Source organism: Carcharhinus amblyrhynchos, chromosome 9 (genome assembly GCF_965287045.1).
Source record: "Carcharhinus amblyrhynchos chromosome 9, sCarAmb.v2.hapA, whole genome shotgun sequence".
Taxonomy (NCBI): Eukaryota; Metazoa; Chordata; class Chondrichthyes; order Carcharhiniformes; family Carcharhinidae; genus Carcharhinus; species Carcharhinus amblyrhynchos.
This window is the reverse complement of record NC_137332.1, coordinates 97,008,144-97,070,182: the sequence shown is the minus strand read 5'-3', so window position 1 is coordinate 97,070,182 and position 62,039 is coordinate 97,008,144. Positions and strand designations below refer to the sequence as shown.

The window sequence follows — 62,039 nt, the reverse complement described above, 5'->3', positions numbered from 1 at the left end:
GAAAATGGCTAATGTTACGGCGCTGTTTAAAAAAGGTAGCAGGCAAAAGGCAGGGAATTAATGGCCGGTTAGTTTAACGTCTGTTGTTGGAAAAATGCTGGAATCCGTCACCAAAGAAGAAGTAACGAGGCTCCTGGAAAGGAATGGTTTGATACAGCAGACACAGCACGGATTCGTTAAGGGGAAGTCATGTTTGACGAATTTATTGGATTTCTATGAGGATGTGACTAGTACGGTAGACAGAGGGGAACCGGTGGATATGGTGTTTCTCAATTTTCAAAAGACGTTTGATAAGGTGCTGCACAAAAGGTTGATTCAGAAGGTTAGGGGGCATGGAGTTGGGGGTAAGGTGTTAGCGTGGATAGAGGGTTGGTTGCCTAATAGGAGGCAGAGAGTTGGTATCAATGGGTGCTATTCTGATTGGCGGTTGGTGACTAGTGGAGTGCCACAGGGATCGGTGCTGGGGCCTCAGCAATTTACCATTTACATAGATGATCTGGAGAAGGGGGCTGAGTGTAGGGTAACGAAATTTGCTGATGACACGAAGATGAGTGGAAAAGCAAATTGTGCGGACGGTGTGCAAAGTCTGCAGAGGGATCTGGATAGGCTGAGCGAGTGGGCGAGGACCTGGCAGATGGAGTACAATGTTAGCAAGTGTGAGGTTATCCACTTTGGCAGGAATAATAATAGGAGTGATTACTATTTAAAGGACAAAAAGCTGCAGCATGCTATGGTGCAGAGGGACCTGGGGGTCCTTGTGCATGAGTCGCAAAAACCCAGTCTGCAGGTGCAGCAGACTGCAGGTGATCAAGAAGGCGAATGGGATGCTGGCCTTTATAGCGAGGGTGATAGAATATAAAAGTAGGGAGGTCTTGCTACAACTGTACAGGGCACTGGTGAGGCCGCAGCTGGAGTAGTGTGTGCAGTTTTGGCCGCCACACTTGCGCAAGGATAGTTTGGCCTTGGAGGGAGTGCAGAGGATGTTCACTAAGCTGATACCGGAGATGAGAGGGTTAGACTATGAAGAGAGACTAAATAGACTGGGTCTGTACTCGTTGGAGTTTAGAAGGATGAGGGGGGATCTTATAGAGACGTATAAGATAATGAAGGGGATGGATAAGGTAGAGGTAGAGAGATTATTCCCGCTCAGAAAGGACAGCAGGACTAGAGGGCACAGCCTCAAGATAAGGGGGGGGGGGGGGGACAGTTTAGATCGGAGTTGAGGAGGAACTTCTTCACTCAAAGAGTGGTGAATGTCTGGAATTCTCTGCCGGTTGAAGTGGTGGAGGCTACCTCGCTAAATATATTTACGACACGGGTAGATAGGTTTTTGACAGACAAGGGAATTAAGGGTTATGGGGAGAAAGCGGGAAAGTGGAAGTGAGCCACTTCAGATCAGCCATGATCTTATTGAATGGCGGGGCAGGCTCGAAGGGCTGGATGGCCTACTCCTGCTCGTATTTCTTATGTTCTTATGTTCTATTTCTTATGTCCTTATGACATGTGTGTGAGGTGTATGGAACACCCTTCCATGAGATAAATAATCAAGAAAGGAAACGAAGTTGTTCGGTAACAGTGAAACGAGGGAGTGTAAACATCACATCTTTATTTTCCTTTCCTTTCCCGCTAACTCCAGCATGATATCTACCATAAAATGCACTTTCCCATAACCTCCTCTGCTAGGCTTACCAGGAGACCACCCAAAAACCTAAAAGCACCCCCAGCCTGCACACCGGCCACTCCTCGAAGACATCGATGTCAATTGTCCAAACAGGAAAAAAAGAGCTGACCCATCTGCGCTAACTCTGCTTTATTTTAACAAATAAAAAGTTGGTTTGAAATATATCGGTACTGAGAACAGAAATGCGGTTGCTGGCCGGCGTGTTTAGAATGATGCACGGAGCTGATGAAGAATGATGCGGACTCGAAACGTTGAGCTCTGTTCTCTCTCAGAAACTGGCAGGCCCGCTACTATTTTCCAGCACTTCTGTTTTGGTTGCTTTCCAGAGAGCTATGGTTCAACTGGGGACCCGAATATGGCTTGAAATGAGCAAGTGTTTCTGCAGCAGTTGTTCTGTGGCGCCGTGATCGTATAGTGGTTAGTACTCTGCGTTGTGGCCGCAGCAACCTCGGTTCGAATCCGAGTCACGGCATTTTTTTTCTAAAAGTATACGCTTCCTGCGACTCATGCTGAAACAGCATAGAAACTAATTCACTCGCTGAGTAGAATCATATGCGGTGAGAGCCATGTTTTGATGGCAAAACGCTCAATCAGTCGCACATATAATGTGATCATACCTCACACTTTTGGATACAGCACGGTAGCACAGTGGTTAGTATTGCTGCTTCATAGTTCTATAGACCTGGGTTCGATTCCCGGCTTAGGGCACTGTCTTGTGGAGTTTGCACATTCTCCTCGTATCTGCGTGGGTATTCTCTGGGTGCCCTAGTTTCCTCCCACTGTCCAAAGATGTGCGGGTTAGGTTGATTAACTCATGTTAAAATTGCCCCTTAGTGTCCTGAGATGTGTGGATTAGCGGGTAAATATGTGGGTGGGATTGTGGTCCGTGCAGCCTCGATGGGCAGAATGGCCTCTAAGTGTACTGTAGGGATTCTCTGATCTCTGATGCTCCAGAATTCAAACGCATCTCTATTATCTCCAGCAAAACAAATAAGTATTCAACTTCCCAAATGAAAATAAAGGGTTTTTTTTTCGAGTGTTTCAACTGTTAGCACTCTACATAACGTGGGATAAGAGCTTCGTCGAATTCGGGCTGGCGTTACAATGCCAATTTCTATATTTTACATCGTTCTTCATTATTAGCAGAATAAGCTGATTTGCCAAGTTAATTATCCACTCAACACAAAACACGTATCGAGAAACATTATGCCATGAATACAAGTGATTTTTTTCGGATTCTATTATATATATGAACTTACAGGAAGGCCAGAGTGGATGGTTTCAAGGTACTAAATCGTTTGATTACAAAAATATGAATTACGAGCAGTGGGAGAGCCGGCCCCACGACACCACTCCGACTTTGACTGAGATCATGGCTGATCTGATCGTAACTTCAACCCCTCGTAGCAGGCTATCCCAGATATCCTTTCATTCCCTCCTTTATGAAGCTTTTGTCTAACTCTGTCTTTAATATATTCAGAGACTGTACTTCCACTGCCTTTTGATGAAGAGCATTCCAGAGATGGGACAGGAATTCTCCTCACCTCCTTTCTAAATGATCGACGACTTATTTTCAAAAAGTGAACGATCGTTCTAGATTGTTCGGCAGAAGTAGTTATCCTCTCCACGTCCAGTCTGTCAAAACACCTCAGGATCTAAATGGCTTTGATAAAGTCGACTCTTACCCTTTTAAAATCGTCTGGATCTCCACCTTCCCCAAAGGAAAGGCCAGCACTTTCTTGGAATTAGTCCGGAAAACTTTCAGTGTACTACTTCTAAAGACTGTACATTTTTCCTCAAATTAGCGACCATTGCTGCATACAATAGACCATTTGAAATGGAGGCTTTACATCCCTACATTTGGAACTAATTCTGCTTCCAATGAGCATTTTGTTCGCCTCAGAAATATTTGCTCTGTCTGTATACTATCCTTTTGTGATTCATGTACGAGGACACTCAGATCAATCTGCAAGTCAGCGTTCTGAACGCCCTCGCCACTTAGATTATGATCAATTTAGTTTTCTTCCTGCCATTCCACATTTACACTCCATTTGCCAGATTTTTTAATATTCATTCAACCTGTTCCCCCGCTACATTTTCTTCACAATTTACTTTCCTATCTATCTTTTTAGCATGAACAAACTTAGCAAGCACGAGCTTCAGTCAAATCATCCAAATGATTTATATACATGACAAAACGTTGAGACCCCAATTGCTGATTCACGTGCCATACTAATGGCCACATCATGTCAACCATATATAACGCTGCTCTTTGTGAGCTAGTCAAACTTCAATCCCGGTCAATATGATATCTGCTACGCCAGGAAATAGTATTTTCAGCAAGAACAAGGATCCTGGCTCCTGGAAATCTGAGGAAAGTGCAAACATCAGCTTCCTTTAATTCAAAGCAAACATGACTCTCATAAGTTTGTCAAGACGTTTTCCCTTTCACATAAGACTTGATATTCTTGAACTCTTCCATGTTTTCCTCTGTAGCAGTTCTAAATAATGATTCCTAACGCGTTTCCCTGACAGACTTTAGACGAAATAACCCGCTGTTTCCCTTTTTCCGCTTTCCTCGCATTTTCTTGAATTAGAGAGCTGGATGTTATGGATGACATGCCAATTAATGATTATTTTGATTTCTGTTAAGGCCAGAGGCAAGGCCTAATCTGATTCCTTAATGAAAGGGAAGGCTTAATGTTTGTTTTTAGCAGCTAAGTTCGCTCGCTGAAAGTTCGTGAAATCTGTTTATTTTTCCAAATTTGCTGCAAGAACATCATGTGTCCCTCAACTGTTTCTGTTTATCGTTCAGTTTTCGAACATCTGTAGTATTTAGATAGTTTGTGTAAATGAAGTTTCATGATATCCAGCAATATCTTTCGAGGCGGAGAGCGGTGGCGGGAGATGGGAGGGGGTGGGGTGGGGGATGGGGGTGGTGGTGGTGGTGGCTGTGAGGTGAGGAGGGGGGAGGTGGGGGACAGGGGATGGCAGAGGCTGACTGGGGTGAAATGAGGAATTCAACCGAATCGTTCCCACGGCCTTTGAAGACTCACATTAATAAATTCCACATGTGCCGAAGAAAAACGGCCTGAGCCACTAAGACGAATGATTGCGTAACGCATTTATTCCTCCACTCAATTCTGCGCCTTGAAGGCAGCAGGCGAAGAACAGGAAAACTCTGCCATGTGTAACATGCACTAACAACAGAACATGCTGCAATTGCTGAACAATTCTGGAAGGATAGGTGGAGAGTTAGAAAATGAGTTTCCTTCTGAATGGGTCATAAGTGACGCAAATTTTCTATCAACAACCAATGGGTTGAAAGCTGAAACTATTATTCGGTGACAAAGTGCCAAGAAGGAGAACGCTGTCTTTCACTTGCAGGTCTCGATGGACGTATGGGTTGACCCGACCAATTGCAGCTGCAGCAAGCTTTGAGGTGTGCCGTGATCGTTTAGTTGTCTAATAGTCTGCATCGTGGCCGCAGCAACCTTGGCTTGAATCCGAGTCATGACCGCGGTTGATTGAAACGTTTGGCTTCATGCTCAAGTAGAAAGTATTTTTTTTTGGCGGAAAACTCTCAATCAGTCACATATATAACACGTCATGCATGTCTCTGAAGATCCAAAAATCACACACTTCTTCTATGCTTCCATCACATTCCACAACCCCGCACTTCCGACAGCATCCCCCCTCCCAGCGCTCCCCCCCACTCCCGCCCCACTTCAAACTCGCTTCCGTTAAAGTTGTACGAAACTTTGATTTAGACAATTGGAATATTATCTACAAGTACTAGAAGGACAGGGGTCCTTTGGAGAGGGTGCAAAGGAGTTTTTCCAGAGCGTTGTCTACTCTGGAGGGTTTTGGATATATGAAGAGATGGATTAAACTCCGGTTGCTTTCACTGGAAAGGCGGAGGCTGAGGGGTAACCTCATCAAGCACTGGAAAATTAAGAGAAACAAAAGCAGGATGGATAGCCGGAGATTTAATTTCTCAGTGCTGAATGGTCAATTACGAGGGAACAGGTTCAGGCTTTTTCCTCAGGCGAAAAGGTTAAATGTGAGAGGGGGAAGGTTTCGGGAACACATGCGTGCAAAATTTTTCACACAGACGATGGTGGGTGCAGGTATGTTAGCAACGTTTAACTGTATCTTGGTAGATACATGAACGGGAGGAAAACATAAAAATAGAAACCGCGTATGTGCAATAATAGTGGGTCTAAATAAGGATTTGGAATTGGGGCTGGCTGATTGTTCGAATGGCCTGTTCCTGTACTGTATTCTCCTTTTGTTGTTCCCTTACTTCGCTGCTTCCATTCTATCCTCACTTCCTTGTCGTATTGCAATGTCTCACGCTTTCAGTAACACCGGGGAGTTTGTTGGCTGCCATCTTTCTGGGGTTGCACGGATCCGTTTCACACGATGTGCTTTGAACATATTTGAACAGGAACATTTCGATCTTTCTGACCCATCATGGGCAAATTGCTGGAAGTGCTTTGACGTGATGGCAATACGACATTTTAGTGGGAACTTGTATTGCTAACTGACGGTCTCACATCTATGGAGAAAGTAACCGAATTGACGCCTTGAGGCCAATGTTCTGCAACAGTTTTGTTTTCATTTCAGAATTCCAACAGCCGCCTTTACTGTAATGGTAAGTGAACAATTAACTTATATTTGCAAAATAGATGTTGTTTTGCACTCAGAAGATGTCAGCTGGCGTTTATGAGCGATTGTCTGAAATCTTATCTGTTGAAAAGTGCGAGTGAACTGAATGGCAAATGATTAAATCAATAAATATTGTGATGGGAAATGAGAGGTTTAGAAGATATTCTGTGTTATGTGAAAATCCTTCAAAACGAACATGGCACATGAAAGTGATTATTTTACATTTCTCTTAGCTTTTAGACAGCATACAGTCACGGGCAGAGCTAACATTAAAGAGTTAAATGATAACACATATCTAGATGCAAGCTACTATGATTTTAAATCATAAGCTACGATTATTTTAAAACATGTAAGTTGATATTCCACATGTATTTCAAGTATTTTACTGTGATTGGACAACTTGGCCAATGCACGTTACTGAAAGGCGCAATGGTAAAATGTTGAGAGCCACATACCTGGAAACCCGTGAGCTAGCAGAACACAAATATGGAAATTATTATGAGGGAACACATTTTGCAATAATAATGAATATGTTCCATCACTGCCCAGACACAGAATAGATATGGCCCTGGATGCAGGAACAAATGAATATTCAGCTTGGCAGTAAGCTGGTGGAAACATCCAATTTGACCCTTACTGGAGCGGCTACCGTAACCAGGCAATAGGGAAGAAACTTTAGACAAAAAGAGGGTTAGCTTCCGAGTTTAATGATGTTTCCGAGAAACATCATGCTGAAAAGGAAAATATGGTTGTTTGAGGTACTAGATGGAGATTTGCATTAACCTGTGTATACCAAACAAAATTAATTTGAAACCAGTGAAGTGTGGGATAAGCCTGATAAAGAAAATGTATAACTGTTCTTTTTTTTTACTGATAACTTCAGAACCCTATCCAAGAGTTCCGTGTATCTGTGACCACTGAGATAGCTTCTTCCATTGATCACTGGTTTTTAATTTAATGTTTTACCTTTTGTACTGTGACATTAGTTTCCTAAGACTAATTGCCACCTCGTAAAAAAAAACACCAAAACGAACGATATTTTCTTTGGAAAGCAATCATTGAAAAGGATGTAAAAAAAAATGGAGTCTTTTATGTGAGGTAAATACTCAAGAAAGGAAGTATAGCCGTTTGGTAACTGGGATCGACATCGCCTTATATTGCTCTTTCATTTCTGCTAACTTCAGCATGATGTCTATCATAAAATGCATTTTCCCATTACCTCGCCTGTCAGGCTTATTTGGAGAATATCCCTTGGCCCAACCACTAAAACAAAAGGATTCTGGAAATCTAAGGATCGTGCATCCAGCAGTTTTCCTTAATTCACAACACATATAACTCCAATAAATTGGTCAAGTATGCTTTCCCTTGCAAAAAGGTATAGCATTGAGCCTTTCAAGCGTCCCACTATGGTATTTCTAAGTAACGATTGCTAACAATTTCCCAATGCGAGACTTGGACTTTAGCCCATGTGACATGTTGCGTCTTGCTTTCTGTCTCCCTCCTTTTTTCAAACGAGTCTTGAATTTAAGAGCCAGGTTATGGATGGCATAGCGATTCAAGATGACTTCAGCTCTTGCTGAGATCACCAGGATGAAAACAAAGGCTTGATGATTGAGCGGCTACAAACTTGGTTCTCAGAGAATTCCTGAGAACCATTTGTCTTTCGAAAATTGCAGCGGTTTACGTGAACAGTTGCTGTTTCTCGTTCAGACTTCGAACGTCTGTGGTATGTGGTGAGATTTTGCGAATGAATCTGCAACATTTCCGACGATTTCGTTCAAGGCGAAGGGAGCGGGTTCGTTGTAAGGGCGTATAGGTGGCAGAATCTGAATTGTACCCACGACCACAGAACAATGGCATTCACAGCTTCAACATCTACCAAAGTCAGGTTTAATTGAACCGTTAAGCTAAGTGATTGTAAAATGTATTTATCTCTCCACTCAATTCTGTGCCTCGAGGATGGCAGGCGATGAACAGGAAAACTCTGTCATTGTAGCATGCACACATGAAAGAACATAGTGGAAATACTAGAGAATTTTGAAGGAATATGTAGAGAGATCGAAAATGAGTTTCCATCTGAACGTGTCCTGAAAGAGTCAAATTTTCCCTTAGCCGCCATCGGATTGGAAGCTGAAACCTTTCTTCTGTGATATCCGAGCCAAAGCTATGTTGTATTTAGTTGCAGGGTTGCTTGGACGAAGTACACCTTCCAAAGCTCGTGATTCCAAATAAACCTGTTGGAATTTAACCTGGTGTTGTGAGGCTTCTTACTGCGCACAGCCCAGTCCAGCTCTGGCATCAGCACATCATGGACGTATTGAGCTAGTCGGGCACAAGTTAGCGCAGCAAGCGATGTGTGGCGCCGTGACCGTATAGTGGTTAGCATTCTTCATTGGGGACGCAGCAACCTCGGCCCTAAGCAAAGTTATGGCAAAAATTATTTAAAAAAAAAATTAGCCCCCTGCGGCTTATTCTCAAACAACGCAGAGAAGAATTCGTTCGCAGAGGAGAATCATTTGCCGGAGGAACAGTGTTTTGGCGGCAAAACGCTCAACCAGTCATACAAAGATTATTATTCGTGTCACAAGTAAGCTCATGTTAACACTGCGATGAAGGTACTGCGATATCCCCTATTCGCCACAAATTTTTTTCGAGTGCATTAAGCGAAAATTTATATGGCTAATGCACTTAACTAGCACGTCTTTCGGAATTGTGGGAGGAAACCGGAACACCCGGAGGCAACGCATGGGGAGAACGTGCAGACCCAAACACGAAATCCAACCAAGGTCCCTAGTAGCACTGCTAATCATTGTGCCATCGTGTCATCCCCTATAAAATCCGTCCATATCCATATACAACCGTCACATATCTCTGATGCTTCAGGGTTGTCCCGGTTAGCCTCCCTTTTTAAATTTTCGCTGCCTGCGGCTCATGCTCAAACAACACATAAAAAATTAATTCGTAGAGAATTATTTGCGGTTGGAGCCATGTTTTGATGGCAAAACGCCCAATCAGTCAAACATAAAATGCTATCATACATAGCGGTCTGATGCTCCAGAATTCAAGCGCACCTCAACTATCTCCAGCAGAATAGGTTAAAAAAAAATCACTATCCGAAGGAAAAAAAAACGTTTTTTTTCACGGTTTTTCTTGCACTCGAGACAGCGTGGAACGAAAACGTCAAGAACTATGGCTGGCGATTGCCAAGCCCATTTATATTTGACATATTTGTTTATTATTATTGCAATAAGCCAATTAGTGAAGTTAATTCTCCATAACAGCCAACACCATCACAAGTGGAGAAGCATAATGACATGAATACAAGAGAAATCACGGATTCTATTAAACATGTGCGAGAAAGAATTAAAAGGAAGACAAGGGCGGATGGTTTCAGGTTATTAAGCCGTTTGGTTACAAACAAGCATAGGAAAGAGGAACGGCAGTGTGTCAACCGTCCCCTCGACAACGCTCCGCCTTTCACTCAGGTCTTGGCTGATCTGATTTTAACTTCATCCCCACATTCATGGCTTAACCCAGGTAAACTTTCAGCCGGTCCTTTATGCAGAATTCTTCTAACTCCGCCTCTCTTACATTCAAAAACTTTGCTTCCACTGTCTTTGGAGCAAGAAAGTTGCAGAAACCAGAGATCCTCCGAGTGACAGAAATACTCCTAACCTCTTTCTTATAGGATCTCTAAACCAGGCCAATATGTTACTCCCCTCCCCTACATCATATGTTCGTATTTTCCGCAACAAGCTTCAGTGTGGAGCCATATCAAAAGGCTTCTTCAGCTCTAAGGACCATGCATCCGCAAGCTTTCATCAATACACAGCAAATGTGACGCCAATGAATTGGTCAAACATGTTTTTTTTTGTTTCACAAGGGGCCCGATAGCCTTGAAATTTCCCCAGTGCCCTGCAATTACATTTCGAAATAATGATTGCAATATATTTCCTGCAGTAGACTTTAATCTAAGTGACCTGCTGATGTCTACTTTCTGTCTCCCTCCCTCTTTCAGACCTGTCTTGAATTTGAGGACTGGATGCAATGGATGATATGGCGTTTGGTGAACATTTCATTTCCTGCTAAGATCGCAGACAATCCGACCCTGATTCTTTAATGAAAACAAAGGCTTACTGGTTTTGGCGGCAGTTAACTTCGTTCTCAGGTAATCCTAAAATCTGTTTCCCTTTCATAAAATGCTGCCAAACCTTCAGTCTATCTCACCAGTTTTGGTTTCTCGTTCAGATTTCGAATTCCCACGGTATTTACTCAGTTCGTGCAACGGAAGCTTCAGGATATCTGACGATGCCTTCGCGGTGAGACGGGGGCGGAAATCGAATCATCTGTAATAACTTGGGCGAGAAGTAGAGCGTTGTCCTTCAGTTGCAGGAGTGGTTAGGTGCAGGTGTTTATACGGGTAGCGGCAGTGAGACGCCGTGATCGTGTAATGGTTAGAACTCTACGTTATGGCTACAGTAACATCGATTCGAATTCACACACGGCAAGTGGTAATTTTAAAAAAACGCACCATGCGACTCATGCGCATCTTTCGAGGAGAATCATTTGTGGGACGAATCATGTTTTGATGGCGAAACGCTCAATCAGTCACGCAAAGTTTAAAATTTATTTATTAGTGTCACAAGAAGACTTACATTAACACTGCAATAATTTGACTGCTAAAATCCCCTGGTCGCCATACTCAGGCGTCTGTTCGCGTACGCTGAGGAAGAATTATGCATGGGCAATGTATCTAACCCTTTCCACTTTTGCGCTTGTGGGAAGCAATCGCCGAAGGGATTGCACGCAGACACGGGGAGAACGTGCAGGCTCAGCACACACAGTGGCCCAAGCAGGAATTGGAACCCATGTCCCTGGCAGCCTTGCGAACAATTGTGCCACCGTTCGCACCCTATAACATGTTTCCATATCTTGCGCCTTGAAATATATTTGATGTGACAGCATTCAAGGGCGGTATTTTGCCCCAGATAAGAACAAAAGAACATAAGAAATAGGAGCAGGAGTTGGCTATCTAGCCCTTCGAGCCTGCCCCGCCATTCAATAAGATCATGGCTGACCTGAAGTGGCTCACTTCCACTTTCCCGCTTTCTCCCCATAACCCTTAATTCCCTTGTCTATAAAAAACTTATCTACCCGCGACTTAAATATATTCATCGAGGTAGCCTCCACCACTTCAACGGGCAGAGAATTCCAGAGATTCACCACCCTTTGAGTGAAGAAGTTCCTCCTCAACTCTGATCTGAACTGCCCCCCCCCCCCCCCCCCCAACTCCCTTATCTTGAGGCTGTGCCCTCTGGTCCTGCTATCCTTTCTAAGCGGGAAGAATCTCTGCCTCCCCGTCAGATAATGCGAAAATTCTTTGCAACGAACATGGCACATGACGCAGTTTCTGGAAAGAAAAACATTAAAGTGGACATGTGAAAATGTAAGGAACGATGTTGTGTGAGATAAATACTCAAGGAAGGAAATGAAGCCGTTAATTATTTGGCGCATTGCCACGGAAAGCGCAAACACTGGAAGTTTTCGGCAGGTCGGTCACCAACTTTTAATTCACCTGCCAAAAGATAATGTTTGTCTCGCTCCATTGAATCCCGACAACACATGAAGCATTTCGCTCAGTTCACCGTATTGTTTTCATCGAGGATGAGAATTAATCAAATTTGCTCGAAGTGATTCCGGAAGAGGATATATGGAAAAGGCTTGCGAAATTTGGAAAACCTAAAAGCAACCATCAGAGAAAAAGCTGGAAAATATCAGTAGGTCAAACAGTAACTGTAAGAATACAACAAGAACTGACGTTTCGAGACCAGACGACCCTTTGCAAAAACAGGGAACAGTAGCTTCGACCCAGAATAGAGCAGGCGGGTCTCTGTGGCCTCGCTTTTGTGCTTGAGCAGCAAAATTGGGGCAGGTGCTCAGAGCAGTAAATAGTGAGTGTTGGCCAGTCGGAAGTGTTGGCTCCAGGAAGAGCATAAGGTTTTTCTTCGACTGAAGGTGAAGTATTTCCAAAGTGCATTTTCAAAAATAGTGGAGAGGTTTCTGTGTTTTCCTGTTATTGAACAATCTGTATTGCGGTAACAGATTTCCTATTCACTGCCGCGCATTGTTTGTGTCAGCTATTGTGTTTGATGTTGTGCAAATACTGGCGTTGTGCAATAAGAAGTCTCACAACACCAGCTTAAAGTCCAACAGATTTATTTGTTAGCACGAGCTCTCGGAGCGTTGTTCCTTCATCAGGTGAGTGAACAGAATGGCAGAAAAGAGTAATTATGGCCAGTAATTATGAGATATTTAGAAGAGCTGAAGGAGAGCACTCCAAAAGCTCCTGCTACTAAACAAATTTGTTGGACCTTAACATGGTAATGTGAAACTTCTTACTGTGTTTAATGTTCTCGTGTTCACTGCCAGTGGGCATCGCCAACAAGTTTTAAATTCAATTCGTATAATAAATAGCTGAAGCTACAGGAGAGAAAAAAAGAGGGGTAAAATAACTCTGGTCCAGTAATCCCTTTGAGTTTACCTGTCCACTAAGTCACAGTTCCATTGTAAATGATTTTATGTAGTTGAATTCGCCTCAGTCTTGAATCTCTTAGTGATTGTTGCACTCTGAACTGGAACACATCCTTAAAAATACATGCGCCTTGTGGTAGCAGGCACAACATTCCAACATTTCACTTTCATAATTCTACGGAATATTCTGTATATTCTGAACGCTGCCATGTTTTTAGATGAGGAACGTTTCAGCAAGTTGAACATAATGCTGGCGATTACAGTGCCATTTTACAATTATTATTACAATGAGCTGATTTGCAAATTTCATTCTCCAAACAGTCGACACAGAGCATGAAACATTACGCCGTGAATACAAGTGAATTTTGGGATTCTAGCATACATGTGTTAACACGAACTTACCGGAGAATCGGAGGGAATGGTTTCAAGTTACTAAATCGTTTGATTACAGATATATGAATTATGAGCAGTGGGACAGTCGGCCCCTCGAGACCACTCGGAATTTCACTGAAGTCATGGCTGATCGGATTGTAATTTCAACCTCGCAATCTAGACTGTCCCACATATGCTTTCACTCGCTCCTTCATCAAGATTTTTTTCTAGCCCTGCCTTTGCTGTATTCAAGGCTCTACTTCCACTGTCGTGTGAGGAAGAGAATTTCAGAGACTAAAGATTGTCTGAGCGACCAGAATTCTACTCACCTGTGTGATAAATCATCCACCACTTATTTTCAAAAAGTGAACAATCGTTCAAGGTTGTACGGCTCAAGGAGTCGGGAAGCTTATGCGGGAAGTACTGAACAATTTTGAATGGATATGTGGAGAGGTAGAAAGTTAGTTTCCATCGGAACGGGTCATGAGTAAGACAAATTTTCTCTGAGTCGCCAAGTATTTGAAAACCATTCTTCTGTGATACAGAATCGAAAAGGAGAGCGCTTCATCTGCACGGCTATTCGAACGTATTGAGTTCGTGGGGCAATTCACTTCGCAGCAAGCTATACATGGTGCCGTGACTGTATAGTGATTAATACTCAAAGTTGTAATCACAGCAACCTCGGCTCGAATCCACGTCACGGCAGTACTTGTTTTGTTTTAAAATCGCTATCTGCCGTTCATGCTCAACCAACGCAGAAAAGAATTCCTTGGCAGAGGAAAATCATTTGCGGGAGGAAGTGTTTTGATGCAAAAGTGTTCATTCAGCAGCATAAAAGTTTATTATTCGCTTCACAATTCGGCTTACGTTAACACTGCTATGTAGTTACTGCGAAATAAGGGAGTCAAGAACCAGAGGTCATAGTCTGAGGATTCAGGGTCGACTATTTCAGACGGAGGTGAGAAGACATTTCTTTACCCAAAGAGTGGGAGCCTGTGGAATTCAATGCAACAGGAAATAGTTTATGCGAAAACATTGAATGTATTCAAGAGGGTGCTGGATTTTGCGCTTGGGATGAATGGGATCACAGATTATGGGGAAAGCAGGATGAGGCGACTGAGTTGGATGATCTACCATGATCATGATGAATGGCGGTGGCGGAACAGACATGAAGGGCGAAATAACCTCCTCCTGCTCCTATCTTCTAGGTTTCTATGTTTCTATGAAATTTCTTAGTCGTCACACTCTGAGGCATTTTCGGGTGCATTGTCCAAAAAGTTTGCATGGCCAACCCACATAACCAGCATGTCTTTCGGACCTATGGGAGGAAACTGGAGCACCCGAGAGAAGTCACGGGGTAACGTACAGAGTCAGCACAGATAGTGAGCCAAGGCGGAAATCCAATCTAGGTCTCTGCAGCATTGCCTCTCCAATAAAATCCTTCAGTTTCTTGCATCGTTGCATATCTCTGATGCTCCAGAATTCAAGGGCGTCTCTTGTCCCACATACTCGCCCTTTTCAAACTTCCGTTTCCTGCGGCTCATGCTCAGACAACGCAGAAAAAAAATCACAAAGGATAATCGTTTGCGGGAGGTGACGTGCTTTTATGGCAAAGCATGGCTTAATCAGTTACACAAATAATTCTATCTTGTATAGCGCCCTTACATTTCTCCGATGCTCCAAAATTCAAGGGCACATTCAGTATCTCCAGCAGAATAGATAAAAGATCACCTTCTCAAGGAAAACAAAGCTGTTTTTTTCACATGGTTTTTCTCATGGTAGCACTCTAGCCTGGGTGAAACAAAACACTTGAAGAGTCAAGGCTAGCGATTACAATGCCCCTTTTAATATTTTAATATTAGAATCGGAGAACTGTCTTGTATTCGTGCCATGATGCTTCTCCAACGTGCTGTGTGTTGGCTGTTTCAGAGAATTAACTTTATAAATCAGCTTATTGTAATAGTAACGATAAGCTGATTTATAAAGTTAATTCTCTGAAACAGCCAACACACAGCACGTTGGAGAAGCATCATGGCATGAATACAAGAGAGTTCTCCGATTCTAATATGCATATGCTGAAATGAATTAACAGGTGGACCAGAGAGGATGATTTGATGTTACTAAACCGTTTGATTACAAACAAATATACGAATTAGGAGCAGCGGTAGGCCGCCGGGCCCCTCGACACCGCTTCAACTTTCACTCATGTCACGGCTAATCTGATTTTAATTTTATCCGCACATTCGTGGCTTACCCGAGAGAAACTTTCAGCCAGTAATTTATGAAGATTCTTGCCAGCTCCGCCTCTCATATATTCAAAGACTTTGCATGCACTCTCTTTTGAGCAAAAGTTCCAGAGAGCAAATGTCCTCTGAATGACAGGAATTCTCTTAAGTTCCTTCGCAAATGAGCTTCAAGCCAGGCCAATATGTAACACCAACGCCATGTACTCATATTTGCCACAACAAATTTCATAAGGCTTCTGGAACTCTGAGGATCGTGCATCCAGCAGCTTTCGTTAATTCACAGCAAATGAGACGCCAATAAATTGGTCAAACATGATTTCTCTTCCACAAAGGACCTGCGGGCTTGAACTTTTCCACGTGCCCTGCGATAACATTTCTAAATAATATTTGCGAATATCTTACTTATGGCAGACTTTAGTCGAAGTGACAGGTTCTCCCTGCTTTCGTTTCCCTCTCTTTTTCACACCTGTCTTGAATTTGAAAACTAAATGCGATGGATGATGTGGCAATTTGTGAAGATTTCATTTCCTGCTAAGATCACAGAGAAGTCCTAGCTATTCCTTAAGGATAACAAAGGTTTACTGGTTTTGGCGGCAGTTAACTTCGTTCTCAAGTAATCTTAAAATCTGTTCCCCTTTTGAAAACTGCTATCAGACCATTCATCTATCTCAGGACTATTTATTTTCTGCTCAGATTTCAAACGGCCACGGTGGTTAGTTAGTTCGTGCAAATGAAGCTGGAGGATGTCTGACAATGCCTTGGCGGTGAGACGGAGGGGAATCCGAATCGTACCCATGACCTTTCATTGCACCACCAAGACAGACGATTGTAAAATGCATTTATCAATCCACTCAGTACTATACCTTGAAGAAGGCGGGCGATGACAAGGAATATGGTTATACGTCACATCCGCAAGCGATAGAATATCCTGGATGTAATGAGCAATTCTGGAAGGATCGGTGGTTTCCATTTGAAGGGATCATTAGTACGACAGATTTTCAGTCAGCAGCCAACGGATTGAAAGCTGAAACTAATTATTTGTGATAACGTGGCTGGCGGGAGAGCGTTGTCCTTCAGTTGGAGGACTGTTTGGACGTCGGGGTTTACTCAGGCACGCATCACTACTCGGTACCGCCGTGATCGTACAGTGGTCCGTAGTCGGCCTTATAACCACATCATCTTCGGTTCGATTCCATGTCACAGCATAGCTGAATTGAAAACACATACACTGACTCAAGCATGGCAGTCGTACCTGCGTCCCTGACAGCAGTCCTAACAATTGTGCGACCGTGCCGCCCCTTATAAAATCCTTCCATATCTGTCGCCGTTATACATATCTGATGCTCCAGCATGCAATGACGGCCTCTTGTCCCAGAAAGCACTCTTTCAGTAATTTGACTTAATTGATTTATTCATGTCACGTGTAACAACTGTACAGTGAAACATTTGTTTCTTCCGCGTTATACAGAAAAAAAAACATACCGTTGAATATAGGGAAGAAGAGGGTGCAGAATGTAATGTTACAGTATAGACTGGGTGTAGAGAAAGCTCAACTTAATATGAGATAGAGCCATTCAAAATTCTGATGGCAGGAGGAAAGAAGCTGTTCTTGATTCAGCTGGTGCATGGTCTCAGGCTTTTCTATCTTTTTTCCCAACGGAAGAAGGGGGAAGATAGCAAGTCCAGGGGAGGTGGGGTCCTTAATTATGCTGGCTGCTTTTTCGAGGCAGCGGGAATTGTACTCAGAATCAATGGATGAGAGGTTGTTTTGCGTGATATATTGGGTTCGATCACGACGTTTTGTAGTTTATTGCGACCTCTGACAGAGCAGAAGCCGTTCCAATCTGCGATAAAACAAGAAAGAGTACTTTCTATGTTTTCCTGCAAAAGTTGGCGAGTCACGTAATGGACATGCCAAAATGGAAAGAGTGAAGTAGTCACACTTTCCATTACAACCTTACATGTTTGTGACGTCGCCAAAGTATATGACTGTAAAATACATTTATCCCCCCACACAATTCTATGCCCTCAAGCTGGCAAACAGTGAATATGAAAACTCCCTCATGCGTAGCATACACTAACAACAGGTTTTGCTTGAAGTACAAAGCAATCTGAAATGATTTGCGGAGAGTTAGAAAAAACATGACATTCAGTCCGAACGAGTAGAACCGACAAGGTGGTCGTCTCTGGGCTACTGCCTGAACTGAGTGCAGACGGGCGTAGGGTTGACAGGATAAAGGAAGTGAATGGGTGGCTCAGGGATTGGTGTGGGAGGAATGGGTTCGAATTTATGGGGCATTGGCACCAGTATTGGGGTAGGTGGGACTTGTTCGGGCGGGATGGGGTTGGTCTGAATCGTGCTGGGACCAGAGTGTTGGCGAATCGAGTAAAGAGGACTGTAGACAGGGCTTTAAACTAATTAGGGGGGGGGGGAGGGTGCGAGGGTAGGTGACGCTACGAGGTCTAAAGTTAAGGATAGGGTACAGGTAAGGGAAGAGGCCGAGGATGTCCCAATTGGTGGCGTTACGGCAAATAGGGTCCAGGTGAAGGCTGGGATGAAAGCGCTTTATCTGAATGCACGAAGCATTCGGAATAAAGTGGATGAGCTGGTGGCGCAGATCGACACAAATGGATACGATCTGGTGGCCATTACAGAGACGTGGCTGCAAGGTGACAGGGACTGGGAGATGAATGTACAGGGCTATCAAGTGTTTAGGAAGGATAGGCAGGAGGAAAGAGGGGGTGGCGTAGCTCTGCTGATTAAGGATCGTATCAAGGTGGTAGCAAGGGATGATATCGGAGCCAAAGAGCAGAACGTGGAATCGTTGTGGGTGGAGATTAGGAACAGCAAAGGGAGGAAGACGCTGGTGGGTGTCGTCTATAGGCCCCCGAATAATGATCTGGAGGTGGGGCGGGCTGTTCACACGCAAATAAGTGCGGCGTGCAGGAATGGGACGGCAGTAGTTATGGGAGATTTCAATCTGCATATTGATTGGTCGACCCATGTTGGACGAGGTGGGCTCGAGGAGGAGTTCTTGGAATGCTGCCGGGATAATTTCCTTGAACAGTGTGTGTTGGAGCCGACGAGGGAGCAAGCTATCTTGGATCTGGTGCTATGTAATGAGGCGGGTAGAATTAGGGACCTTGCGGTGAAGGATCCTCTTGGAGAGAGTGATCATTGTATGGTGGAGTTTCTGGTGCAGATGGAGGAGGAGAAAGTGGGTTCCCGGACGCGCGTCCTTTGTTTGAATAGAGGGGAGTATGGTAGGATGAGAGAAGAATTGGCGAATGTGGACTGGGGGAATGTGTTGGAAGGTAGGTCTGCTGAGGAGCAGTGGAGGATCTTTAAGGAGATCTTTCTTGGTGCTCAGCAGAAATTTATTCCGATGGTTAAAAAGGACAGTAGGAAGAGAGGTAATAAGCCGTGGATAACGAAGGAGGTGAAGGAAAGTGTTAAATTAAAAGCGGAGGAATTTAGAGTAGCTAAGAGCAGTGGGCGAGAAGAGGATTGGGAAAGGTTTAAATGTCAACAAAGATTGACAAAGAAGTTGATAAAGGAGGGTAGGAGAAGCTATGAGGCTGGGCTAGCACTTAATATAAAAAAGGATAGCAAGAGTTTTTTATAAATATATAAAAAGGAAGAGGCTGGCTAGGGTGAACGTTGGTCCTTTAGAGGATGAGAAAGGGGAGCTAGTGGTAGGGGATGGGGATATGGCGAAGGTCTTGAATAACTTTTTTGTTTCTGTCTTCACGGAGGAGGACGTGAATAATTTGCCGGGTGTTAGCGATGGAAAGGTGGTAGGAATGGAGGGTCTTAATGACATTACTGTTACTAGAGAGGTGGTGCTCGACAGACTGGAGGGGCTGATTGTGGACAAGTCCCCAGGACCGGATGGAATGCATCCGAGGGTTCTGAAAGAAATGGCGGAGGTGATAGTGGATGCCTTGGTGGTTATTTTCCAGACGTCGCTGGATTCCGGGGAAGTGCCGGAAGATTGGAAAACGGCTAATGTTACGCCGTTGTTTAAGAAGGGTGCCAGGCAAAAGGCGGGGAATTATAGGCCGGTTAGTTTAACGTCTGTGGTAGGTAAAATGTTAGAATCCATCATTAAGCAGGAAATTGCGAGGCATCTTGAAGGGAATTGCTTGATAGGGCGGACGCAACACGGTTTCATTAAAGGGAAGTCGTGTCTGACAAATTTACTGGAGTTCTATGAGGATGTGTCTAGGGCAGTGGATAGAGGAGAGCCGGTGGATGTGGTCTTTCTGGATTTTCAGAAGGCGTTTGACAAGGTACCTCACAAGAGGTTATTGCAGAAGGTCAGGGGACATGGAGTTGGGGGTAGGGTGTTAGCGTGGATAGAGGATTGGTTGTCAAATAGGAGGCAGAGAGTGGGGGTCAATGGGTGCTATTCGGATTGGCGGATGGTGACTAGTGGGGTGCCCCAGGGGTCGGTGCTGGGGCCTCAGCTATTTACCATTTATATAGATGATCTGGAGGAGGGAACCGAGTGCAGGGTGTCGAAATTTGCTGATGACACCAAGATTGGGGGAACGGCAAATTGTGCGGAGGGTGTGGAGAGTCTGCAGAAGGATCTAGATAGGCTGGGCGAATGGGCCAGGAAATGGCAAATGGAATTTAATGTTGGCAAGTGTGAGGTGGTCCACTTTGGTAGGAAGAATGGTAGGAAGGACTATTACTTACGTGGCGAAAAACTGCAGCAGGCGACGGTGCAGAGGGACCTCGGGGTCCTTGTGCATGAGTCGCAAAAACCCAGCTTGCAGGTGCAGCAGGTGGTCAGGAAGGCGAATGGGATGCTGGCCTTCATAGCGAGGGGGATTGAATATAAAAGTAGGGAGGTCTTGCTGCAGCTGTATAGGGCATTGGTGAGGCCGCAGCTGGAGTACTGTGTGCAGTTTTGGGCGCCGCACCTGCGCAAGGATATTTTGGCCCTGGAGGGAGTGCAGAGGAGGTTTACTAGGCTGATACCGGAGTTGAGGGGATTGAGCTATGAGGAGAGGCTGAATAAACTAGGCTTGTACTCGTTAGAGTTTAGAAGAATGAGGGGAGATCTCATTGAGACGTATAAGATGATGAATGGGATGGATAGGATAGAGGTGGAGAGACTCTTCCCGCTCAAAAAAGACAGTAGGACTAGGGGGCACAGCCTCAAGATAAAGGGGAGGCGGTTTAGAACGGAGTTGAGGAGGAACTTCTTCACTCAAAGGGTGGTGAATCTCTGGAATTCTCTGCCCGTTGAAGTGGTGGAGGCTGCCTCGCTAAATATTTTTAAGAAGCGGGTTGATGGGTTTTTGATAAGAGAAGGGATTAAGGGTTATGGGGAGAGGGCGGGAAAGTGGAACTGAGCCACGACAGATCAGCCATGATCTTATTGAATGGCGGGGCAGGCTCGAAGGGCTAGATGGCCTACTCCTGCTCCTATTTCTTATGTTCTTATGTTCTTATGAGTCATTCGGAAGATAAATTACCAATCAGCAGCCTACAGTTTGAAAACTGAAACGATTTCATTGCGTCAGCCTGGCCGATCGGCAAGACGTTGTCGTCGAGCTGCTGGTCTGGGTGGACTTTAATCAGGCAGCCACTGCTGCACCATGCTTTCGTTGACACCGTAGTCGCATAATGATTGTTTGTCTGCTTTGTAACCGCAGCAGCCTCTGTTCAGAATCATGGCTAATTGAAATGTTTGGCTCCCTCGGGCTCATGCTCAAAAATGGAAAGAAGAATTAATTAGCAGAGGAGAATAATTTTGGACGGAGACATGTTTTGACACTGAAACATTCAATCAGTTGTTCGATAACAGCGATAAGAGGGAATATGGACATCACATTTTATTTCTCTTTCATTTCCGCAACTCCAGCATGGTATTTACCACAAAAAGCATTTTCCCATAACCTCTCCTGTCAGACTTACCTGGAGAACATCCCACATATCCGCACCCCTAGCCCGCACCATTGCCACCACGCAAAGACATGAATATTAATTGCCATATGTTGAGGCCCCAGCGCTATTCCCTATAGTACATTAAAGGTAACTTCCAGCCAACCAAAAAAAAACATCTGCGCTAACTCGGCTTTGTTTTAACAAATAGAAAGTTGATTGAGAAAATATCGGAACTTAGAATAGAAATATGCTTGCTGGCTGGCGCGGACAGAAAGATGCACGGAGTCATGGGTGGAAGAGGGAACTCACAACGTTAAAATGGCGCCGCGGACTCTATGGGGCGAAGGGCCTGTTTCCCGTGCTGTGTTGTTCTTTGCTCTTTGTTCTTTGTTATGACGAAGAGAGATTTGGACGCGAAAGGTGATGTCTGTTCTCTGTCAGAAACTGGCAGACCTGCTGCTATTTTCCAGATTGTCTCATTTTGTTGTTTTGCAGAGGGTTGTGTTTCAGTTGCAGGTCTGGGTGAAAGTATAGGTTGAAACACACAGGCGCTGCTGTAGCAGTTGATGTGTGCCGCCGTGATCGTATAGTGGTTAGTACTCTGCGTTGTGGCCGCAGCAACCTCGGTTCGAATCCGAGTCACGGCATTCATTTTTTCTTTTCTCTGAAAATATACGCCTCCTGCGACTCATGCTCAAAGAGCACATAAAACGAACTAGCAGAGTGGAATCATGTGCAGTAAAACCCATGTTTTGATGGCAAAAGGCTCAATCAATGGCGCATATAATCCGATCATATTCAACGCCGTTGAGTATCTCCGAGGCTCCAGAATTCAAATACATCTCTACTATCTCCAGCAGAAGAAATAAAAATTCTCCTTCCCAAATGAGAGTAAGGTTTTTTTTTCCCACAGTGTTTCTTCTGTTAGCACAGCTAACACAGCTGTTAGCAGAGCACAGGAAATTCGACGGATTTCAGGATGGAGATTACAATGCGATTTCTTCGTTATTATTGCGATAACTTGATCTGCAAAGTTAATTCTCCAAACAGTCGACGCAGAACACGGATCGAGAATCATTATACCATGAATACAAGTTAATTTTTGGATTGTAATATACATTTGCTGATGTCAAATCATAGGAGGAACGGAGGGGATAGTTTCAAGTTACTAAGTCGTTTGATTACAAACATAAGAATTACGAGCACTGGGCAAAGCCAGCCGCTTGACATCGCTCCGAATTTCACTGACATTATGGCTGATCAGATTGTAACTTCAACCCCACATTCCAGGCTACCCCAGATATCATTTCACTCCCTCTTATATCAAGAATTTCTGTAGCTCTGTCTTTCATATATGCCTTTTGCTGAATACATTTCCAGAAACTGACGATCCTCTGAGGGACAGACATTCTCCTCACAGCCTCGTTAAATGATCGGCCACTTATTTTGTTTAAAGCGATCGATCCAGATTGTCCGGCAGGAGGAACCCTTCTCTCCATGTCCAGCCTGTGAAAACCCCTCAAGATCTAAACTTTTTTGATCAAGTCGACTCTTATCCTTCTAAACTAAACTGGATTTAAGTTAAAACTCTCCACCTTCACCATAGATAAATCAGCCCTTCCTGGAATTAGTCTGAAAAAACTTTCATTGAACTAATTGTAAAGAAGGTACATTTTTCCTTAATTTAACCAACCGTTCCTATACATAATAATCCCTTTGAAACTGAGGCTCTACATTCCTATATTTGGAAACAATTCTGATTCCAATGTGCATCTTATTCGCTTCAGGATTATTTGCTGTATCTATTCATTAGACTTTTACAATGCCTGCACCACGACACTCAGGTCAATCTTTTAATTCATCGACTGGAAGATAATGTATGTCTCGATCCACTCGAAACCCGATAACACATGAAGAATTTCACTCTGTTCACCGCATTATTTTCATCGGGCCTCAAAATTAAACAAATTTGTTCGAAGTGATTCAGACAAAGGATGATTGGAAACAATAACAGAGAACAGCAGCGTCGACCCAATATACAATAGTCTCCGTGGTCTCACTTTGGAGCTTGACAGCGAAATGGAGGCAGGTGCTCAGAGCCGTGAATGATGAGTGCTGGACATTCGGAGGTGCCGGGCTCCAGAGAGAACATAACGTCCTTCTTCTGCTGAAGGTGAAATAACTCCTAACTACCTTTTCATGAATAGCCGAGAGCGTTATCTGTTTTCTTGTTATTGAGAAATCTGCATTAAAATAACAGACTTTCCATTCAATGCTGCGTGATCTTTGTGTCAATTGTTATAACTGATGTTATTTTGTTCAGTATCAGTGGGCGTCTCCAACAGTTTTTCAATTCGCCTCGTACAGTAAATAACTGAAGGTATAGAGTGGGGGAGGGGGGGAAGTAAAGTAACTCTGGTCCGGTAATTCCTCTAGGTTCACCCATCCACTAACAAAGTGGCATTTCCTTTGTGAATTATTTTATGTGCATGATTTCGCCCGCGGTCTTCAATCTGCATGTGATTGTTCCACTCTGAATTGGATTCAGTTCAGAATTTGACCGGAAAACACTTCTAGAAGTTATGAGCCCTATTGAAGCAGAGATAGCATTCCAGAATTTTAGTTTCGTAATTCTGCGGAATATTCTGAATATTCTGAATGCTGCCATGTTTTTAGATTGGGGAATTTTGCAGCAGGTGGATCATAATGAAATCAGGAAAACGATCATTACTTGGATGAAACACAATATCCGAAAGAGAGAGTATGAACACTGTCTTGTGTTCAGATTATGGCAGGAGTGAATTGTTTTCTGTACTGTTTGAGCATGAGCCGCAGGAAGCGTATATTTTTTTAAAGAAAATGAATGCCGTGACTCGGATTCGAACCGAGGTTGCTGCGGCCACAACGCAGAGTACTAACCACTATACGATCACGGCATTAACTGAACAACTGCTGCAAGTGTAGGCTCCCATTGCAAGCCATACGTTCACCCAGGTCTGCACTTCCTGCCATTTCTCCCAACTTCCGCATGATGCCAACCGTAACAAAGTATTTCCCATAACATCGCCTGTCATTATTAACTTGCATAATAGATGGTGCATAGCATTCAAAGGCTGGCACCCGGGCGTCATGAGCAATTGGTTGAAACCTGGATAGGAAAATAAGATCGAGCATGGTCTGTTGAAAAGTTCAAGTGAACTGAATGGCGGATAAATGAGACAATAAACATAATGTCGGAAAATGAGAGATTTACGAGATGTTTTGCATCATGTGAAAAACCTTCAGAATGACGGTGTTTTGTTGAAAAACAAACATTGAAATGTGTGTGAGAAGATATGTGGACGCTCTTCTACGAAATAAATAATCAAAAAAAAGGAAACTAAGTCGTTCGATAACAGCGAAACGCGGGAGTATCGACAACACATTTTATTCCACTTTCATTTCCGTTAAATCCAGCATGATATCCGCCATAAAATGCAATTTCCCATAACCTCGTCTGTCAGAGTTACCAGGAGACCATCCCAAAACCTAACCGCACCCCCAGCCCGAACCCCCACCACCCATCAAAAACAATGCTATCAATTGCTATATGTTGAGGCCCTCAGCGCTAATCACTATAGTAGACGACTGGACACGTCCTACCAACCAGAATAAAAAGACCGATCTGTACTAAGGTTGCTTTATTTTAACTAATAGAAAAGTGCTTTAGAATATATCGGTACTTCGAACAGAAATGTGGTTGCTGGCTGGTGCGGACGGAATGATGCACGGAGCTGACGAAGGGTGATGTGGACTCGAAGAGTTGAACGCTGTTCTCTGTCACAAACTGGCAGACTTGCTCCTATTTTCCAGTATTTCTGTTTTGTTGTGTTCCAGACAGCTGTGTTTCTGTTGCAGAACTGGGTGAACGTACGTCTTGCAACGGGAGTACGCACTTGTCGCAATTGTTCGGTGGCGCCGTGATCGTATAGTGGTTAGTACTCTGCGTTGTGGCTCATGCAGCAACCTCGGTTCGAATCTGAGTCACGGCACTTATTTTCTTAAAAAAAATACGCCTCCTGCGACCCATGCTCAAACAGTACAGAAAATAATTCACTCCTGCCATCATGGACCATCGATCATTACACTCCATTTGCAGATTTTTCACACTCATTTAACCAGTTGCCCCTACATGTTATTCACACTACTTTCCTATTTATCTTTGTTTCGTGAGCAAACTAAGCAAGCACGAGCTTCAGTTAATTAATCTAAGTCATTTTTAAATGACAGAACGTTGAGACCACAATAGCTTGTTCATGTGCCATACCACTGATCACATCTTGTCAGCTACATATAACGCTGCTTTTTGTTAGCTAGCCAATCTTCAATCCAGGTCAATATGTGATCTACTACGCCAGGAAATAGTATTTTCAGTAAGAACATTGCTCCTGGCTCCTGGAAATCTGAGGTTCGTGCATCCATCAGTTTCCTTTAATTGAAAGCAAATATGTCTACTATAAATTTGCGAAACAAGTTTTCCCTTTTATATAAGGTCTTATATCCTTGAACTCTTCCATGTTCCCCTCTCTTTATATTTCTAAATAATGATTGTTTACATATTCGCCTGGCAGGCTTTAGGCGGAGTAACCTGCTGTTTCTTGCTTTCTGCGTTCCTCGCATTTTCTTGAGGATTTTACTTTCTGTTAATTTCAGAGACAAGCCCTAATCTGGTTCCTCAATGAAAGGGAAGGCTTAATGTTTGTGACAGCAGCTAAGTTCGCTCGCTGAGAATTCGGGAAATCCGTTCATCTTTCCAAAACTGCTGGTAGAAATTCTGTGTACCTCAACGGGTTCTGTTTATCGTTCAGGGTTCGACTATGCGCGGCATTTAGATACTTTGGAGAAATGAAGATTCATGAAATCTGTCGATGACCTTTCGACGCGGAGGGCCGGAGGTGTGGGGGCGGGCGGGGCGAGAGGGACTGGGGCGGGGAGGGGGTGGTGGGGAGAGGAGACGGCTGCCTGAAGTGTAGTTAAGAATTCGATCAAATCGTCCCCACGGTCTTTCGGCACTCGCATTAAGAAGTCCACATCTACCAAATCTGCGCCACTAAGACGAATGGTTGTGTAACGCATTAATCCCTCCACTCAACTCTGCGCCTTGACAGCAGGCGGTGAACAGAGAAAAAAAAACTGTCATGTGTAACATGCACTAACAACAGAACATGCGAGAAATGCTGAGCAATTCTGGAATGATATGTGGAGAGGTAGAAAATGAGTTTCCCTCTGAACAGGTCATTACTGAGACAGACTTTTTCTCAGCAGACAATCGGTTGAAAGCTGAAACTGTTCTTCTGTGACAAAGTGCCGAGAAGGAGAACGCTATCCTTCACTTGTAGGCTTCGAAGGACGCACGAATTTACCCGGCCAACAAGTCACTGCAGCAAACTACGCTTGGCGCCGTGATCGTGTAGTGGTGTAATACTCAGCGTGGTGGCCTCAGCAACTTCGGCCTGAATCCAAGTCACGACAATGGTTGAGTACAATATTTGGCTTCCTTTCTTTTATCCACAGTACCAGAGTAGGACGGGGATGCTTTAGAGAGGGTGGAAAGTAGTTTTACCAGGGCGTCGCGTTTTCTGGCCTCGACATCACATTATTTTGTTCTTTCATTTCAGCTAACCTCAACATGATGCCTTTCATAAAATTCATTTTTACATAACCTCGCCTTTGAGGCTTACCTGGAGAATATCCCACAACTCAACCACTATAACAAAAGGATTCTAGAAATCTAAGGACAATGCGCCCAGCAGCTTCCCTTAATTCACAACAAATGTAACTCCAATAAATTGTTCAAATATGTTTTCTCTTCCACAAAAGGCCTGATAGCCCTGAACTTTTCCAACTGTGCCACTATAATAGCTCTAAGTAACAACTACTAATGTTTTCCCGATGCGAGACTTTAGTCCAAGTGACCTATTGTGTCTTGCTTTCTGTCTCCCTCCCTTTTTCAAACCAGTTTTGAATTTGAAAACGGGTGCTATGGTTGACATGGCGATTCGTGATGATTTCGTTTCATGCTGAGATCACAGACAAGCCGTAACCTGATTCCTGAATGAAACCGAAGGGTTAATGGTTGAGCGGCAACTCACTTGATTCTGAGAAAATCCCTGAGAGTCGCTCGTTTTTCGAAAATTGCAGCCAGACCTTCAGGTTACCCGACCGGTTGCTGATTCTTGTTCAGATTTCGAACGTCCGCGGTATGTGGTGAGTTTTTGTAAATGAAGCTGTAACATTTCCAACGATTTCGTTCAAGGCAAAGGACGAGGGGCGGTTTAGGGGATGGAGGAGGTAGAATCTGAATCATAACCACGGCCGTTGAACAATCGCATTCATAGCTTCAGCATCTATCAAAGACAGCGTAATTACACACCTGAGCCAAGTGATTGTAAAATGAATTCGTCCCTTCACTCAATTCTGTGCCTCATGGACGGCAAACAGACACGGCAGAACATGCGGGAAGTGATGAACAATTCTGAAACGATATGTGGAGAGATGGAAAATGAGTTTGCATCTAAACATGCCATGAGGGAGACAGATTTTCTCTCAGCCGTCAAGGATGTAAAGCTGAAATCATTCTTCTGTGATTCTTCTCGTGAAGGATAGTGCTAGCCTTCAGTTAAAGGACTGTTTGGACGTATTAACACCGGCACGGTAAGCTACGTGTGGCGCGGTGGTCGACTGGTGGTTGGTACTCTACGTTATAGGGGCAACAACCTCGATTCGCGTCCCAGTCATGGTGATAGTTTTAAACAGTTCGCTTTCTGCGGTTCATGCTCAACCAATGCATAGAAGAATTACTTCGCGGAGGAGAATCGTTTACGGGAGGAACCGTGTTTTGATGGCAAACTATTCAATCAGCTGCATAAAATGTATTATTCGCGTAGGCTCACATTAGCACTGCTATAAAGTTCCTGCGTAATAAGGGAGTCCAGAACCATGGGTCACACGGAAGGCTTCAGGATGGACCATTTAGGACGGAGGCGAGAAGACATATGTTCACATAAAGAGTGGAATTCATGACCTCATATTGCTAAAACATTAACTGTATTCAAGAGACGGCTGGATATAGCACTTGGGCCGAATGAGATCAAAAGTTATGAAGAAAAAACAAGATTACACAATTGGTTTGGACGATCCACCATGAATGACGGAGCAGGATCGAAGGATGGAATGGCCTCCTGTTCCTCCTATCTTCTAGATTTCTATGAAATCCCCTAGTCGTCCCACTGTGAGGTATTTTCGAGTCCATTGAGCAAGAATTTCACACGGCCAACGCATCTATCTAACATGTCTGTCGGACTTGTGAGGAAACGCGCAGGAAGAACGTGAAGACTTGGTGCATATAATGACCTAAGCCAGGAATCGAATCCAGATCTCTGGCAGCTTTGCTAAGGATAACGCCACCGTGCCACCCCCTGTAACATTCTTCTATATCTAGCGCAGTTCCATGTCTCTGATGCTCCAGAATTCACGGGTGCCTCCTGTTCCAGATGGTCTCCCTTTTGAACATTCGGTTCCTGCGGCTCATGCTTAAACAACGCAGTAAACTAAAATATTCGCAGACGAGAATCATTTGCGGGAGGAAACGTGCTTTGATGGCAAAACATGGCTCAGTCAGTCGCACATACAATTCTATTATGTATAACGTGCTTACATTTCTTTCATGCTCCAGTATTCAAACGCACCTCGCTATCTCCAGCAGAACAAATAAAAATTCACCTTTCCAAGGGGGAAAAAAAAAGTTTTTTTTCTCCCACGGTTTTTCTCATGGCAACACTCGAGACAACATGGAACAAAAGCTTCAAGATTTAAGAGCGGCGATTACAATGCCCTTTCTATATCTTACACATTTGTTCATTATTATTACAATAAGCTGATTGTAAAATTAATTCTCCAGAACAGTTAACACACAACACAGTTGCAGAAGTATAATGGCATAAATGCAAGAGAGTTCTCGGATTCTATAACTGTGTTGCAGTGAATTAACAGGATGACCAGAGGGGATGATTTGATGTTACTAAACTGTTTGATTGCAAACAAATATACGAATTAGGAGCAATAACAGGCCATCCGGATCCTCGACACCGTTTCGACTTTCACTCAGGTCATGGCGGATTTGATTTTAACTTCATCGCCACAATCATGGCTTACCCGCGCTAAACTTTCAGCCCGTCCTTAATGGAGAATGTTACCAGCTCCACCTCTCTTATATTCAAAGATTTTGCTTCCACTGTGTATTGAGCAAACGAGTTTCAGAGAATGAAGGTCCTGAGTGACAGAAATTCTCCTAAGTTCGTTCTTGTAGGATCTTCAAACCAGACTAATATGTTACCCCTCTACGCAATTTGCTCGTATTTTCAGCAACAAGCTTCGATGTAGTGCGATACCAAAAGGCTTTTGGAACTTGAAGTACCGTGCATCCAACAGCTTTCATTAATTCACAGCAAATATATGTAAACAAATTGGTCAAACATGTTTTCCACTCCACAAAGAGCCCATAGATTTGAACTTTCTCAATTGACCTGCCATAACACCTCTAAATCATGATTGCGAATAGTTTTCCTTTGACAGACTTTAGTCTAAGCGACATATTGTTCCCTGCTTTCTGTCTCCCTCTCTTTTTCAGACCAGTGTTGAATTTGAGAACTGGATGTGCGTTGAATGATATGGCGATTGGTGACGTTTTCAGTTGCTGTTAAGATCACAGACAAGTCCTAACCTGCGTCCCTCATGAAAACAAAGACACGCTGGTTTTGGCGGCAGTTAACTTCCTGATCAGGTCATCTTAAAATCTGTTCCTATTTTGAAATTGCTGTCTGATCTTTAGTCTGCCTCAGGAGTTTTTTTTTCGATCAGATATCAAACGTCCACGGTATTTATTTAGTTCGTCCAAATGAAGCTGGGTGATTCTGACGGTGCGTTGGGTATGGGTATTCGAATCTTACCCGTGATTTTCATTGCACCGCCAAGACAAAAGATAGCAAAATACCTTTCTCATTCCACTCATTTCGATGTCTTGGGGACGGCAGGCAATGACAAGGAAAACTGTCATGTTTCATGAGAACATAAGAACATAAGAAATAGGAGCAGGAGTAGGCCATCTAGCCCTTCGAGCCTGCCCCGCCATTCAATAAGATCATGGCTGATCTGTCGTGGCTCAGTTCCATATTCCCGCCCTCTCCCCATAACCCTTAATCCCCTCGCTTATCAAAAATCCATCAACCCGCGTCTTAAAAATATTTAGCGAGGCAGCCTCCACCACTTCAACGGGCAGAGAATTCCAGAGATTCACCACCCTTTGAGTGAAGAAGTTCCTCCTCAACTCCGTTCTAAACCGCCCCCCCTTTATCTTGAGGCTGTGCCCTCTAGTCCTACTGTCCTTTCTGAGCGGGAAGAGTCTCCCCACCTCTATCCTATCCATCCCATTCATCATCTTATACGTCTCAATGAGATCTCCCCTCATTCTTCGAAACTCTAACGAGTACAAGCCTAGTTTATTCAACCTCTCCTCATAGCTCAACCCCCTCAACTCCGGTATCAGCCTAGTAAACCTCCTCTGCACTCCCTCCAAGGCCAAAATATCCTTGTGTAAGTGCGGCGACCAAAGCTGCACACAGTACTCCAGCTGCGGCCTCACCAATGCCCTATACAGCTGCAGCAAGACCTCCCTACTTTTATATTAAATCCCCCTCGCTATGAAGGCCAGCATCCCATTAGCCTTCCTGACCACCTGCTGCACCTGCAGGCTGGGTTTTTGTGACTCATGCACAAGGACCCCGAGGTCCCTCTGCACCGTCGCCTGCTGCAGTTTTTCGCCCCATAAGTAATAGTCCTTCCTACCATTCTTCCTACCAAAGTGGACCACCTCACACTTGCCAACATTAAATTCCATTTGCCAGTTCCTGGCCCGTTCGTCCAGCCTATCTAGATCCTTCTGCAGACTCTCCACACCCTCCGCGCAATTTGCCGTTCTACCAATCTTGGTGTCATCAGCAAATTTCGACACCATACACTCGGTTCCCTCCTCCAGATCATCGATATAAATGGTAAATAGCTGAGGCCCCAGCACCGACCCCTGGGGCACTCTACTAGTCACCACCCACCAATCCGAATAGCACCCATTAACCCCCATTCTCTGCCTCCTATTTGACAACCAATCCTCTATCCACGCTAACACCCTACCCCCAACTCCATGCCCCCTTACCTTCTGCAATAACCTCTTGTGAGGTACCTTCTCCAACGACTTCTGAAAATCAAGAAGGACCACATCCACCGGCTCTCCTCTATCCACCGCCCTAGACACATCCTCATAGAACTCCAGTAAATTTGTCAGACACGACTTCCCCTTAACGAAACCGTGCTACGTCTGCTCTATCAAGCAATTCCCCTCAAGGTGCCTCGCTATTTCCTCCTTGATGACGGATTCTAACATTTTACCTACAACAGACATTAAACTAACCAGTCTATAATTCCCTGCCTTTTGCCTGCCACCCTTCTTAAACAACGGCGTAATATTAGCCGTTTTCCAATCTTCCCGCACTTCCCGGAATCCAGCGACGTTTGGAAAATAACCACCAAGGCATCCATTATCACCTCCGCCATTTCTTTCAGAACCCTCGGATGCATTCCATCCGGTCCTGGGGACTTGTCCACAATCAGTCCCTCCAGTCTGTCGAGCACCGCCTCTCTAGTAACAATAATGACATTGAGACCCTCCAGTGCTACCACCTTTCCATCGCTAACACCCGGCAAATTATTCACGTCCTCCTCCGTGAAGACCGAAACAAAAAAGTTATTCAAGACCTCAGCCATTTCCCCACCCCCTACCACTAAGTCCCCCCTCTCATCCTCTAAGGGTCCAACGTTCACATGCGCATTTGACAGAATATGATGGATGTACTGAACAATTCTGGAAGGATGAGTGACAAGGTAGAAAATGAGTTGCATCTGAACGGATCATTAGTATGACAGATTTTCAGTCAGCAACCAACGGATTGAAAGCTGAATCTAGTCATCTGTGTTAACTTAGCCGGAAGCGAGAATTGTGTCCTTCACTGCAGGACTTGTTGGACGTACGGCTTTACTCGGGCACACAACACCACATCAGTCATGTGGAACGCTGTGACCGTGTAGTGTTAGAAATCTGCGTTGTGCCCGTAATAACCTCGGATCGCATGTAAACCATGACTAGGTTCGTTTGAATTTGTTCAGGTCGTTTGAATTTTCAGAGGAGAATCGTTTGCAGGAGGAGCCATGTTCTGGTGGCAAAACGCTCAGTAAGTCACATAACGGATGATGTTTATGCATTAATGTCACAATAAGGCTTACATTGACACTGCAATGAATTTACAGTTAACAGCCCTGAATCGCCCTACTCTGGCGCCTGTGCGGGTGCACTGAGGAAGAACTATGCATGGGCATAATTCTTACCCTTGCTCTTTCGCACTTGTGGGGAGCAACAGCGGGAAGAAATGAACTCAGAGTCGGGGAGAACGTGCAGTTTCAGTAAACACAGTGACTCAAACAAGGATTCGAACCCGGGTCCATAACAACCCCGCTAATAATTGTACCACCAGCCGCCCCCCTCTAAAATCCTTCTACATCTATCGCCCTTAAATATATCTGATGCGCCAGCATTGAAGGCGGCCCCTTGTCCCAGGTATTCCCCGTTCCCTTTCACTGATCTCCTTGACTTGATTTGAATGGTTTACTATTGCCACATGTATTAGTAGATCGTGAAAACTACTGTATCTTGCGCGCCATATTGAAAAAGCATGTTGCCAAAGGAGGGAAGGAAAGTTTGCAGAATGTAGCGTTAAAGTCATCGCGAGGGTGTAGAGAAAAAAAAACACTGAATACGAGATAGGTCCATTCAAAAGTCTGCTGGCAACAGAGAATGGGCTGTTCTTAGATCAGTTGATACATGACTCAGATTTTTCTTTCTATTTCCCGACGGAAGATGGTGGAAGAGGGTATGTCCAGGGTACGTGGGGTCTTGATTATTCTGTCTTTTTTTTCGGGGCAGCAGAAAGTGTAGACAGAATCAATGGATACGAAGATGGTTTCTGTGATGAACTGGGCTTCGTTCACAATCATCTTGGACAGAGCCGAAGCTATACCAAGCTGTGATAAGACCAGAATGAATACTTAGTATGTGCATCTGTAAAGTTGGTGAGTCACATGGCGGAAATGCCAAAATGGAAAGAGTGAAGTAATCATACTTTCCATTACATCCTCACATTCTTGTGACGTCGACAAAGCAAATGATTGTAAAACACATCTGTCCTCCACACAATTATGTGCACTGAGGTCGAAAAGCAATGAATAGGAAATACCCCGCATCTGGAATATGCACTAAACAGATCATGGTGGGAGTACAAAACAATTCTCAAAGCTTTGTGGAGTGTTATAAAATGACCTCCAATCCGAATGGTCATAGCAAAACAAATGGTCAGTGAACAGCCAACGTTTGGAAAGCTGAACGGATTCCATTGTGATGACTGGCTGATAAGGAGAATGTTATCCTTGAGTTGCTGGGCTGGGTGGACATATGGCTTTATTCAGACAGCCAGCGCGTGTACCATGCCATTGCTGACACTGCAGTCGCAGAATGATTAGGAATCTGCGTTGCAGCCGCAGCAGCCGTTGTTCAAATGGAATCGGGAAAATAGCTTTTTAAATGTTTGTCTCTCTGCAGCTCATGCTCAAACAATACAAAACAAAAGCAGAGGAGAATCTTTGTGTGACGGAAACATGCATTGATGGTGAAACGTTCAGTCATATATATATTTCCTTCATAACTATTGCCCTTAAAAGTCACTCTGATGCTCCAGAAATCAAACGCTTCTCTTGTCACTTTCCACAATTACAGATCTCCTGAAGTTCGCTAGTTCTATTCAACCTCAATTTCCTGTGACGATGCATCATTTCACACTTTCACTAACATCATGGAGATTGCTGGCTACCATCTCTGCTCCTGGGGCTACCCGGGGCCTTTCGCAGCGATTGAGGTCTGTGTTTTCAAATTACTGGGAGAGAATGATCTCAATCTTTGTGACTGATCGGCAAAATTCTGGAAGTGCCTTGATGCACTGCCGATTACATCAATTTACTGGTAACATATTCATGCAGTCAGTGCGAACGGACGTAAAGGTAAAAGTGCCGAAACCACATTAATGTTCTGGGAAAATCTGACAGAAGCCGAGCTGTTGTTTCGTGTCTAATGTTTCTCGAAGCTCTCTGTTTTCAGTTCAGATTTGCACTATCCACATAATTTTGCATTTGTAGTATTGCGGAGTGAACACTTGCGTTATGATTGCAAAATGGGCGGTGTTTAGCCGTCAGAAGGATTCATGAGTGGTTAGGTGAAAACTGGAAAGTTGAACAAGGTCGAACCTGCTCCATGGACATCTTACCTGTTCAGGTGCGTGCTGGTCAGTCAGAGGTGTCGGGCCTCCAGGAAGAACATTAAAGTCTTTCTTCGGCTAAAGGTGAATATTTTCAAATTGCATTTTCTTGAGTCGCGGAAAGAATTATCATTTTTCCTGTTAGCGAAAAACCTGCATTACAATAACATATTTCTCATTTAATGCTGCATGTTGTTTTTGTCAGACGCTGTGTTTAATGCTCTCTTGCTCGCTACCAGTGGGCGCCTTGAGCCGTTTTGAAATTCTACTCATAAATAAATGAAGACGTAGAAGAGAAAAAGAAGTGCAAAATAACTCTGGTCCATTAATCTATTTAAGTTTACCTATCCACTAAGTGACGTTTGCTTTGCGAACTATTTCATGTGGTTGATTTTGCCTCCGGTCTTCAATCTCTATGTGATTTTTTTTTTCTCTCTGAACTAGATTTAGTTCAGAATTTGACAGGAACACATCTTTAAGAAGATGTGCGTCGTGTGGTAGCATACACAACATTCCAGCATTTCAGTTTAGTAATTCTGCGGGATATTATGCGTAATCCGAACGCTGCCATGTTTTTAGATTGAAGGATTTTTTTCAGCACGTGGAACATAATGAAAACAAGAAAACGATCATTACCTAGATGAAACATAACATCGGAAAGAAACAGTATCAATATTATCCAATAAATGTTCTACTATTTCTCCCAACTTCCGCATGACATCAACCGTAAAATGTATTTCCCAGAACTTTGCCTATCAGCATTAATTTGCATAACAGATGGTCTATGGCACTCAGAAGTTGGCAGCTGGGGTTCATGAGCGATCGGCTGAAAGCTGGATGGTTTCATGATCGAGCATGGTCGAAACTCATCTTGCGTGTTGAGAAGTGCAAGTGAATTGAATGGCGGATAAATAAAACAATAAACATAATGACGAAAAATTAGAGATTTAAGAGGTGTTTGGCGTCAAGCCGAGAGCCTTCAGAATGATCGCGGCGGTTGGCCGTGTGATTTTTTCTGAAAAGCAAACATTGAAATGTGTGAGAGAAGATATATGGAGCTCTCTTATGTGGGATAAATGATCAAGAATGGAAACAAAGTTGTTCGATAACATCAATAAGAGGGAATATTGACATCACATTTTATTTCTCTTTCATTTCCGCTAACTCCAGCATGATATTTACCATAAAATGCATTTTCCCATAACCTTCCCTGTCAGGCTTACTTTAATACACTCAATGAGTGCCTTGTTCGAGTCTTTACGTCGCTCGTCGACGGTTTTGACTACCTCTAGCGGAACCACAGTCAAGGGCCCACTGATCTTGATTGAGGAACGTGAGCTGTTGTCGAAGCTAGAGATAGTATAACTAGCCGTCTAGAGTCATTCCAGATCTAATAGGGGCCTACTGATGGGCCAGGTTGTCGGTACCGAGTGCACAAGAACCCTCATAATGACGAGGGTGGAAATTTAGAGGATTACGTTCATGCCGAATTAAGGGGAATCCAATTACAGGACGATTTATTGTCGCCAATCAGCCTAACAAGCACGTTTTTCGGATGTGGGAGAAAAACGGAGTGCCGGGGAAAACCCACGCAAACACGGGGAGAATGTGCAAACTCCCACAGACATTAACCCAAGTCAGAAATCCGTCCTGGACCTCTGTAACTGCCCAGCACGCAGTGCTAACCACTGAGGTGACGTGTTGCCCATTGACCAGTCCATAATTAGCATACGCTAACGGATGTGACGGACTGGGCACCTCTCGAATCAACACCCAAGAGCCATCCAACCACGACCCACCGAGTGCACGTCCCTTGTTGGTCAACAAGGTGGACTGTAGCACCTGTAGATGGAATAGGTGTCATCAAAGAATAAAAATTGACATACACAGACAATACAAACAATTAACAAAGAGTCCACCATATAAGTTCATATGGCCTCCTGGCGGGCTATAAGCCCAATGGTCTGACAAGTGGCCAGCTTGTCTAATGGTCTCAGTCACCTCTCACCTGTCGTTGAAGATCCCCAGTAGCTCCAACGTAAGCGACAAAGTGAGCCTTGAAATTTGTTGGGCGAATGATTGGAATCACTTTATTCCCAGGAAGGTCATGAGGCTGTTGTTCTTTTCCAGCCACTTACGCCAGGCGCCAACAACTGAACTGGGGATTCTGGCATTCAGTCAGTTTTTCAACCTCCGGTCCGAGGTGTTGGTACTTCTGGCACTTTTCCTGCCACGCCTTCTCCAGACTGCTGCAATTGTCTTCGAACCGAACCGTCACATCCAACGCTGCAACCCTTTGGTCTTTCTCCCTCTTGAAGACGATGTCTGGCTTCCAAAGGGAGCCTTTGGTGATAATCATCTTTGGTGATAATTCATGGTTCAAGGTAGGATGTCCAGCCGTATTTTCCAACGTAGTTGCGCAGCTGTTCCAGGATCTTATTGTGGCGTTTAATCTGGCAGTTCTTAACAAACGGGCAACGGCCAGAAATGTGACTCAGAGTTTCTAAACCCGCTTCACACCTTCGGCAGGTTTTAGTGGTGAAGGGATTCCCTCTTGACAGGGTCACCCTTGTGGGATACAGATTGCACCTGAGTAGCAAGTTATTAAGGAAGCAATGTGATTTCAGCTGGTATGCAGCCTTAATCCAACTGTTTGAAATTTTGTCATTATTATAGTAGTGCATTCCGATGCCTCGAGAGGGTAGCTGCCTCCACTTGCAGAACTCCCATTCCCTCCACCCTGCATAATTGTTCACTGGTTTCTTGGGACCTGCCTCCTCCGCATCGAGTGTTGGTAATGCGGCTCTGATCATGTTCAATGACTCCGTTTCATCATTGCTGCTCTCTTCATTCGTTGGCATGAAGTCCTCGATCTCTCTCAATGCCTTGAGACCGCAGTTCTTTGATGCTCTCGTCAATGTTCTGTTCAAAGAACTGGAAAGAGGCGTGAATGACTCAGTCATTGGAGGCAGACAGCGACTCCCATTTTCAGATCACTGCAGATGGTATTTGGATCTCCAGCTTGGGAATTTCCAAACCTCCATTCCGAACCCGTGAATAGAGGATGCCATATGTTGTATGGGGTAGAAGGTGCATGAACTGCTTGACAGCATTACGGATCAGTTGGTCCAGTTTAATAAGGATATTCTGAGACGCTTCTGACAGGATCAAATGAAAATATAGCCTCGGAATGACATGGACTGTAAACAGCTCTACTCGTTGCCTCAGCCGAAGAGCTGTTGCCTGTAAGCTGGAAATCCAGGCCTTCAGTCTCTCTTCCCATGCACCTTCTTCTACGCCAGCCCATGGATCCATCTGGGCTCCCAGGCATTTCTCAGCCTCTCCTGGGGGGATGTATGCAATATCTTCCTTCCGAATCTGCCAGTTCTTGCATTGATTGTATATGAAGGTCTTCCTCTTACAGGTAAAGTGGAAGCCTTTGGTCTTGCTGGTGCTGACAGCCAGACCTGTCGAGTCGCAAAAAGACTGGAGAATCTTCAGGTTACGGGTCATCCCGACGTATGAATCACTAAGCAGGGCAATGTCATCCGCAAATGCAAGGGCTGAGCAGTTGACTCTTGCTCCATCTAGCGTCATGCTGACACCAGATCTCGCCTCTTCGAGACTACATATCAGTGGATCCATTTGAATGTTGAATAATATTGGAGAGAGCGGGTCTCCCTGCTTGACACCCCTCTCAATGTTTACTGGGGCGGTCTTGGACTTTGTGCCCTCGACCACCGTTGTGTTGCCAGTGCAGAGGTCCTGAATAAGCTCTACAAAGGCGTTTGGTAGCTTTGTTCTTTGTAATGACCTGATGACCAGCTTGTGCCCCACCGAGTCGAACGCTTTTGCCAGGTCCACAAAAACAATGGCCAGGTCCTTGTGATTTTTCTTAGTTCCCTTCATGATGTTTTGCAACACTGCGAAGTTCTCGTTGCATCCGGGAGTTGCTGCTAAAAACCCTTTCTGCCATGGGTTTATTTCGACTATCTCACTCAGTCTCTTCGCCGTGATCTTGGCAAAGAGGCGTAGTAGCAGCATTGGGCCGATCGTATTTGGACACCAGTTGTCAATGCTTTTCAGCCGTTCCTTATCCTGGCACTTTGGGATAAGGACTGTCCAACTCTGTTTCATACAGTTCGGGATTGTTCTCGAGGCCAACCACAGAGTGAAGAGGCGAGATATACGGGTCTCATATGCCTCATGGATGTCTCGGATGTCTTCCAACTTTTGACCATCTGGTCCAGGTGCACTTGCCTCCTTAGTACCCTAGATGGCTTGGATAACCTCTTCTGTGGTGATCGGCTTCATCAACTCACCCTTATCCGTTTGCCCGCTGTATGGTGTGTTTTTGCTTATATTTGCCTTATTGTTCTGGCTGGAGAGTTTCTCCCAAAAGCTTGCCTCCAGTTCAGTTATGGATAGTGGACAAGTGATTTGTGACGGCATGCCCGTGATTTGACGGGCCAGCTGGCGCCTGTTGTTCTTCTAGAGCAGCTGAGTTGCTCTGAAAACGGATTTCTGTTTTGCCCATCACTTTCTGGCTCCGCTGTTGACCTCGTGCCTTACCTTCCGAGTGCCTTTCTTAGGTACCTTTGCCGTCAGACCGTTCTTTCTTTGCCTGTTTGTCTCATCGTCCATCAGAAGGTCAGTGATGCTCTCGACTATACCCACTGCTAAGACATGTTTGTCGGGATCATTCCTTGCATTCAGGAGCTCCTCCACCTGGATCAGGTGTTCATCCACGTCCCTATACTTAGGGACTCGGTCCGGAGGTTTACCAGCGATACTTACATGCGGGGCTGGGCTCCCGACATCTGCCTCTTCCGGTTCCTGTTCTTGCTCGGAATCCGGATGTACATCAACATCTGCCCGTGTTGCAGTGTTTGCTGTTTTGCATGCAATTGCAAGCAACCTGCGCTTATCTGAGATTTGCTTGCCAGTTTTAGATGTTAAAATACTGGCAATCTCTTTATTTATAAACCAGGCACCAGCAAATCTCTTTTCAAGCTCTTTGAGGAGTGATTCCTCCTCCTCGGACCATACACTCATGTTTTTACCCCATTTGGTTGTGGTTTTAGGCAGTGCTTTCTTCGCGCGTTTCTCATTGTGAAGAACTGGATGACCGTGTCTCTCGTGTTGGCTGAGTCCATTCTCTGTTGTGAAGGCCAACTCACAAGCACTGCACTGATATTGCCCAACTATCAAGGATCGACCCTCACCCTGACATTTCGGGTAGTGGCAGGCAATAGAGTGGAACTCCCCATACTTACCACATCAAGAACATTTGGCCTTAATGTTCTTGGTTTTGTACACTGTTTTGAGGTGGTCTCTAAACGCACCAACCGTGGGGAGTATGGTATTACAGGGCTTGCAATACAACGCATCAGTGAGATAGTGGATCACCACCTCCTTAACCTCTGAGCGGTCTTGTGATGGTTCAATTATTACTTCTCAATGAAGGTGGCTTCATCCTGGGCACCTCCATTGTTTGCGGTATTGGCGATGTTAGCCATCGTTCCTGTTCCTTTAATTTGGGTTTGGTAGGCCTTGATGTAGAAGGTACAAGCAGTTACCTCAACCTCCTCGGCTGGATGGGCAGTCCAAGCCGGCTCATCTACAACCGCCAATTCCTCTGCACATATTGGGACGACAAGTTCCTCTGGCCTAGGACCCGAGTCTATCACTCAATAGTGCCCAGCGGGTTGATTTCGTCTCAAGATCATCCCTTCCGTCTGGGTCGAGACTGATCTTGTTACTAATTCTTTTGAGTTAGTTACTGTGTAACCTAGCATTTTTAACTTTTCACAGAGAGCGGTTACGGACTCATCTGCGGGGTTGTTGTTTGTCCGGTTCGCAACCCATCCGGTCACCTGCCTTCTAGGCAAAACACTCATTTTTTTCGCAGATCTCGCCAGATCACCCAATACGTAGTTTTTCTGAGTGGTCATTTAGCCGTCGGCCCTAAAGCACCAAGGTTACCAGCGGGGCCCGAGGAGGCAGAACTAGCGCTCTGATCGCTAAAAGTACGCCAAAACGATCACAACGGCAAATATCACCGATCGCTCTCAGTGAGAGGTCTCACCTCAAAACAATTAGTCATAGTTACTCCCGTGGAGAACATCCCACGTACCTGCACCCCCAGCCCGCACCACCGCCACCACGCAAAGACAGTAATATCAATTGCCATATGTTGAGGCCCCAGCGCTATTCCCTATAGTACATTAAAGGTAACTTCCAGCCAACCAAAAAAAAGCTTTGGTAACTCTGCTTTATTTTAACAAACAGAAAGTTGCTTTAGAAAATATCGGAACTTAGAACAGAAATATGCTTGTTTGCCGACGCTGACCGAATGATGCACGGAGAGACGAAGGGAGATCAGGACGCGAAATGATCTCTCTCAGAAACTGGCAGACCTGCTGCTATTTTCCAGATTTTCTGCTTTTGTTGTTTTCCAGAGAGTTGTTTTTCTGTTGACGGCCTGGTTGAAAGTATAGGTTGAAACATGAAGTCGTTGCTATAGCAGTTAATGTGTAGCGCCGTGATCGTATAGTAGTTAGTACTCTGCGTTGTGGCCACAGTAACCTCCGTTCGAATCCGAGTCACGACATTCATTTTTTTTCTGAAAAATATACGCCTCCTGCGGCTCATGTTCAAACAGCACAGAAAACAATTAACCAGCAAAGTGGAATCACATGCGCTAAAAACCATGTTTTGATGGCAAAACGCTGAATCAATGGCCCATGTTATCCGATCATATTCAATTCCCTTGAGTATATCCGAGGCTCCAGAATTCAAATGCACCTCTACTATCTCCAGCAGAAGAAGTAAAACTTTTTTTCCACAGTGTTTCTTCTGTTAGCACAGCTGACACAGCTGTTAGCAGATCACAGGAAATTCGAGGGGTTTCGGAATGGCGATTACAATGCGATTTTGTATATTTCACAAGTTTCTTCGTTATTGTTATGATAACTTGATTTGCAAAGTTAATTCTCCAAACAATCGACACAGAACACGGATCGAGAAAGATTATGTCATGAATACAAGTTAATTTTCGGATTGTAATATACGTTTGCTGATGTCAAATTATAGGAGGAACGGAGGAGATGGTTTCAAGTTACTAAGTTGTTTGATTACAAACATAAGAATTACGAGCACTGGGCAAAGCCAGCCGCTTGACGCCGCTCCGAATTTCACTGAGGTTAACTCTGATCAGATTGTAACTTCAACCCCACATTCCAGGCTATCCCAGATATCATTTCACTCTCTCTTATAACAAGGATTTTTGTAGCTCTATCTTTGATATATGCCTTCCAGAGACTGACGATCCTCTGAAGGATGAACAATCTCCTCACATCCTTATTAAATGATCGGCCACTTATTTTCAAAAAGGAAGCGATCGACCCAGATTGTCCGGCAGAAGGAACCCTCCTCTCCGTGTCCAGCCTGTCAAAACCTCTCAAGATCTTAACGGTTTTGATGAAGTCGACTCTTAGACTTCTAAACTGAACTGGATTTAAATTAAAACTCTCCACCTTTACCAGCGATAAATCAGCCCTTTCCAGGACTTAGTCTGAAAAACTTTCACTGAACTAATTCTAAAGAATGCACACTTTCTTTAATTTAACCAACCGTTCCTTTACACAATAGCCCCTTTGAAACTGAGGCTCTACATCCCTACATTCGGAAACAATTCTGATTCCAATGAGCATATTATTCGCTTCAGGATTATTTGCTGTATCCACACATTAGCTTCTTATAATGCCTGCACGAAGACACTCAGATCAATCTGCCACTCAGGCTACGGAACATCCTCGGTACTTACAGTATAATCATCTTTAATTTTCTTCCTTCCATAATGGATCATTACAGATTTGTGCACATTATACTCCGTTTGCCAGATTTTTGCACATCCATGTAACGTGTTATCCTTTATGTTCTCTTCACACCTTACTTTCCTACCTAGCTTTGCTTCGTGAGCAAACCGAATAGGCACAGCTTCAGCCGATTCCACCAAGTCATTAACATAAGTGACAAAATGTTAAGACAAAGCTTGTTGATTTATATGCCATACGGCTGGCCACATCATGTCAGCCATATATAAAACTGCTTTTGCTTAATTAGCTAACCTTCAATCCAGGTCAATATGTTATCGGCTACACCAAGGCACTGCATTTTCAGCGACAAGTTGGCTCCTGGCTCCTCGAAATCTGAGGACAGGTCATCCATCAGCTTTCCTAATTCAAAGCAAATGTGCCTCCCATAAATTAATCAAACAAATGTTCCGTTTCATGAAAGGCGTGATATCCTTGAACTTTCCATTCTGTGACATTTTAAAATATTAGTTGCTAACATATTCCCGTTGCAGACTTTAGGCGAAGTAATCTGCTCTTTTCTGCTTTCTGCCTTCCTCGCATTTTTATGAATTTGAGAGCGGGATGGTGTGGATGACATGACGATTTGTGATGATTTTAATTTCTATTAAGGTCAGAGACAAGTCCGAATCAGATTCCTCAATGAAAAGCGAGGCTTATGTTAGTGCCGGCAGCTAAATCTGTTCGCTGAGAATTCGTGAAATCTGACCATCTTTTCAAAGCTTTTGCAAGAAATGCAGTGTACCTCTGTAATGTCTGTTTATCGTTCAGGTTTCCAACATCCGCGGTATTTAGACAGTTTGTATAAACTATCCGCGGTATTTGTACTTCAGAACATCTAACGAAGTCTTTCAACGCGAAGGGCGGAGTGCAGTGCGGAGTGGAGCTGCTTGAAAGGGTAGGTGGGTGGCGGCTGGGAATTAAGAATCAGTCCGAATCGTCCCCACGGTCTTTGAACACTCGCATTCATAAGTTCCACAACTATTAAAAACAAACTATTTGCGTCACTAAGAGGAATGATTGCGTAACGCATTTATCTCGCCACTCAATTCTACGTCTTGTGCAGAGCAGCAGTTGACCAGGAAAACTCTGCCATATGCAACATGCATTAATAACAAAACATGCTGAAAACACTAAACAATTCTGGAAGGATACGTGGATAGTTAGAAAATGAGTTTCCGTCTAAACAAATCATTAGAATGACAAGTTTTCTCTCAGCAGAAAATGGGTTAAAAGCTGAAATTATTCTTCCGTGAAAAAGTGCCGAGGAGAGCGCCATCCTTCACTTGCGGGACTCATTGGCCGTATTGGTTTATTCGGCTAGTCCCATTGCAGAGAGCGCTGTGTGGCTCCGTAATGTTCTGGTGGGTTAGTATTCTGTCCTTGTCGTCTCTGCAAACTCAATTCGAATAGCGGTTCCGGCACTAGCAGGAATAAATATTTGGGTTCCTGCAGCTCATGCTCGAAGGAAACATGATTTATTTTCTTGGACGCAAAACTCTCAATCCGACATATGTATATATATATAATTCTTTCTTACATGTCTGTGAAGGTCCAGAATTCAAACGCACAATTTCTACCAGATTCCACCTCCCTCCACAGGCCCATCACCAACACCACCCCGCCACCCCCCCCCCCCCCCAAACTTTTAACTCTCTTCTGTTATAGCGGTATAAAACTTTAAATAGGACAATTGGAAAATTGGACTATTGCGTGCAGTTCAGTTCTCGCAGTACCAGAAGGACGAAAATGCTTTGGAGTGGGTACAAAGAAGATGTACCAGAGCGTGGCCTTGTCGGAGGGTTTTAGATATGAGAAGAGATGGAATAAACTCGATTTGCTATCACGTGAAAGACGGAGGGTGAGGGGTGACCTCATCGAGGTCTGCAAAATTCGGATGGATAGTGGGAAGTTTCGCCCACCCCCACCCCCTTCTCCGCGCCCCATGGTGGAATGCTCAATAAGAGAGGGAACAGGTTCAGGCATCTTCTTTGTGCGTAAAAGTCAACTACAAAAGTTTAAAGGTGTGAGGGGATCGTTTCGGGAACACATTGGAGCAAAGTTTTCGCACAGGCGATGGTGGGAGCCCGGTACGCATTGCCAGTGGAGGTAGTGGAAGCAGCAATGATCGCAACGTTCAAGGGTATCTTGATAGACACATGGTCGGGAGGAGAACAGAGAGAAAGAAACCTCGCATCGACAGTACAGAGTGGGTCTGAATAATGATTAGGAATTGATGCAGTATCGCGGCCTGAATGACGTGCTCGGTATTGTATTATTCCTTTTCTTGCCCCTTTACTTCGCTCCTATCATTCTATCCTCATTTACTTGTGACTGCATGATCTCACACTTCGGTAACACCGTGGAGTTTGTTGGTTGGCATCTCTGTTTCTGGCGCTGCACGGAAGCGTTTCGCACCATGTGCTTTGAACTATTTGAACTGGGATATCTCGATGTTTCTGAGTCAGCACGGTCAAATTGCTGGAAGGGCCTTGACGTAATGACGGTGCAACATTTTACTAGGAACTAGTATTGTAAATTGACGTTAAAGTACAAATTCCTGCAACAGCATTACGGTCTGTCGACATCTGTGGAGAAAGAAATCGAGTTGACGTTTTGAGTCAAAGGTTCCACAAAATCTTTTTTTTCATTTGAGATGATTTCCACCACCCGTCTTTACTGTAATGCTAAGTGAACAATTGAGTTATACTAGCAAAATGGATGTTGATTTTGCACTCAGACGTTTTCAGCTGGTGCTCATGAGCACTAGCTGAAAACATCCGAGTGCCAACCAACATGTATTTTGCAAATATAACTCGATTGTTCACTTAGCATTACAGAGCATTGGTCTGAAAACTTATCTGTGAAATTGTGCGAGTGAACTGAATGACAAATGATTGAATCAATAAATATAGTGATGGAAAATGAGATATTTAGAAGAGCTTTTGGGTCCTGTGAAAAACCTTCAGAATTAACATAACGCATGAAAGCGATTATTTTACATTTATCTTTGGTTTAGGATGGCGCATAGGTACTGACAGAGCTAACAGCAAATACTTAAATGATAAAATACTTACATGTAGATGCAGCAAGAAGAATAAACAAGTTGCCATGATTTCAAAACATACAAATTGATATTCCAAATGTATGCCAGACGTCTTTCTGTGAATGGACAATTTGACCAATGCAAATTATGAAAGACGCTTTGGGAACGGTAAAAAGTTTAAAGCCAAATGCCTGGAAATATATTCACTAGCAGAATTCAAATCTGGAAATTCTAATGAGGGAACACATTTTGCAAGATAATGAAAAGGTTCCGTCACTGCCCAGACGCAGTATAGATATGACCACGGATGCAGGAACGCTTGTATATTCAGCTTGGCAGTGACCCTTTGGGGACATCCAATTTGACCCTTACTGAAGCGTCTTCTGTAACCAGGTGTTGAAGACACAGATTTAAGGAGTAGGTTTAGACGGAACAATATCCTTGGTGGAGGCGCCTGCACAGCTATTTATATGAAATGGTACCTGCATACCAATTTATATTGGCAGGAATGAATAATATATAATAAACGTGTATGAATTTATCGTTATACAATCACAAAGGACATGCATGAAAACTCCAACATGATAACAGGAACTCAGGATAATAAAATGACGCAAGATGGATGCTAGCCACATTCCTGAACACTACTAGCTGCCTTGAGTACAAACTTGTGCACAATAGACCACAGGGACTATTGATTGGTACCAGTTTACGATCTGAGGTCTTGGGTGAAAACCAGACACGGAGGACTAGGGAGGATAGTCATGGGAGATGATAAGGAGGCCTACTGGACAAGGAGTATTGTACACTCAAGGACTCCAGATGGGAGAAAGGAAGATAATATTGATGAGGTACCAAGAGTCGTGTACACGAGACCACGAGCTGATCATGCACAAGCCCTTCTAACATAATACATTCTTCATTGAATATGTGACTGCAGTATGCAATCTGTAATCAATATAATTGGACAAGGTCCAGCCGCGATGGACGGTGTAGGTGTTTGAAAAATGTATAAGAATGTATATTTTTCCTTTGTTCGTCGGAGAGAGGCACTGGGTTTGACAGAAGCTATCTCCCCGCAGGCGAAAATAAACCGTTTGCTGCGAGTGCCAACCCTGAGCGTTATGTGATTTCTTTGAAACACTCTCCCGCTAACAGTTTGGTGCTGTGACTCGGATTCCTCGGTCGACCAATACCAGCAGAGAACTGGGTGAGTGTATTTACTCATTACACGTATAGACTTATCCCAGGACGCGGGTGAAGTTCGGCGGCTGACGAATTTCCGAACTTGAGAATAGGGTCTAGTCAACAGTCAAAACGGCTGTGGGTAGTTCGTTGAGGAACGCAGGCATTGTCAGGAATTGTTTACTGTGTTAAAATAAGTAACTGGCGTGTGACAGACAGTTAACCTAGAGACGTGCCCATTACAAGTAGCGTGGACGTAAACGTGAACCTCTGAAAGTGGATGTTTAACAGTTTTAGTCCCACCCAATCTTGACAAGTGAAGAAAGGGAGCTCAAATGGGGGCCAGAAGGCTCCGTGATCCGCGGAGAAAAAAATGACAGTTATTGACAAAATAATCAAATCAAGTTGGAAGCCCCAAGATCCCCCAGAAAATCAGAGGGAGTGTGGAAGGCGAAAAGAAAGAACAGGATGAAAAGGCATTAGCTTTAATACTTTGTGCCCATGTAGTTCTGACAGAAAAGGTAAATGCGTATGTTAACAGTAGAAATCAACAACTGCCAGTTATGACAGCACAGACGATGTTGCCAACACTCATGGAACAAATCCCGAGCTCTCTGTCTATATCGAGGATGTAAATTGGACAACCAAGACGTTATAGATGCTCAGTCAAGGTTTAGGGAGGGACGGGGACGTCCCGCCACCTTATGACCTAGAAACTCAGATTACAGCTGCCCCTGTGAAGATTGGATACATCCAGCGATTTCTGCCCAACAGAGAATACGGGGAATAGTCACCTAAAATGAGGATGACATATATCTCCCTATCCCCTGGGGAGATTATGGCATTGCTGGATAAATTGCCTGTATTAAAGCATCACAGTGGTAACGCAGTTTTCTGGCAGAAACTCAAAGAATCTGCCATCACCTTCATAATTGGGGTATTCGAGGCTAATTAGAACAAAAATGCCTGAAAATTACTGGCTGCGATTGCAGGCTGCCCACTAGGGTGGAACTTGGTGTGCAAACGCCCACCATCAGAAGCAAGACTTCCTGACTTGTAAGGCTGACGTAACTGATACCCTAGGTCAAATCCCCGTAAATTGGAATGCCATCGTGGGGATCACCCGAAAAGAGGAGAAGGAGCCCAAGAATATGCGAACAGGAAGTTCGAAGCTTTCCTTGCAGATAACGGCATGCCTAATATCGATCGAATAACCCAGCCTTCCTCCAATTACATCGTGACGGATTGAATCCTGCGCACCAGGCGATACAAAGACAGGGCTGGTACTTTTTTAGCAAAAATGTTTTCCCTTTCACAAAAGATAACCTTGAACTTTCCCTAGTGCTTGCTATAACATCTCTTAATAATGGTTACGAATATTTTTCCTGTACAAAATTTGTTCTAAATGACCAGTTGTTCATTGTTTTCTGTCCCATCCTTTCTTTCTTTTTCAGAACAGTCTTGAATTTGAGAACTTGTTGCTATAGGTGATATGATGATTGGTGATTAATTCATTCCCGCTAAAATCACAGACAAATCCAAACCTGATTCCTTAATGAAACCAAAGGCTTACTGCCTTTGGCGGCAGTTAACTTCGTTTTCAGATCGTCCTGAAATCTGTCCCTCTTTTGAAAACTGCTTCCTGGTTTTCAGTCTACCTCAGGAGCTTTTGCTTTTCGTTTAGATTTCGAACGTTCACTGTATTTAGATAGTTCGTGCAAATAAAGCTGGAAGATATGTGACGATGCCTTGCTGGTGAGGCGGGGATCATCCAAGTCTTGCCCATGACCTTTAATTGCACCACTAAGACAAATGATTGTAAAATGCATTTATCACTCCGAACACTTCTATGCCTTGAAGTAACTGATGGCCAGAAAAAAAAATCCATGCGTCACATGCGCAGGCGACAAAACATGCTAGATGTTCTGAACAATTCTGGAAGGATGGGTGGCGAGGTAGAAAATGAGTTTCCATCTGAACGGGTCATTATTGATACAGATTTTCAGTCAGCAGCCAACGGAATGAAAGCTGAAACTGGTCCCCTGTAATAACCTGGTCGAGAGGGAGGGCGCTGTCCTTCATTGGACGTATGGTTTACTTAGGAACGAATAACAGCAGAAAGCCATGAGTGACCCCATTATCGTATAGTTGTTAGTAATCCGCAGCAGCCAAGGCTCGAATGCAAATCACAGCACTGGCCATTTATAAAAAAAATCGCTTCATGCTGCTCATCGTCATTTGCAAAGAAGCATCATTTGCAAGGGAAGCCATGTTTGATGGCAACCCGCTCAATCAGTCACATGAAGTTTACAGTTTAATTATAAGTGTCACAAGAAGGCTTGCATTGATACTGCAATGAGTTTATTGTGAAAATCCGCTAGTCGCCTGTTCACCGAGGACGAACTTTGCATGGCCAGCGCACTTACCCCTTTCCTCTTTCACATGTAGGGGAAGCAGCAGCCGGAGGAAACGCACGCAGACTCGGGGAGAACATGCAGACTCAGCACAGACAGTAACCAAAGCAGGGAATCGAACCCGCGTCCCTGGCAACAGTGATTACAATTGCGGTTCCGTACCGCCCTCCAAAAATCCTTCCGTATCTAGCGCCCTTGCATGTATTTGAAGCTCCAGCATTCAGTGCTGGTCTCTTGTCTCAGATATCCCCCTCTTCACTTTCACTAATATCCTTTACTTGATTTGACTGATTTATTATTGTCACTTGAACCGAATGAAAAGTGATGTTTCCTGCGTGCTGTCCTTAAGAAAAATACCATTCATAGAGAAGGATCGGAGGCGGTGCAGAATGTAGTGATGCAGTCATCCTTATGCTGTAGAGACAGATCGACGTAATAAGAGGTAGATCATTCAAAAGCCTGGCGGCATCGAGGAAGAAGCTGTGTTGACCCATTTGGTGCATGACGTCAGAATGTTGTATATTTTCTTGACGAATGAAGGTGGAAGATCGTACGCCCAGAGTAAGTTGAGTCATTGATAATCTTTCCTGGTTTTCCGAGATAGCAGGAAGTGCAGACGGAATCAATCAATGGGGGGCTCATTTGCGTGATGGGCTGGGTTTCGTTCACGATCCTTTGTAGTATTTTGAGGTGTTGGACAGAGCAGAAGCCATATCAAGCTGTGATCAAACCAGAAATAATATTGTCTATATTGCATCTGTAAAAGTTAGTGAGACGCGTAACAGATATGCCAAAATGGAAAGAGTGACGTAGTCACACTTTCCATTCCATCCTCACAGTCGTGTGACGTTGCCAAAGCAAATGATTGTAAAATGCATTTATCCCACCGCACAACTCTATGCCTTGAGGTCCACAAGCAACGAACATGAAAACATCTTCGTATGTACAATGCACTAGCAACAGATTTTGCAGGAAGTACAAAACAATTCTGAACGGATTTGTGGAGAGTCAAAAATCATGTGGCGAGTTAGAACATAAGAACATAACATAAGAACATAAGAAATAGGAGCAGGAGTAGGCCATCTAGCCCTTCGAGCCTGCCCCGCCATTCAATAAGATCATGGCTGATCTGTTGTGGCTCAGTTCCACTTTCCCGCCCTCTCCCCATAACCCTTAATCCCCTCGCTTATCAAGAACCCATCGACCCGCTTCTTAAAAATATTTAGCGAGGCAGCCTCCACCACTTCAACGGGCAGAGAATTCCAGAGATTCACCACCCTTTGAGTGAAGAAGTTCCTCCTCAACTCCGTTCTAAACCGCCTCCCCTTTATCTTGAGGCTGTGCCCCCTAGTCCTACTGTCTTTTTTGAGCGGGAAGAGTCTCTCCACCTCTATCCTATCCATCCCATTCATCATCTTATACGTCTCAATGAGATCTCCCCTCATTCTTCTAAACTCTAACGAGTACAAGCCTAGTTTATTCAGCCTCTCCTCATAGCTCAATCCCCTCAACTCCGGTATCAGCCTAGTAAACCTCCTCTGCACTCCCTCCAGGGCCAAAATATCCTTGCGCAGGTGCGGCGCCCAAAACTGCACACAGTACTCCAGCTGCGGCCTCACCAATGCCCTATACAGCTGCAGCAAGACCTCCCTACTTTTATATTCAATCCCCCTCGCTATGAAGGCCAGCATCCCATTCGCCTTCCTGACCACCTGCTGCACCTGCAAGCTGGGTTTTTGCGACTCATGCACAAGGACCCCGAGGTCCCTCTGCACCGTCGCCTGCTGCAGTTTTTCGCCACGTAAGTAATAGTCCTTCCTACCATTCTTATCCGAACTGGTCCTTCCTAAGACAAATTTTCAGTCGGCAGCCAGTGGTTTGAAAGATGGAACAATTCCATTGTGATAAGTTGGCCGAGAGGGACAACGTTTTCCTTGAGTTGATGGGCTGTGTGGACATATGGCTTCATTTAGGCAGTCAATGGTGCACCATCCCATCGAAGATGCCGTGGCCGTATGATGGTTCATACTCTGCCTTGCAATAGCAGCAGCCTCCGTTCGACCGAAGTCAGGAGAATGGTTATTTTAAAAGTTTGGCACGCTGCAGCTCAGGTTCAAACAACCAAAAAAGTATTTAACAGAAGAGAATCGTTTCAGACGAAGATATGTTTTGATGACGAAACACTCAATTAGTTACAGATAAAATTGCTTCATATCTACTTCCCTTAAATGTCTCTCTTATGCTTCAGAATTCAAACACTACTCTTTTCCCTTTCCACAATGACTAATCTCCTTTAGTTCGCTCCTTCCATTCAATCCAATTGTCTTGTGACAATGCATTATCTCACACATTCTCTAACGCCATGAAGTTTGTTGGCTACCCTTTTGCACTGATGTAGATGAGTGCTTTCAAATAAACTGCGAGAGAAACATTTCAATTTTTGTGGCTCATGGCCAAAATCCTCTAAACGCCTCTAAGCACATCCAATCACATCAATTTACCGGTAAGATATGAACGCAGACCATGCGAACTGAAGGGTAAGTGCCGCAACAACATTAATGTTCTGGCAAAATCTGTGAAGAGGGAAACAGTGCCTCTGTTTCGAGTCTAATGTTTCCAGAAACTTCCTTTTTTTTCCAGATTTCCGCCATCAGCATAATTTTACATTTATTGTAACGCGGAGTGAACATTTGCATGATGTTTGCAAAATGTGTGGCGTTTTGCGCTCAGGTGTTCGTGAGTGACCGACTGAAAACTGGAGAGGTGAACAAGATCGAACCTGCTCCAAGCTCGCCTTCTCTATTCAAATGCGCGAGCGAGCTGAAAGGCAGATAAATGAAAAGGAACATAATCACAGTTATGGAAAATGAGAGATTTAGAAGCCGTTTTGCATCACGCATAAAACTTTTACAATGAAACTGGCGCGTGGCGCAGTTTCTGGAAAGAGAACCATTAAAGCGGATGTGTGAAAACGTACGGAGCGCCATTGTGCGAGATAAAGACTCAAGTAAGGAAATGAAGCCGTTAGGTATTTGGCGCCTTGCCTCGGAAACAGCAAACATTGAAAACACCCCAGATGGGTGACTGACTTTTAATTCACCGACTAGAAGTAAGGTTTGTCTCGATCCATTCGAAACCCGAAAACACATGAAACATTTATTTCAGTTCATCGCATTATTTTCATCGAGGGTCAGAATTAATCAAATTTGGTCGAAGTGATTCAGACAAAGCATGTTTGAAACTAACAGAGAACAACAGCTCGACCCAATATAGAGTACACGGGTCTCTGTTGTCTCATTTTCGTTTATGTCAGCCAAATAGAGGAAGGTACGCAGGGCAGTGAATAGTGAATGCAGCTCAGTCGGAGGAGTCGGGCTCCCGGAAGCACTCTCAATCAGTCACTTATAATCCTTTCATGCATGTCGCTGAAGGTCCAGAATTCAAACGCACCACCGCCCGAGCTCCTTCAAACTCGCTTCTGTTGCAGCTGAACGAAACTTTGGTTACATAATTACAATACTGCGCGCAGTTCTGTTATCCACAGTGCCAGAAGGACGGGAGATGCTTTGGAAAGGGTGCAAGTAAGTTTTATCCGAGTGTTTATTTATCTAGTCAGGATGTTTTATGGTACTCATCTGTTGGCAGCTGGGATTCATGGCTGATTGGATGAAACTTGGATAGGAAGATAAGATTTTGCATTCGAAATTCATCTTATCTGTTGAAAAGTGCGAGTAAACTGAATGGTGGGGGGGGGGGGGGGCGAGGTTAATGAAACAATAGATATAGTGACGTAAAATGAGAGATGTAGGAGATGTTTTGCATCGGGGGAAAGCCTTCAGAAAGAACGACGGTACTTTTCGAGAAAAAAATCAGACATTAAAATGTGTGTGACAAGATTGAAGGAACGCTCTTATGTGAGATAAATATTCAGGAAACGAAAGGAAGTCGTTCAATAACAGCGATAAGCGGGCGTATCCACATCACATTTTATTTCTCATTCATTTGTACTGGTCAGTGAATATTTGGAATATATTTGCAAAATATGTGGTGTTTAGCACTCAGACGTTGGTGTTCATGAATGATTGGCTGCAAGCAGAAATGTCAGGAAGATCGATTGTGTTACAATCTGAACTTGAAACCTACGAGTTCACTGAATGACAAAAATAACTCTAGTGATAGCAAATGAGAGATTTAGAAAGTGTTTCGTGTCACGCGAAAAGAAGCCTTCAGAATGAACATGTCTCATGATACAGTTTTTGGAAAAAAAAGTTACAATAACGTGAATTGTGAAAATGTCACGAAACCTCTTGTGTGAGAGAGAAAAATACATTGTTTGAAAGGAAAATCTATTTGTCTGCGATCAGCAGGCCGAGATGCAAATTGCTGTCGTTTAGTTGCAGGACTGTGTTGAAATATGTGACTTCCCGGGCACCAAGCCGCCCGCGGCATCGAGACGGTACAGTGGTTAGTACGCTGCATTGTGGCTGCAGCAACATCGGTTCATATCCAACTCACAGCAGTGGGTATTTTAAATATTTGTCACTCTGCTGCTCAAGCGACGAAAAGAAAAAATACTGGCCATTTTTATTTACGGCAAATCGTTCAAGCAGTCACATATAGAATGCTCCCAGATATGTTTCTGATGCTCCGGAATTCAAAAAGCTAATCTTGACCCAGACTTTTGTACGCATAAAGCCACTAAATTCGTTTACTTCTCTTAGAGTCATAGAGAGTCATAGAGGTATACAGCATGGAAACAGGCATTCGGCCGAACTTATCCATGCTGCCCTTTTTTAAAAGATAAAATTGTAGTCCCCGCTACTGCTACCTGTGGCAGCTTGTTCGAAAAACTCTGCGCCCTTCGTGTGAAAAAAGAAATGACCCTCTGGACACTTCTGCATCTCTCCCATTAACTGAATGACAAAAATAAATCTAATGTCAGGAAATGGGAGATTTAGAAGAGGTTTAACGTCATGCGAAAGAAAGCTTCAGAATGTTCAGAAAATGAATATTGAAGTGTGTGCGTGTGTGTGTGTGTGTGAAAATATAAAGCATCCTGTTGTGTGAGGGAAAAAAAATCAAGAAAGGAAATTAAGCCGCTAGGCATGTGGCGCGTTGCCAGGGAAACTGGAAACACTGCTAACATTTAGCAGATAATTCACCAACTTTGATTCACTTCCAAACCATATTATTTGTCTGATCCACTCGATTCTCGACAACACATTAACTCTTCACTCAATTCACTCGAGAAGGTCATGGCACTTGGAGTTGGGGGTAGGGTGTTAGCGTGGATAGAGGATTGGTTGTCAAATAGGAGTCAGAGAGTAGGGGTCAACGGGTGCTATTCGGATTGGCGGATGGTGACTAGTGGAGTGCCCCAGGGGTCGGTGCTGGGGCCTCAGCTTTTTACCATTTATATAGATGATCTGGAGGAGGGAACCGAGTGTAGGGTGTCGAAATTTGCGGATGACACCAAGATTGGGGGAACGGCAAATTGTGCGGAGGGTGTGGAGAGTCTGCAGAAGGATCTAGATAGGCTGGGCGAATGGGCCAGGAAATGGCAAATGGAATTTAATGTTGGCAAGTGTGAGGTGGTCCACTTTGGTAGGAAGAATGGTAGGAAGGACTATTACTTATGGGGCGAAAAACTGCAGCAGGCGACGGTGCAGAGGGACCTCGGGGTCCTTGTGCATGAGTCGCAAAAACCCAGCTTGCAGGTGCAGCAGGTGGTCAGGAAGGCGAATGGGATGCTGGCCTTCATAGCGAAGGGGATTGAATATAAAAGTAGGGAGGTCTTGCTGCAGCTGTATAGGGCATTGGTGAGGCCGCAGCTGGAGTACTGTGTGCAGTTTTGGGCGCCGCACCTGCGCAAAGATATTTTGGCCCTGGAGGGAGTGCAGAGGAGGTTTACTAGGCTGATACCGGAGTTGAGGGGGTTGAGCTATGAGGAGAGGCTGAATAAACTAGGCTTGTACTCGTTGGCGTTTAGAAGAATGAGGGGAGGTCTCATTGAGACGTATAAGATGATGAATGGGATGGATAGGATAGAGGTGGAGAGACTCTTCCCGCTCAAAAAAGACAGCAGGACTAGGGGGCACAGCCTCAAGATAAAGGGGGGGGGGGGCGTTTTAGAACGGAGTTGAGGAGGAACTTCTTCACTCAAAGGGTGGTGAATCTCTGGAAGTCTCTACCCGTTGAAGTGGTGGAGGCTGCCTCGCTAAATATTTTCAAGAAGCGGGTTGATGGGTTTTTGATAAGAGAGGGGATTAAGGGTTATGGGGCGAGGGCGGGAAAGTGGAACTGAGCCACGACAGATCAGCCATGATCTTATTGAATGGCGGCGCAGGCTCGAAGGGCCAGATGGCCTACTCCTGCTCCTATGTCTTATGTTCTTATGTTCTTACGTTCACCCATTATTTTCCTCATGGGTCGGAAATAATCAAATTTGGCCGAAGTAAATCATGCAACGATTTTCCATCCGAAAGGGTCATTAGTGAGGCTTTTTTTTTAGTCAGCAGCCAAATTTTTGAGAGGAAAACCTTTTGTTTGCGAAAATCTGGCCGAAATGCAAAGCTCTGTCTGTGAGTTGCAGGGCTGCGTGAACGCATATGTTTCTCGGGCAAGGCTACCTCGCATTCAGCAATTTGTGATGTCATAATTGCGTAATGGGTACTTGCCTGCGTTGCGAGCGCGCCAACCTCGGTTCAAACCCGCACTACGGCAGCGGCGACTTTAAACATTTGTCATTCCACTGTTTATAAGTCGGAAAGGGTTTTTTTGGGGTGGGGAGGTTCAAATCGTTCAAACACTCACATATATAGTGCTTCCAGATATATTTCTGACGCTCTGGAATACAAAACCACATCTTCGCCCAGATATTTGCACTCCCACAATGACTAATCGCCTTCATTTCTCTCCTTCCATTCCACCAGGCCTTCCTGCCACATTGCATCGCCTCACCTTTTCGTTCCCTGCGAGCTGCTCCCATTCGATTCTCAGTTTCCTGTTGCACGCTGACAAACACCCTGTAGTTTGCTGGCTACTATCTCTGTTTCTGGTGTTACTCAGTTCCACTCACACCGATCAAGATCTGTGCTTTGAAATTACGTGATGGGAAACAATTCGGCAGTTGTGAGTCCACGGAACCAAAATTCTGGAAGTGCCTTCATGCCCGATGGGAACACAGTAATTCGGGCAATATTCACGGCGGTCAAAGTGGAAAGTGCCGGAAAAAAAAACCGCTGCAGTTTTGGGAACATGTGAATGAAGAAGCTGAGCTGATGTAACGAATATAAGGTCTTCTGAAAATTTCTGTTTTCCTTTCAGATTTCCACCATCCGGTCATCGGTGCGATTATTTTCACGCTAAGTGAACAATTGTGTTATTCCTTCTAAAATAGGTGGTGGTTAGCAATGAGAAGTTGGCAGCTGGGGTTAATGAGCGATTGGGCTGGTACCTGGAGAGGTGAATCAGATCGAACGTGATCCAAACTCATCTTGCCTGTTGAAATGTGTGAGTAAGCTGTACTACCGACAAATGAAATAAATAATTTTTGTGACGAATAATGAGGGATTTTGAAGAGGTTTTGTGTCATGAGAAAAAAAACTATCAAAATGACGCTGTTTCCCGAAAGACAAACATTAAAGTGGTTATGTGAGAATGGAAGGAACGCTATTGTGTGAGAGAAATCTCCGGAAAGGATAGAAAAACACTTTATATGTGCAAATGAAACGAAAGGCCAAAGGATGATTATTTTTACTGGAGCGGGGGGCGGGGGCGGGGCGGGGGGAGGTAGAATCCGACGCTGACCCACGGTCTTTGAACAGCCGCATTATTAACTTATGGATACGACAAAGACAAAATTATTTGCGCACCAAGACAAATGATTGTAAAGTGGATTGATTCTTCCACTCAATTCCATGCTCCGAGGTCGCAGGCAATGAACAGAAAAAAAAAATCTCATGACTAACATGCCCAAACAACAGAATATGATAGAAGAATTGAATAAATCTGCAAGGATTTGTGGAGAATTTACAAAATGACCTTTCTCCGACCATGTCATCATTGATTCAGGCTTTCAGTCAGTAGTCATTGTATTGAAAAGTGAAGCTATTCGTCTGTGATAACTTCGCCAAAAGGTTGAGGAGGCTGCATTTTAGTTATTAAAAGCTGAGCGCTCGCAAGCCTTTCCTTGGTTAGTTAAGGTACCGAGACGTCTGTGTGTTGTAAGCCTATAGTGGTTAGTATTATCCGTTGTGGCCGCAGCAAACTCGGAGCAAATTCGAGTCTCAGCCAAAGTTATTTAAAATATTTCACGAAGCAGAGCAGAGAAGATTTAATTCGCAGTGCACAATACTTGTTTTGACGGTAAAATGCTCCATCAATCACAATATTAATCCTTCCATATATGTCTCTAATTGACCGGAGTTCAGACGCACCTCTTCTGCGGGATGATCCCTTTCTACCTCCCACCATCTTTAATATCACAAATCCCCTTGTCCTCGCTTCTTCCATTGTATCATCGCTTTCCATTGGCATTGCGTAATTTCACACTCTGACTAACTACGTAGAATTTATCTGGGGTTGCACAGAAACGGTTCGCTCGGTGTACGTTTGTGCTTGTAAACTACTGGAAGAGAAAGAACTCAATATTTCAGGTTCCCGACAAAAACCATTCCGGAAGCGCTCCGATTTGATGGTGATGACGCATTTTACTGGGAACAAGTACCGTAGGCAATGCTAACTGATATAAGGGCAGAAGGTCCTGCAACAACGTTACAGACCTGGCAACATCTGTGGATGGCGAAACCAAGCTTATGCTTCGATTCTAATGTTTCCAGAAAATTTCGGTTTTCATTTCAGATTTCTAACATTCGCAAAGTTTTGCGCCACTGTAATGCTAAGTGAACAATTGAGCTATTTAAACAACAATTGTACGCATCAAATACATTGATATCAATTACTATATGTTGCAACGCCAGGTCTAATCACTGTGGTACATCTGGTCACTTGCTGCCAAGCAAAAAAAAGACCCATCAATGCTGACTCTGTTTTACGTTGGACAATACAAAGGTGCTTCACAATATATATCGGTACTTCTAACAGAAAGGTGCTTGATGGCCAGCCTGGACAGAATAATGCACGGAGCTGACGAAAGGTCATCCGGATTCGAAACCTTGAGCTCTCTTCTACCTCCACAGAAAATGGCCGACCTGACACTGTTTCCCAGCATTTTCTGTTTTTGTTCTATTCGAGAGTGCCGTGTTTCAGTTGCAACACTGACACGGGCAGACATCGATGCAACAGTTGTTCTGTGGCGCCCTAATCTCACAATGGTTCATACTTTGTGTTGTGCCGCAGCCACATCTTTCCGAACCGGCGTCACGGCATTCGTTTAGCTAGAAACAAACGTCTCCTGCTGCTCATGCTCAAAGTGAACAGAAAATAATTAACTCTGGTAATAATATCATGTGTGGTAAGAGACATGTTTTGATGGCAACACGCATTCAAACGCATCTCTGCTATCTCCAGCAGAACAAGTAAAAATTCACCTTCCTAAATAAAAATACATTTTTCAGTTTCACAGTGTTTCTTATGTTAGCACACGAGAGAGCGCGGAATCAGCACTTCGACGGGATACTGCCTGGCAATTGCAGTGCCATTTTGTTCATTTAACATATTTGTTTATTATTATTATTATAAATTCATTTGCGAAGATTTTTCACCACGCAGGTACGAACGGGGAAACTCTGCAATGTATAACATGTACCAACAACAGAACATTTTGGAAGTACAATTCTGGAAGGACAAATGGAGAGTTCGTAAAGGAGCTTCCATCAGAACGGATCATTCGTGAGACAGATTTCCTCTCAGCAGGCAATGGATTGAAACCGGAAATTATCCTTCCGTGGTAAACTGCCGAGAAGGAAAACAACAGTGCTTCAGTTGAAGGACAGGTTGGGCATATATGCATATCCACCAAAGACAACGTACATCAAGCCATGTGTGGAGCCGTGATCGTATAGTGGTTTAGTACTCTGCGTTGTGGCCGCAGCAACCTCGGTTCGAATCCGAGTCACGGCAATAGTTACTTTTAAAATTTTTCTCCCTATAGTTCATGCTCAAAAAGCGCACAGAAGGATTGCTTCGCAGAAGAATCATTTGCGGGAAGAATTATGATGGAGCAATCAGTCACACAAAGTTTAATTATTAGTGTCACAATAGATTTACATTAAAACTGCAATGAAGTCACGGCGAAACTAATCTAGGCCCCACACTCTTGTGCCTGTTGGGGTGCACTGGGGAAGGATTTTGCATGGCCAATTCACTGCACCAGCGTCGATATTGAACTTGTTGGAGAAAACCATCTTTCCTATCTCCAGGAGAACAAGTAAGAATTCGTCTTCCCAAATGAAGAAAACATCATTTTCACAGTTGTTTGTTATGTTATCACTCCAAGAAATGTCACAAAATCAGGTTAAAGTCCAACATGTTTATTAGGTAACACGAGTTTTCGGAACGCTGACACTTCATCAGGTGAGTGGAGAGTTGGGTTCACAAACAGGCCACATATAAACACAGGCGCACGCACAGACGCCATGACAACGGTTTAATTGATACCTCTGTGTCCCCTTCCTGTCGGGGCACACTTCATCAGTCAAGGGAACTCAGCCTCTGATCTTCGGGTAAACATTCTCTAAGGCGGCCTTCAAGACACACGACAACGCAGAATGACCGAGCAGAAACTGATCGCCAAGTTCCGCACACTTGAGGGCGGCTTGAACTGGGATCTTGGGGTCACGTCACGCTACGACTTGCCTGGGCTTGCAAAATCTTACTAACTGTCCTGGCTTGAGACAATTCACATCTCTCTAAAGTGTGCTTAACCCTCTCTCCTTTCGTATAGTCTGCACCTGTAAAGACGTCATTATCTGTTAAGATTCGTATTCCAAACATTATATTTTAATTGAGCCTGTCAATATATGTCCTTTTTATTAACCCAACTCTGCACTCACCTGCGGAAGTGGCAGGACTCCCAAAGCTCCTGCTAACAAATAAACCGGTTGGACTTTAACCTGGTGGTGTTTGGCTTCTTACTGTGCCTACCCATTCAACGCCGGCATCTCCACATCACGTTAGCATTCTAAGCAGCGTGGAAAACAAAATCATCGACGGGTTTCTGACTGCCGATTACAAGGCCATTTTGTACATTTTATATATTTGTTCGTCATTATTGTAATCAGCTGGTTTGTAAAGTTAATTCTCCAAAACATTCGATGCAGAACACCGATGGGGAAGGCCAATGCAATGATGCAAGTGAATAATCGAATTGTAATATACATGTGCTAATGTGATCTTACAGGAGGACCGGAGGAGATGGTTTCAATTTATTGAATCGTTTGAATACAAACATGACTTAACTTCGACTTTCGTTGACGTCATGGCTGATATGACTGTAACTTCAACCCCACATTTTAGGCCATCCCCAATATCCTTTCACACCCTCCTTTATCAATTATTTTTCTAGCTCTGCATTTGACATATTCAATTTCTCCTTCTACTGCCTTTTGAGAATGGGATTTCCAGAAACTAAAGATCCTCTGAGGGTCGGAAATTCTCCTCACGTTCTCATTAAACTGTCGACCCCATACATTTACAAGGCGAACCCTCTGTCTAGATTATCCAACAGGAGGAGTCATACTCTCCACGTCAAGCCTGCCAAAACCCCACCCGATCTAAGCGGCTTTGATGAAGTCCACCCTGGTGCTTCTGAACTCGATTTGATATAAATACAAACCTTCCACTCTTCCCATAGAAAAGACCAGTCGTTTCCTCGAATTACTCTAGAAAGCCTTCACTGAACATCTTCTAACGAATCTACACCTTTCCTTCAATGAAGAGAACAATGTTGGATGCAATAATTCGCCTGTGGTACTTTGAAACTAGGGCATTGGACCCCAACATTTGTAACAAATTTAGTTTGCAATGACAGATACAATTTTGGTCGCTTCACAATTATTCCTTGTGTCTGCTACGCTTCTTGTGATTCCTGCACTAGGATACTCAGATCAAACTACAACTCCAGTCTCTGCTCGCTCTATTTATTTAGATTATAACATCTTTAATTTTCTTCTTGCCATAATGGGCCATTGCACCTTTGCGCACAATACATTACATTTGAGAAAATTTGGCACATTAACTCAATCCCTTGCTACCTTACATTCTCTGCACTCTTCTTTCCCACCTATCCTTGTTTCCTGACCAAAATGAGTCAGCACAGTTTCAGTCGATTCATCAGTCATTTATATATGTTGCAAAATGTTGAGGCGCCCATTCACACCAAGCTAGATCGGTGCTTTGAAATTACTGGATGACACACATCTCGATATTTGTGAGTCAATGGGGCAAATTTTCTGGAAGCACCTTCACGCGCGATGGCGAACATATAATTTACTAGGAAGATAGTATTGCCTGTAGATTTCACTGCTGTATAAGTGGATAGTGCCAAAAACAAAACCAAAAAAAAACTTTGCAGTTTTAGGAACATTTATGAACAGAGAACCAAGCTTTTATTGCGGGTCTAATGTTTTCAGAATTTATTTGTTTTCATTTCAGATTTCCATCATCCGGGCAATGGTGCGATTAATTTCACGCTAAGCGCACAAT

At 44.1% G+C, this 62,039-nt stretch overlaps 4 non-coding genes across 4 annotated transcripts; 3 read left to right on the top strand and 1 right to left on the bottom strand.

The window, feature by feature from the left end:
- The first annotated feature begins 2,081 nt into the window (after positions 1 to 2,081).
- Positions 2,082 to 2,153, top strand: trnah-gug (transfer RNA histidin (anticodon GUG)). The gene has a single exon. It is a non-coding gene; the product is annotated as a tRNA-His (tRNA).
- Positions 2,154 to 21,978: 19,825 nt separating this feature from the next.
- On the top strand, positions 21,979 to 22,050 carry trnah-gug (transfer RNA histidin (anticodon GUG)). Its single transcript has one exon. It is a non-coding gene; the product is annotated as a tRNA-His (tRNA).
- Positions 22,051 to 24,267: 2,217 nt separating this feature from the next.
- trnah-gug (transfer RNA histidin (anticodon GUG)) lies at positions 24,268 to 24,339 on the bottom strand. Its single transcript has one exon. It is a non-coding gene; the product is annotated as a tRNA-His (tRNA).
- Positions 24,340 to 59,383: 35,044 nt separating this feature from the next.
- trnah-gug (transfer RNA histidin (anticodon GUG)) lies at positions 59,384 to 59,456 on the top strand. The gene has a single exon. It is a non-coding gene; the product is annotated as a tRNA-His (tRNA).
- Positions 59,457 to 62,039: the final 2,583 nt, after the last annotated feature.